The sequence below is a fragment of the Salmo salar genome, chromosome ssa14 (assembly GCF_905237065.1).
Source record: "Salmo salar chromosome ssa14, Ssal_v3.1, whole genome shotgun sequence".
Taxonomy (NCBI): Eukaryota; Metazoa; Chordata; class Actinopteri; order Salmoniformes; family Salmonidae; genus Salmo; species Salmo salar.
The window spans coordinates 34,393,471-34,464,000 of NC_059455.1; the positions used below are offsets into that span (position 1 = coordinate 34,393,471).

At 42.1% G+C, this 70,530-nt stretch overlaps 5 protein-coding genes and 1 long non-coding RNA gene across 12 annotated transcripts; 2 read left to right on the forward strand and 4 right to left on the reverse strand.

Annotated features, from left to right (window-relative positions):
- Positions 1–3,002: 3,002 nt before the first annotated feature.
- Positions 3,003–4,954, reverse strand: LOC106569371 (uncharacterized). Its single transcript, XR_001320487.2, has 2 exons — positions 3,405–4,954; positions 3,003–3,219 (listed from the first exon to the last, which is right to left on the reverse strand). It is a non-coding gene; the product is annotated as an uncharacterized lncRNA (long non-coding RNA).
- A 219-nt stretch (positions 4,955–5,173) lies between these two features.
- sdr39u1 (short chain dehydrogenase/reductase family 39U, member 1) lies at positions 5,174–10,217 on the forward strand. The gene is given in 6 exon segments (NM_001139664.1): positions 5,174–5,339; positions 6,090–6,196; positions 6,483–6,565; positions 9,131–9,252; positions 9,375–9,527; positions 9,676–10,217. Coding segments are annotated over 6 exon segments (909 nt in total). The 5' UTR covers positions 5,174–5,323; the 3' UTR covers positions 10,104–10,217.
- A 325-nt stretch (positions 10,218–10,542) lies between these two features.
- On the reverse strand, positions 10,543–17,134 carry mettl17 (methyltransferase like 17). Its single transcript, XM_014140686.2, has 14 exons — positions 16,942–17,134; positions 16,601–16,742; positions 16,314–16,463; positions 16,055–16,142; positions 15,882–15,963; positions 12,350–12,423; positions 12,169–12,263; positions 12,009–12,079; positions 11,814–11,921; positions 11,645–11,713; positions 11,499–11,549; positions 11,310–11,402; positions 10,978–11,168; positions 10,543–10,893 (listed from the first exon to the last, which is right to left on the reverse strand). The coding sequence occupies exons 1-14, from the start codon at positions 17,008–17,010 to the stop codon at positions 10,806–10,808; spliced, it is 1,371 nt and encodes a 456-aa protein (XP_013996161.2). The 5' UTR covers positions 17,011–17,134; the 3' UTR covers positions 10,543–10,805.
- parp2 (poly (ADP-ribose) polymerase 2) lies at positions 17,132–23,340 on the forward strand. Of its 2 annotated transcripts, XM_014140664.2 has the most exons (17): positions 17,132–17,397; positions 17,715–17,924; positions 18,004–18,171; positions 18,427–18,497; positions 19,135–19,185; positions 19,270–19,366; positions 19,450–19,525; positions 19,749–19,851; positions 20,200–20,347; positions 20,436–20,574; positions 20,666–20,729; positions 20,882–21,016; positions 21,169–21,296; positions 21,436–21,535; positions 21,637–21,735; positions 22,087–22,211; positions 22,420–23,340. In XM_014140664.2, the coding sequence occupies exons 1-17, from the start codon at positions 17,322–17,324 to the stop codon at positions 22,577–22,579; spliced, it is 1,950 nt and encodes a 649-aa protein (XP_013996139.2). In that variant the 5' UTR covers positions 17,132–17,321; the 3' UTR covers positions 22,580–23,340. The 2 variants fall into 2 exon arrangements, with proteins under 2 accessions (XP_013996139.2, NP_001133790.1); NM_001140318.1 differs by lacking the exon at positions 17,132–17,397 and having other exon boundaries at positions 17,806–17,924.
- Positions 23,341–32,975: 9,635 nt separating this feature from the next.
- Positions 32,976–38,946, reverse strand: si:ch211-284o19.8 (protein lifeguard 1). 4 transcript variants are annotated; one of them, XM_014140767.2, is made up of 7 exons: positions 38,723–38,946; positions 36,188–36,450; positions 35,863–35,930; positions 35,355–35,555; positions 34,326–34,454; positions 34,031–34,174; positions 32,976–33,886 (listed from the first exon to the last, which is right to left on the reverse strand). In XM_014140767.2, exons 2-7 carry the CDS (start codon positions 36,432–36,434, stop codon positions 33,737–33,739), a joined length of 939 nt encoding a protein of 312 aa, XP_013996242.1. In that variant the 5' UTR covers positions 36,435–36,450; positions 38,723–38,946; the 3' UTR covers positions 32,976–33,736. The 4 variants fall into 4 exon arrangements, with proteins under 4 accessions (XP_013996242.1, XP_013996243.1, XP_013996241.1 ...); XM_014140768.2 differs by having other exon boundaries at positions 34,031–34,069; positions 35,863–35,945; XM_014140766.2 differs by having other exon boundaries at positions 35,863–35,945.
- Positions 38,947–39,484: 538 nt separating this feature from the next.
- zgc:66427 (E3 ubiquitin-protein ligase znrf1) lies at positions 39,485–53,302 on the reverse strand. 3 transcript variants are annotated; one of them, XM_045694260.1, is made up of 5 exons: positions 52,539–53,302; positions 50,011–50,106; positions 47,587–47,692; positions 41,911–42,010; positions 39,485–40,365 (listed from the first exon to the last, which is right to left on the reverse strand). In XM_045694260.1, the coding sequence occupies exons 1-4, from the start codon at positions 53,053–53,055 to the stop codon at positions 41,953–41,955; spliced, it is 777 nt and encodes a 258-aa protein (XP_045550216.1). In that variant the 5' UTR covers positions 53,056–53,302; the 3' UTR covers positions 39,485–40,365; positions 41,911–41,952. The 3 variants fall into 3 exon arrangements, with proteins under 3 accessions (XP_045550216.1, XP_013996158.1, XP_013996159.1); XM_014140683.2 differs by having other exon boundaries at positions 39,485–41,727; XM_014140684.2 differs by having other exon boundaries at positions 39,485–41,742.
- Between the last annotated feature and the right edge of the window lie 17,228 nt (positions 53,303–70,530).

Genomic DNA, 70,530 nt, shown 5'->3' on the forward strand with positions numbered 1-70,530 from the left:
TGACAAAAAAAATACAATTAAATCCATTTTAACCCTACTTTGTAACACAAAATGTGGAAAAAGTAAAAGGGTGTGAATACTTTCTGAAGGCACAGTATACAGTGGCTGTAGAATTAACACATTGCAGAGAGGAGTGGTCTGGAGAAGCACTTCATGGCTTAGTTGAGTCTTTCTGGGTAAATCTAAGAGATTTGCACACCTCGATTGTACAATATATGCACATTATAATTGTTAAAGATCTGTCAAGTTGGTTGTTGATCGTCACTGGACAGCCATTTAAGTCCTGCAATAGATTTTAAATCAGATTTAAGTCAAACTGTAACTAGGCCACTCAGGAACATTCAATGTCGTCTTGGTAAACAGACTTGAACATCTCTGCTCTACCAGGGGTCGGGGGAGAACAGGGAGGGGGCGGTTAGGTCAGGTAGAGCACTAGAGCAGCGGCGGGTGTCTGAGGACAGGGCAGCTGGTGTATGCTCTGCATCTTCTGGGCATCGTGATTGATAGATAAGACTATGAATGACTTTTAGATGGGCCGGGGTCCCTTTTATATGGCTTTAGGGGGTCTGGTGACGCCATAGCAGCGATAAATTATGCCGTAATTAGGCTATTGATGATAGTTTAAATTTAGAAAAGTCCTGTTTTCAGTGACAACATAGCAGCCTATAGTAACGTTGCTATTCCGAACACAAAAATAAATACAAAACACGGCGGCCTGTAAAGTGGCCTACCAGATGTAAGAGGACAACGTGCTTCTTTTGAGCCTAAAATGAAGAAAATCGGTACAGAATTGTAGAAGCAGAATATCAGAACATTTAGCTTATTATAATATAGATAGGCTATTAATTTAAAATAACATTTATAGGATATTTTCCAAGAGCCACCCATTATAAAAGGTAAATCTATAATGCCGTAAGCCTCAGCTGAGGGTCCACTCCTACAATGTTATGAATTTTTTCTTATTTTTAGGATCAAAAGAAGCGTGCCACCGGCCGTTTAGATATTCTGCTGTGTTCTGCATTTTTCTTTTATTTCCCGTTTGTGCTTGGAATGGCACGGTTACTATGGGAAAGTCAAATGTCATAATGCAAATGTTGTAAGGGTTGTGTCGGCCAATTTTGAATCTGTAGACTACTATGAACTATTATTCCCTTTCAACTTTTACGTCGTTAAAAAGAATAGTGCCATCTAGCGGCCGATTGGGCTACTGTCACCAGTGGATTCAAAATGAGTACCCTAACAATTATTTAGTTTACATTGCTCCAGTTGCATTTGCAAACAACTTAAACATAGGGTGAGTGCAAAAATAACCATAAAGGGGAAGTTAATGGTTTATTAAAAAGGCATCAATAAATTATATTACGGTTGCAGTGGCATTGAATCAAATCCAATGATTTCTCGACCATAGGACGGGGTGACGCAATTACAAAATACCACGGGTACGAGGCAAAAATGTTGGTAACTGGTCTATAAAAGCAATAAGAAACCTAAGGGGTTTGTGGTATATGACCAATATTTCACAGCTACAGGGCATTTCCACATAACACATTTGGGGCGATGAAACGGACGGAGCACACTCATTTTCAAAGGAAGTGACGTGAGCGGGAGACTGTTGTGCAACGCAAAATAGAGGGCGGGACCAAAATTGGGAAACTCCAGTTTATGCAAATATTCCGTGACTTTACAGCACTATTGACCAACAGAAAAAGCGTTATAGCTTCCAGCCCCTATTGGATGGACTATTGATACCTAGCCTGCTAGCTAGTGTAGCACATGGGGATGTGAGAAACGTACTGCCTGACCTGTCCCCACGTCCACTAGCCAATACTTTTCGCGAGGCTTCAGGTCGGTCACGTGTGCTAGCAATGCAGAGGTCACGCCGAATTGGAAGTGGTACGCCCTAAACAAGCAGCGTGACGTCCTCTACACTAGCACCCACGAGGGCGAAACGACCGTGGCTAGTGGAAATTGGGGGCCATTAGAACATTCTCTATACAAGCAGCACTGGCCTAGCCACGCTATCCTTGCCTTCATGTGGTTGCTAGAAACCGACAGCTAGTCACCCAATCCAGTAATTGTGTGACGCTATAGTGAGCTTTGATTGGTCACTAACGTAATGGCGCGTTTTATTTTAAATACACCCTTGAGTGAATTTAAATTGCTCAAACAATGAATCATTGATCACAGCTACGTCGCACAAGTGGTATATACTACGCAACTGGATTTGCGCTCAAGGGCAAAATTCACCTTCTGCTACCATTTATGTCAAGCCGTCAAAGCATAGTTTGACGCATAGAGTGAATTATCGAACGAATGCGCCACACCGAACGCACTGCAAGTCAAACGCAGCGTTTCATTGTAAATTAAATGCTGGTGTACCAAAATGCAATGCGGTTGGTGTGTTCGAAGCACAAGGCCAACAACTCAAGTCGTCCAGTTACATAGCAAAATATTCACCACTAATAATATCGCATATATTACAAGACTTTAGAGAATATAAAGCAAGCATACTTCTAATGCAGTCAGTGGCTCCCGTGTGCCGCAGCAGTCTAAGGCACTGCATCGCTGGAGTCACCACTACTTTATCACAAGTCGTGATCGAGTCCCTATTGGCCCAGCGTCGTCCGGGTTAAGCTGTCATTGTAAATTTTGAACGTTCTTAACCGACTTGCGTAGTTAAATATGAAATTTCCTATGACCACGTAGTTTACCATTTCTACACCACTTGTCCATGTCTGCTAGTTGAAAGTAAGCACAGCTGAGTGACTTTAAAAAGGCATTATTCCACCTGTAGCCTAGACCATTACCCCTGATTCAGAGGGATTGGGTTAAATGCAGAAGCCATATTTCAGTTGAACATTGTTGCACAACTGACTAGGTATCCCTTTCCCCCCAGAAAAGAAAACATACCTAACCTTTGTTTACAGGTAACAGCTGAAGTAAAGGATGTAATTGTACTTACCACAACTGCCAATGACATTACATAAATTAAACAACAAGAGTCAACATTCACTGCATTTATTGAACACTTCCAAACAAGTAACATTTTGTACAATTTTGAACCAATTCGACAGTGCCTCAGACAAAACGCATCTGGTTAGCGACTGTTGAGTACATACGTAGTCAATAGATACATACATTTGACCTCAAACTAGATTACAGATCATCCAGGGGTTGAATGGAAGCGGTGATCATTCCTACAGTGGCAGTTCCCATTACCTAGTGGTAGACAGATGGAAACAGTAAATACAACACAGAATAAAGAGATTCTTCAACTACACCTTAATTTACTCAGCGCATGTGTATAATCACTAGGATTCAGGTGAAACACGGATCATGAAACAAACTCATCATAGTAAGGTTACTGAAATGCTGGTTTCAGGAGCAGAACATTTGATAGTTACCCGATTTTCCAGCAGAGCAAGGATTTTGATCTTTGATTCTCTAAAGTGACACAAACACGAGTCAGTTACCTATAGTCACATTTTCACAAGTGTTAAACGTTGACATTCAGTCTACCCAGTCAGTGCAGTGAATTTATAATCACGAGGTTCAGCTGAAACACGGACTCACATGCAAATCATCATTTTGGGTTTGACGACAACATTTGCAAGTGGTCACAGGTAAGTTACGTTAGCGATGTAATAGTAATTACCCAGGTAGCAAGCCAAATGGCTAGTCCTCTGAGCCAAATTCCCTAAAAAATAACGACGTTTAGAGATGCTGCCATCATGGTTCAAATGGAATACTAAACATCAAACTAGCGGCTGTAGAGTTCGTGCCCAATACCTGCTTACTGTCTATTTAAGGGCCTAAGGCACTCGAATTCGTGGTTAAAAATAACTTTAGATAGTTAGGCCCAATCCTCAGACACAAACAGTTAAGAAAACACTTATGAGATGCTTACCGTAGCCAAGGCCTTTGAATGGTCAGTTTATTGAACCAATTTTAATAAAAAATAAAAAAGACGGATAAAACTAAAATATCAAGATATTTTAGGCTAGCCTAACGCTAGCCTAGCAAGCTAGCCACCAAAATGACTTACCAGCCAACTGCTAGCAAATAATCCAAAACTGAGTTAGAATCAAATAACATTATCTAACAAAAACAGCTATTAAAAAATAACTAACTTAATATCAAATTTAATGAATTGGTAGCTTATGGCGAAATCAACCACATGTGCTGATGTCCTCTTGTCTTAAATAATATTCCTCGAACCGCAGTAGGTGAGAAAGACTGATTAAGGGGACTGGGGGCGCATTTATCGGTTTTACCACACCACGTGTTGTTGTGGGAAACACGCATGTTGCTTCCGGGTGTGGTATCTCCCCCCAAGACATGTCTTTATTTTAGTTCCGCGTGGAACGAATCAACGCTGAATACTTTAAGCCGCGAAAGATCAATCCCGAGTTTGACAAGATGTAATATAGAAATTGTCATGGTTCGCTATAATTTCCCCCTTCAATCTGGATATCTGAGAATACAACAAGTCACACTTTCTCAGAGGAAATAATTGACTTGGGTAGGAGCTCACCGGATGCTTGAGCTCATGTGCCTCTTTAAGAGCATTAGCTCAAAAGAATTATGGAGCTCCTGAACCTTAATGTAAACAATACCGGCACCCAAAATGAGTACCGGCACCTAGTTCAGTCCAAATCAATAATTTGGGATCAAACTATTATGTTGTTATAATACAAACAAAATGTTGTTATCATAATAAACATTTGTTCCATTAATCTGATATTGATTTATAATAGCCAATTGACTCACAAACCAATAACTGGCTAATAACTGATCTGGTATATCCATATTTTCTAAACATGCATTTTATGTCTAACATTTTTGCCATTTAGTTTTAAGTGTTGCTGGAAACACATAGCGTTTAAAAAAACTCCGCTTGTAAGCATAATACAATATAGTGATTGTATAATTGGATCGAAAGGACAGTAAGTTATTTTCCTTACCTCACAAAAATGGAGAAAGGCTCTGCCCAGTTTGGCATGTGACATGTCTACGAGAAACCGTTGTACAAGTTCTTCTGCGTATACTGTTGTTTTATATTTGACCTTCATTTAACTAGGCAAGTCAGCTAAGAACAAATTCTTACTTTCAATGACGGCATAGGAACAGGGTTAGGGCAGTTAACCAACTGCCTTGTTCAGGGGCAGAACGACAGATTTTAACCTTGTCAGCAACCTTTCGGTTACTAGTCCAACGCTCTAACCACTAGGCTACCGCCGCCCCTTGCAATTTTAGTTAGTGTACTGTGCACCTTCAACACATGAAAGCAGAATTCCAACCCTGGAACTAGAAATTGTGTGTTATGAGAGTGTTAATAGGTATGTATAAATCAGACATTTTTATTTTATTTAACTAGGCAAGTCAGTTACAATGACGGCCTAACGTTACCACTGATCTTCAATAGCGTAACGTTACTTGGCTACTTGTAACTGAGTGTTTGCTACATTGGACGTATACTATTAGCTAGTTATAGAAATCGTTATCAAACATGCATTCTGTGGTTCCAGTTCCATGTCATGTGTGCGGTAACTACGTCAGTTTTGCTAAGGACATTTCGTTCACATTTAAAAACCCTTATAAATGTAGCCAACTACCTTGTTTTGTAACTGAGCAAAGTGCGCATGCGCGTGAATATGACGTTTCTTTTAACAGTTATCTGTGTTGTTTGGTGAGCTAAGATTCTTATGCCTAGAGTAATTGCTGGTTGTTTATACAGGTTCAGAGTTTTATACATATTCTCATCCAAATTTCTAGCATAGTCTATGTTTTGGACTGTGAAAAATAAAATACACAATTAGTAACAGCAGTTTCCCTAATCTAATCTTGTGGTTGTCAAACCTGTTCCACGTATTTGATCTATTCCAGAGTTAGCATACCTGATTGAACTTGTCAACTAATTATCAAGCCCTTGACTAGGTGAATTAGGTGAGCTACTTCAGGGCTACAACAAAATTGTGAAACATCGCGAGGTCCCCAAAGAGATGTTTGAGAACCACTGATATAATCAATCATGCGAGCATGTACTTATCCTGGCTTGTAATATTCTCTCTGCCTTTTATTTTCATCAGGAGGAGGATCTGGGTTTGTGGGAAGAGAGCTGACTCGTTTACTCAAGAACAAAGGTCATGAAGTCACAATAATTTCTCGACAGCCAGGTCTGGGAAAGATCACATGGGTATGATTATGACCTCATTTTATAGCATAATTGTAATTAATTTTCCTTTAGTATTATAATACAAGTATTCCTCACTCCTACAGAGTAACCATTCTTCATATTCGCAACCATAACCATGATCTTTGTATGCACGAATGACTATAAGTCACTTTGGATAAAAGCATCTGCTAAATGGCATTTATTATTGAAGTTATCTATTGGAATCTTTAATGTTGACACCCAAACATAACACATGGTGTCACCTAATAAACAATAATTAAAAAGCTATCTCATGCCCTGTTTGCAGGGTGAATTGGAGTCTGGTGGCCTCCCACCATGTGAGGCTGCTGTCAATCTGTCTGGGGAGAATCTTATGAACCCACTGCGATGGTGAGCAATGGAGCCCTCATTTTAAGCCTTTTCCAAAAATGAAAGCAATTGTCTGAGGATGGTGCTGGACCATCAGATTTTATTTGTCACATGTGGCAAATGCAACGGTTGTAGACTGACGTGAAATGCTTGCTTACGAGCCCTTCCAAACTATACAGAGTAAAATACATGAGGAATAAAATACACAAGCATTAAGACATATACAGAGAGTACGAATACCAGATCAATGTGCAGGGGTAAGAGGGATTTGAGGTAGATATGTAAATAAAGTCAGGGTAAAGTGATTAGGTATCAGGATACAGTGAGGGGGGAAAAAGTATTTGATCCCCTGCTGATTTTGTACGTTTGCCCACTGACAAAGAAATTATCAGCCTATAATTTTAATGGTATTTGAACAGTGAGAGACAGAATAACAACAAAAAAATCCTGAAAAACGCATGTCAAAAATTTTATAAATTGATTTGAATTTTAATGAGGGAAATAAGTATTTGACCCCCTCTCAATCAGAAAGATTTCTGGCTCCCAGGTGTCTTTTATACAGGTAACGAGCTGAGATTAGGAGCACACTCTTAAAGGGAGTGCTCTTAATCTCAGCTTGTTACCTGTATAAAAGACACCTGTCCACAGAAGCAATCAATTAATCAGATTCCAAACTCTCCACCATGGCCAAGACCAAAGAGCTCTCCAAGGATGTCAGGGACAAGATTGTAGACCTACACAAGGCTGGAATGGGCTACAAGACCATCGCCAAGCAGCTTGGTGAGAAGGTGACAACAGTTGGTGCGATTATTTGCAAATGGAAGAAACACAAAATAACTGTCAATCTCCCTCGGCCTGGGGCTCCATGCAAAATCTCACCTCGTGGAGTTGCAATGATCATGAGAACGGTGAGGAATCAGCCCAGAACTAAACGGGAGGATCTTGTCAATGATCTCAAGGCAGCTGGGACCATAGTCACCAAGAAAACAATTGGTAACACACTATGCCGTGAAGGACTGAAATCCTGCAGCGCCCGCAAGGTCCCCCTGCTCAAGAAAGCACACATACATGCCCGTCTGAAGTTTGCCAATGAACATCTGAATGATTCAGAGGACAACTGGGTGAAAGTGTTGTGGTCAGATGAGACCAAAAAATAGCTCTTTGGCATCAACTCAACTCGCTGTGTTTGGAGGAGGAGGAATGCTTCTTATGACCCCACGAACACCATCCCCACCATCAAACATGGAGGTGGAAACATTATGCTTTGGGGGTGTTTTTCTGCTAAGGGGACAGGATAACTTCACCGCATCAAAGGGACTATGGACGGGGCCATGTACCGTCACATCTTGGGTGAGAACCTCCTTCCCTCAGCCAGGGCATTGGAAATGGGTCGTGGATGGGTTTTCCAGCATGACAATGACCCAAAACACACGGCCAAGGCAACAAAGGAGTGGCTCAAGAAGAAGCACATTAAGGTCCTGGAGTGGCCTAGCCAGTCTCCAGACCTTAATCCCATAGAAAATCTGTGGAGGGAGCTGAAGGTTCGAGTTGCCAAACGTCACTTGGAGAAGATCTGCAAAGAGGAGTGGGACAAAATCCCTCCTGAGATGTGTGCAAACCTGGTGGCCAACTACAAGAAACGTCTGACCTCTGTGATTGCCAACAAGGGTTTTGCCACTAAGTCATGTTTTGCAGAGGGGTCAAATACTTATTTCCCTCATTAAAATGCAAATCATTTTATAACATTTTTTTACATGCGTTTTTCTGGAATTTTTTTTGTTATTTTGTCTCTCACTGTTCAAATAAACCTACCATTAAAATTATAGACTGATCATTTCTTTGTCAGTGGGCAAACGTACAAAATCAGCAGGGGATCAAATACTTTCCCCCCTCACTGTAGATAATAATAACAGTAAAAATAAAGAACAGCGTAGCAGCTGCATATGATGAGTGTGTGAGTGTGTTGTGTCGGTGTGTGAGTGCGTATATATAGTCTTGTGAGTGTGCATAGTCATTGCAAGATTGGGCCAACGTAGAGTCCTTGTAACCATTTAATTAACTATTTAGCAGTCTTGTGGCTAATTAGCTGTCTTGTGGCTTGGGGATAGAAGCTGTCTCGGAGCCTGTTGGTTCGAGAGCCGATGCTCCGGAACCATTTGCTGGACGGTAGCAGAGTGAACAGTCTTTGGCTTGGGTGCCTGAAGTCTTTGGCAATTTTTTGGGCCTTCCTCTGACACCACCTGATAGAGAGGTCCTGGATTTCAGGGAGCTCGGCCCCAGTGATGTACTGGGCCGTCTGCACCACCCTCTGTAGCGATTTGCGGTCGAGGGTGGTGCATTTGCCATAAAAAGTGGTGATGTAGCGAGTCAATATGCTCTCTGGTGCAGCTGTAGAACTTGAGGATCCGAGGCCCTATCTGACATAAAAAGAAAAGGGGACAGTTTGATGAAAACGCTTTAAATACAGGTTAATATCCATCATGGACTGGACTCTTTCCATACCACTCTTTGCCTCCCTCTCTCTCTTTTCTTTTTATGTTTGTCCCTCTCAACCCCACTGGTTCTCCCTCCTCCATGTTGGTACAGGTGGAATGAGGGTTATAGGAAGGATCTGTTCTCCAGTCGGGTTGACACAACCACAATTCTGGCTCAAGCCATTGCTGGGTCTCCCAGTCCCCCTCATGCTTGGGTCCTTGTCACAGGTGTAGGTAAGTATCCTAGGTTCCTTGCATAAAGTTTCAATGACACTTAAAGCATCCTTAGATAGTCACAAAAAATATTACAATATTCTTACCATAATTGTTGGTTTGTTTTTGTCTCTTCCCCACAGCATGTTATAAACCCAGTCTAACAGCTCAGTACACAGAAGACAGTGAGTGGACGCCATTTGACCTCCTGTCAAGACTGGTGAAGGAATGGGAGTTGGCGGGGCGTCTTCCTGAAAACATTGCACAGAATACCAGACAAGTAGTAATCAGACCAGGTGAGTACTATACATTTACTATCAGAGTGTGTGTATGTGTGTTAGATACAACTGGACAATGTTAATATGAATACGGTCCTTTGAATGAGATGGCAGTCTTTTGTGATTTCACCACTGATACCCCTGCTCTACTGCCTTCCTCCAACAGGGGTAGTACTGGGTCGTGATGGTGGTGCCATGAAGCAGATGATGACTCCTTTCTGGTTAGGCCTTGGAGGCACGTTGGGGTCTGGCAGACAACCATTCCCCTGGATCCATGTCTCTGACCTGGCTGGAATCATCGCTCATGCCATGGAGCCCTCTCCCGACACCCCCTCTGCTGTCCCTCAAGTGTTTAATGGTGTCGCCCCAGCACTGAACACCAATTACGAGTTCACCAAAGAGCTGGGCCGGGTTCTGAGGAGACCCACTGTCTTCCCTGTGCCTGGATTTGTCATTGATGCCCTAATGGGTTCAGAGAGAGCCATAGTGCTAACCCAGGGTCAGAAAGTAGAACCCAAGAGGACTCTGGAGTCAGGCTTTCAGTACCAGTACCCAGACCTGAGCTCTGCCCTGAAGGAGATTGTTGGGAGCTAGATGTGAAACAGGAGATGTCAAGAGACTGAAGAGATTAGATTTTGTAATGTGAGAGAACTTCACTGATGTGAGCTTTTTTCCTGAATAAATATGAGATGGACCCTGTCTTTCAAAGAAAGTGTCCAGTGTCCACTGCAAGAAAGGAATATGTACATATATATATATATATATATATATATATACACACACACAATCTTCTACACGTTAGCCAATAGTGCATTCTCAGCCTAGAGCTTTCTGTGACCTCAGAATGTAACTCACTGGAAGTAAGTGTATTAGTTACATGATTTGAGCACTTGAACTTCAGTTTTATTTACAATGTAAATATGTTATTCCCCATTACAGGAAACAACATGCAATTTATGGACTGGGGTGAGCGGAGGTTCTGCTCAAAGTATGATGAATGTGATTGGCACTTATTCACTTAGTAAACACAGGATTTAACAAATCATACGCTTTTATTGCCGTGTCCTTGACAGTCATATACTGAACAATGTTCACATTAACAATCTCCACCACAGACCCTTTTAGAAGGAGAGTTGCGCTTTAATCAATTTTGGTGTTACATGTCAGTTATCCTCAGCCTGATGATGTCAACCTGTTTTTGATCAGTCTATGAAGGGAACAGTTGATTTCACAGCACCAGGAAGGATGACCTTGGAGGGTGTTTCTATCTCGTTCATTCATAATGGCACTGACTGGTCAGTCTAAATTACTTGAGTCATCCTCTGGCTGAATGATTGGCAGTTGATCTCCCCAATCACTACTCCGGGCACAGCGATACACGTCTCTGTGGAAAGGATACAATCAGTCATGTATGCAGTTTAACTTGGACAGTGGAAGTGTAATGATGCTAGTTGAGGATTCAACGTACCTGCCATGTCGATGGGCTGTCACCACAACCCGTTTAATCTCTCCACTAGAGCAGCAGACCTGACAGTGAACATGTCTCGGCCTGCGCAGCACTGGTGCTGTGAGCCTGGCCCAGTCCAGCCCCTCTCCACCTGCCCAGTCTGTTCTTGACAGAACCAGGTAGCTGAACCTCTCGGTCAGTCGGTCTGGAGCCTGTGAAAGAAAGAACAGGACTAAGAATAGGACAGGCCAGATTAACTTGCATTCATTGTTGTGCCAACTATCTCATGAACACATGGTCAAGTAGGCCAACAACCAGAAAATACAGTCAGATCTTTCAGAATGATCTCTTACCCCAGGTAAAGGGAGTGGGCTGTAGGCTTGAGAGAAGTTGCAGGGTACTAAGGGCAGTTGGAACAGCTTGGGACAAGGTGATTCATGAGGACACTCAAAACAAAGCAGACAAAAAAAACACATGGGTGAAATAAACTGGCGAATGAGACAATGTGGTTCATGTAAGGTGGTTCATGTATAATAACATACTGGGGCGAACACTGATGGTCTTCTAGGGTCATGGGCTGCTCTTTCTTGTTTCTGGGATTAGAGTAATAAAGGTATCATACTTTCAATGACTCATGTATTTAGATATTAAAAGCAGGTGACTATAGTATAGGTAGTGAGAGTGAGACCTTAAGTAGTATGTCTCTGGCATCCATAAGTATTTGGTGGCCCTCTTTGGTCCCATTTTCTACCAGCACCTACAACAAGAGCAGAGTTCAAAGAAAAGAGGTTGGGGTGATTCAAGGTAATATTACTTATTGTATAATGGACGGGGTTTGAGGGAACATTTTCACCAACCAGATAAGAGCTGGTCTTTCTCCACAAAGTGAGTATGGCATCTTCCCTCTCCTTTTGACTGGCCAATTCTGACAGAGAAAAGGCCCCCACCACCAGATCAAATTGCACCTGAAAGTATAACACCGCATCATCACTAATGCCATCACATTGTTAGTCTTGCACATAACTAGACACATTGAAGGTAACTAGACTAACCTTAGGGGAGACAGGAAGGAACTGACGGAAGTATACTTGTTTGATGACAGGCTCATCTTTTTCGCTGCTGCCTGCTCAACAAAGAACAGTATAATGATTTTGTAATTCTCTGTCTCGCTCCCTGTACATTGACATGAATGACTGGAGGTGCATACTGTACCTCTGAGAAGGCGATCTGCTATAGTGTTCATTGCCCCAGAATTGTCGACACACACCATCTCCTTCAACGTATCACCCCAAAATGAGTGTGATGCCCTGGGAGAAAAGGAAGGGGAATCTTAAATGTGAAGTCTCACTGCACAGACAGACAACTGAAATGATGTTATTGTTCTGATCCTCACCAGACAGCTGTTCCTAATCCTGAACCAAAGTCCAAGAGAGAATGAGGGGAGAAGGAGGAATCTCTTTTCTTTATCTGGAAAGAGTGATGAAAAAAAAGTGAGAGAGGGTCATGCAATGGTCCCACTCAGGGGCGGAAATCCCGGGGGGGACGGGGGGGACACGACCCCCCCCATCCTGGGAAAAATATGATTTGTCCCCCCCAATATATCACTGAAACATAACTATGTAATTTAAATAATATTAATAATACGCAATGAAAGCAATTGTGCTGATTATAGACACTTAATAGCGCGTTTTTAAGTTTCAAAAGATTGCGACACCCCCACCCTTTGCCTCACAATGGTTTGATCCACTGCCAGTTCCTTAGCTTGCTCTGTAACAGAGAGGTCGTATCTACTGTCTGAAAGGCACTCAATGAACGTAACTGACGTGAGGTTAGCCAGTCAATCGCGCACACACACTAGCTGAATATGCAGAGGTAGCGCGCAAATATTAACTATTAAGCTAGCTAGTACCTATTCCATTTATGTGGCCTCGTCAAAGATGGAATCTTTGCTATCGTCAATTTATTCCGAAATCAGCATGCAGATGATGTAAGTTAGTGCTTCAAAGTCCCTGTGATAAGGTTAGCGATAAACTGAAATCCAAACTGAACAGGTTCTAATTTTAAGACAATGGTCTTAAATATATTTAATGGTCTCGTTGCAAAAGCTAAATTGTCGCAAGGGAACTTTTATTTATTTTATTTCAACTTTATTTAACTCGGGTAACAAAGATTATAGCAAACACCACTGAAACGGAATTGGTGCTCACTAGCTTTGCAAATTCAGCTATTGTTGGAAGCCAGCCAATATGAAACAAACTATTAAAATTACAAAAGGTTGCAGCATATGTTGTGTAAATGGTGAACTCATACAGCTGTCAACTCTTGTCATTTTAATCCGTTTCACATTTGCTAGCTACCTTTTAGATCGAAGTCCATATAGAATGATAGAAGATAAGATGATAGAAGCCCATCTCCTACTGTAAATAACCTACACACTGTGTGTGTGTGTAGCCAGCCAGCCAGCCAGGTAGAAAAATGGCAGAAAAATAAAAGACGGACATCAGAGTATTTTTCACTACACCAAAACGCAAAGTAAGAACCCTAGTAGCCTAATATCTCAAAGACTAGTTGATAAAATGTTCATAAGAAAGAAGTGAAATGCTAATAGAAATGTTTCACATTGATGTCATTAGGCAGAGCAGGCAACAGATGGCACACAGACAGCAGAGTTGGGGACAGATATGCAGGGACAGACTGGCAGAGACAGGGAGTCTCAGGTAAGTTTGTTGAGTCTTTGTTTGGCAACATTATGAAAGGTTCTAATTTTTTTGTTATCTTGTAAAATAGGGACATAATTGGAAAATGCCATAGATACCCCCACTCTCAACTTAAACTGGTGACTGAACTAAGATTTGTTTAAGGCAATGGTATTGCTGTTTTGATTAATTGTGTAGTTTTGGGTACCGGTAGTTAGGAGTACAGAATGAAATTCTGAACATCATGGCCAATACAGTCATTCAAGGCATTGCAGCTGAGATTAGGTCTCTTCCGATTGTACAATTTTCAGTAATTGTTGATGGTAATCAAGATGTCTCTGGTGCTGAACAGGAGAGTGTCTGCCTGCGTTATGTTGACCATGACCTTGTCCCTCACAAGGAGTTTATTGGGCTATACAGGGTGTCGGAGACAACAGGCGAGGGCATTGCGAAAGTGGCAACTGATGTGTTGTTGAGGCTCAATTTGCCCATGTCTGGCTTACGTGGGCAGAGCTACGATGGTGACTCTAAACATGGCAGGAAAATACACAGGTGCACAGGCAATTGTGAGGAGGCAGCAGCCATTAGCCCTCTATGTGCATTGTGGAGCACACTGTGTAATCTGATTACACAGGCTGGCTGCACAGCCTCCCCACTGATCCGGGATTCCCTTTCTTGGGTCCATCAGTTAGGTGTCCTCTATGGCCAGTCAGGAAAGTTTAAGAGCATGTTTGAATCAATTGCCACGTCCAAAGATACAAATCTGACCACCCTGAAACCCCTATGTCCAACGAGGTGGACTGTGCGGAATACTGCTATTAGAGCTGTGCTAGGGCAGTATGAGCGGGTACTAAGCAGCCTAGAGGAGATGGCAACAACTGCATCCAAGACAGCTTCAACCGCCAGTGGCTTATTCGAGCACTTCAGCAAAGGCAAGACTGTGTTGGGCCTCACACTTGCCTCTGCTGTTCTTGGAGAGCTTGAATGTCTAAACATTTCACTGCAGAAGAAAACTCAGACTGTCTCTGGTATGCAGGCTGCAGTCGAGTGTGTGTGGTCATCTCTTAGGGGCAAGAGAAATGACGAAAGCTACCTTGCACTGTATGAGAAAGCAACAACATTGATTGACTCTATTGAATCCATTGAGACACACTCAAGACGATTTGCTGGCAAAGCAGTGGATCACTATAGGGCAGAATTTTTTTGTGTTGGATGGTGTGGAGGTTCAGTTTGGCGACCGTTCTGACCAGGACAGTCTAAACGTCCTGCAAAAGTTGGAAAGAGCGCTTCTCACGGGGGAGTTGGATGAGTCTCTAGATCAGTACCCAGAGCTAAACATAGATTCTCTTTCAGTGCAGATCCCTCTCTTTCACAACAAATACCCCTGTAGCAGCAGTGGAGAGGCAGCAGAGGTCCTCAGGAGGCTTTAGTACATGACAGTACACTTACTAATTATTTATTTCATGTTATTTTATTTAAAATGTCATACTTTGTGTGACATACTTGTCCATAGCTGCTGTTTGAAGAGTTGAGACACAGACTGAAGGATATTTTGGTTGATTTATTTGGGTTATTCATTGAAGTAGTTATTTTGCTTTTAGAACTGTACTTATTTTTAGCTTTTTGTTCTTGTAAAGCTATTGTAGTAGACTCAGGCCAGTGGCACATATTTAATGACTTTATAAATGTATCAGAAAAAGTAAAATTAAAAGGTCAATTCAATACGGAGAAACACTTTGTGATGTTACTCAATGGAGATTATTTTAGACGAGATCACACCATGTTCATAGTATTTACGAAAACTGCACCCATACAGTGTACAGTACCATTGCCACCTACTGGCTTTTCTTGGTATTGCTGGTTGTAAATACAAATACCTGCAGACATACTGGACTGATAAGGAACACTGCTATAACTATTATTAGTAGTAGTATTATGATGATTTAAACATTTGAACAAGTTGGGACAACCCTTCTGTTAACTACTGTACCTATCAATTATCCAGTAGTAGTAAGTATGGTTCCTCAATATACATTTAACATATTACAACGTAGGCTATGTGTTACAGCACTACTTTTGGTGTCCCCCTCAAGAATTGCTCTTGAAAATTTAATGTAATTGTCCCCTCCAAAGTTGATGTCAGATTTTCGCCCCTGGTCCCACTGTTGGCAAGAGGGGATCAGACTGTATATAAAGCATGTTTGTATGTGGTAAGACTGATTACTTTACCTCATTTAGAACTCTTTTCACTGCAGCGTAGCCACCTGCCAGCTTAGCAACCATGTACACCACACCCAACTCTTCATCATACCTAGGACAGAGAGACAGAAATATTAAGTTACATGCTACTTTAAGCTTACCATGCAGAGATGAACATAGTTGAGGAAAACACACAGAGCTACCTCATAGGGGACCAGTGGTATGTTGTCTTCCTGAGATCGGACAGCACTTTCTTTGTGATTTGGGTCTCCAGCAGTTGAAGATCTACATCTTTAATAAAAACAGACGTTAATTTCACACTACCACATGTTCTCCATCTTGAACAAGACACTTTCCTGGAAGTCGTTCATCCAGTTCACCTTTCCCTCACTCCCAACATTCCATATTGCCAATCTCTGCCCCTCTCTTTCTTTTAACATCCATTTGTATTAAATCTGTCACCTCCACCCTTCTCTTTTGTCTTCTCCCACAGATTCTTCTCCAGGGCCATGGCTCTTTCCCTCAGTGTTACATCCTCAGGTGCTCTCTTCCTGCTCCACAGGAAGTTGGTGAGACTGCGTGCTTTGCCAACCAACCCACTCACTTCTGTGCCTGCAAGTTGGGAGGATAAAAGACTAGAATAACACTGTCACTAAATGGTAACACTGTCTCGTGATATTGTATTACTCAAAATAAATATCATGGCAAGAAGTAAATCTATTGAGATATGGACGTCAAATATCCTCTACCATGAATGATAGCTTGTGCTGCTTTCTGGAGTTCATCTGGCAGGCGCAGTGTCTTCAAATTTGTCACTCCTGGGTGTTTCCTGTGGGGAGCACCTTTTAGGAAGTCTGCGTGGGATTGGGGATGCACTTCTGCACTTAATGCCTATGGGTAAAGACAAGTTATTCGAGACATAACTGACATTAACATTCTCAATATTATTATTCCCAACCTATGAATAAGGATGGTCAGTCTTCAATTAGACTTTAAGGTCACAAAAAATTAAGGATGGAACATAGAAGAAAAGGGCACATTTGAGAGAATGGCTCAATGACAGGGCGAGAAGAGCAAAAACAAGACATACTCTGTACATTATCCTCACAGCAACCACCCTTTGATAAAGGACACGCGCACCATAAGCTCGAAAAGCCATATCTTCGTTTTAACAATCCCAAATGTCTACATGGAATAGTAGCTATACTAAATAGCTAGCTATTAGCTACCTAGCTGACACAACAAGCGAAGCGATCACGTGTGCGTTTACCAAATACTTCCGCCTAGGAAAACGCTAAGGCGGAACCTTTATTGCCGAGTTAATCCACAGTGTATCTCAACAGAGGCACTAGCTGGTTGGGTGATTTCCTGCGTTGACCACTTTCTAGTCTGCATCTGTCTAAATTCTTTAAGTGTTCTTAGATCCAAAAAAACGTTCTTATTTGGCAAGTGACACAAACATTGTAAAACATGAGACGCACAAGAAGCTCCAGGAACACATCTCAAGATGTAGCATCAGAAAATGGAGAGACTCCGCCAAAGACAGGTTAGTGCTTGCTAGCAAGCTAACGTTAGCTTTGTTGTTAGCTGGCTCAAGGTAATGTTAGCTGGCTAGCTAGCTACGCTTCGGTTGCGTGTAACGTTAATTAGCCACTAACAAAGTACTGACAGGAGCTGATAACTATTCTGCTTTTATAAAAACTTGTTGAAAAGTTTGCTTGACTCAAAGTCTGTTGTGACATTGATTTGCTATAAAGCTTTATAGCTCTCTGTTCGACTGAAACAAAGCTATGCAAAAACGTGTATGTCTAGTCTACATCATCTGTTGCGTTGTATTTATCTCTGTGACTGTTCTCTCCTCAGTGTGGCAGTGGAAGGGGGATGAGGGTCAGTGGGAGCCATACCCACCATCAGCATGTGCCCAGCTAGACTCAGCCCTCAGCTCTGGAGACACCACGGTCTCACTGACGTTTGGTTCTGGGGCAGCATATGATGTAGACTTGAAGAAGATGGTCCAGGTCAACACAGTAACCAAGTACAAGAGGAAAATACGCTCTCACACACTGAAACCAGGTCAGTTGGCAATGTGGATATAACATGTGTATGTATGTGTGTTACCTACAACAAACCAACACATGCTATCCCCCTGTAGAGAGTTTAAATGGAGGAGATGCAGTGGATTTAACCCAACAAGATGCGAGTCCAGTCCAGATTAAAGTGGAGGAAATGGAGGAGCAGCCAATTGCCAAGAAGAAGCGGGGTGAGGGAAGGAGCCAGAAGAAAAGTAAAGTGATGCCCGTGGATGAAACAGAAAGCAAAGGTTCCAGCATTTCCTTCCATTTTTATAATTTAAATGTGTTGTCTAAAGTGCTTTCAATGTTATAAATACCCATGATTTTAGGACATGGACATGGAATCTATTTATGTTCATGTGTGATACAGTAATGTAAGGGGTTGTCAATTACTGTATACTGATGGCGCTTTGTAATGTGTTCATGTTCTCTTAATAACTGTGGTTAATGTCAGACGTCTTTTTGACGTGTTGTGTATTAACGGTGCTGTTTATGTTGTGCAGAGATTGTGAAGACTGTGGTCATGAAAGGAAAGGCTCCAGTTGATTCAGAATGCAAAGCCAAAGCCGGCAAGGTACAGTACACTGTTTTTGTTTTTAGACTGGCAACTGAAACGTAATCTTATGATGCTCACCCCTCGTCGTGGTTTTGTCACCTAGACGTCTGTGAGCTTTTTTAAGACAAGCTTTGGTCACAGTTCTCAATGTGGAGTTTCTGTTTGAAAGTGTTTTAGTCACATGCCTCTGACACAATCTACCATGTATGCCCAAAATCGAGAAAAATTTACTAGGGTCTGGTTTCAATGATGGGACACCATTTGTAACTTTCAATAAGGGAAGAAAATATGTTCCGGGTGGGTCCTCCTCAGACAGACGACTATCCCAACAAGTAACGAGGCAGACATGTCAGAATGGCGTGATTCAAAACCAAAGTTTGCAGGCAAAACCATTGCAGTGTTTTAGTGAAGGTAGTTGTTGCAAACTAGCCACTTGCGAAATGCACTCATTAAAAATAATCTCCATTGATCTCCATCGGGCTAGCTACTATTTCGTATTTTATTCAAGCGGATAAAGTAGTGATGTAGGCAGTGACGTAGTTCCTCTATGCCAAAACAGTCCATAATTGAAACCAGCCTAGTCTCTGTTGCCTAGGGTTGTGTATTCCAGACTATTCCCTTCTCACCAATTCTAAACCCTCTCTTTTTCTCACAGGCCCATGTCTACAGTGAAGGAAATGACGTATATGATGTAATGTTAAACCAGGTAAAAACATAACGACATAGTAACTACATAAGTGTATTTGCTAAATGATTTTGTAAGGGAGATGTTTTGTTTGTTGTTTCACAGACAAATCTTCAGTTCAACAACAACAAATTTTTCCTGATCCAGCTACTTCAGGATGACGGTGTCAAGGCCTACAGTGTGTGGTTTAGATGGGGACGAGGTGGGTTCATGTCTTTGTTTTCCCAAATGATTTGTCATATTGGGAAGTAGTGTTTTCTAACACATGGTGCCATCTCTCTTTAGTTGGTAAGGTTGGACAGAACAATCTAGTTTCCTGTGGTGGAGATCTTCTTCAAGCCAAAGATCTCTTCAAGAAAAAGTGAGTGGGGGGGGGTGTGTGTGTGTGTGTGTGTGTGTGTGTGTGTGTGTGTGTGTGTGTGTGTGTGTGTGTGTGTGTGTGTGTGTGTGTGTGTGTGTGTGTGTGTGTGTATGATGGGAGTTGAGTGATATTGGGTGTTTGAATGAGTGGGGAAAAAATATCCACTTTTGAACTAAGTGAATATTGCTAAGAGGATAATGTATTCATTTGTGTTTTGATGTAGATTTCTGGATAAGACCAAGAACGAGTGGGAACACCGGGCAAACTTTGAGAAGGTGGCAGGAAAATATGACATGGTGTTTATGGACTACAGTACCAATGGAAAGGCAAGGAATAAATAATCTCAGACTTTCCTCATATCGTCAGTGTTTTATCTCTCAATCAAATCAAATGTTATTGGTCACATACACATGGTTAGCAGATGTTAATGCAAGTGTAGCGAAATGCTTGTGCTTCTAGTTCCGACCGTGCAGTAATATCTAACAAGTAATCTAACAATTTCTGAACAACTACCTTATACACACAAGTGTGAAATCATCTACATATCCCCCTGTTCTGCATTCATTAATTCTCCATTCCATATCTTCTCTCCCACCCCTCTGACCTTAATGGTCCACTGTTCTCCAGCTTCAGGCAGGTGACTCTGTGCCTAACCAGTGTTCCTCCTTTTCCAGGAAGAGCCCCCGCTTGCAGCACTGTCCCAGAGAAAGCCCTCCAAGCTGGATGTGAAGGTCCAGTCCCTTCTTGAACTGATCTGTGACATCAAGGCCATGGAGGAATGTGTGCTGGAGATGAAGTTTGACACCCGAAAAGCTCCTCTCGGTGCGTATGTGTAACAGTCAAAATAACTGACAAAGTAAATGTGACATTGTTTTTGTAACTTTTCATTGCGGTTGTTTTTTCTCTGTAGGCAAGCTTACAACAGAGCAGATCCGTGCAGGTTACTCAGCCCTGAAGAAGATTGAGGAGTGTGTGAAGAGAAAGGGAAGCAGCCGCGAGCTACAGGAGGCATGCAACCAGTTCTACACACGCATCCCCCATGACTTTGGGTCAGTAATGAATGTCCTGTATTTCAAGCTGCTCTATCCACTGGCATGTGTCCATTCATGGTAAATAACAATTTTATTATATTTTTCCCAGGTTGCGAACTCCCCCAATAATCCGCTCAGAAGAGGAGCTGAAGGAAAAAATTGCCTTATTAGAAGTGAGCATGACTTATTTGAGTACTGTATTTTCTGTTACCTGCAGATCCTACCATTCAATAACATTTTATTACAAATTGAAATTGCTGGATGTTGGTTTGGTATGGAATCACGTCGTTTGCAGTCTGTTTGACAGTGTGTTGTCTATCTCCAGGCACTGAGTGACATCCAGATAGCAGTGAAGATGGTCCAGTCCAGTGCCTACGGTGATGAGCATCCTTTGGACAGACAGTACAACGCCCTCCAGTGCCAGCTACAGCCACTGTCCTCTTGTAGCCAAGAGTATCAGGTGAGCACCTGTGCTTTGGTTGAGTTTACTCAAAGTATGTACATGTGTAGTTTAGAGGTCTGTTACAGCTGGGTTGGAACAAAAGCCTGCATAAATTGATCAGGTAGGGAGTCTCTTCCTTCCACTGCTCAATTGTTGTTCTCTCTCTGAAGGTGATTGAGAGATATCTTCAGACAACCCATGCTCCCACTCACTCTGACTTCAACATGACTGTTCTAGACATCTTCTCTGTGGACAGGGAGGGGGAGAAGAATGGCTTCCTCTCAAAACTACACAACAGGTACCTCATGTTTTATTGTCTGCTTACACAGGCTGTCCGGTGCCACTTTAAAAGGGCTTTTAAAATAAAGATGGTACCCGTGGTGAATGGTTCTCCTTCAGGGTGTGTTCTGCATTGTTATTGTGTGTGTCTCCCTCAGGATGCTGCTGTGGCATGGCTCTCGTCTGTCTAACTGGGTTGGAATCCTCAGCCAGGGCCTCAGAGTGGCCCCTCCAGAGGCTCCTGTCACTGGATACATGGTGAGTGAGATTGTGTGTGAGAGAGAGAATATGACTGAAATGAAATGGCACATGTTCACCTGCTGCATAACAGGGCGATGACAACTGTTTCTTTCTCCTAGTTTGGGAAAGGTATTTACTTTGCTGACATGTCATCGAAAAGTGCCAACTACTGCTTTGCCAATCAACGCAACAAAACTGGACTCCTACTGCTGAGCGAGGTGTGAGATTTGTAGTTATATTTTTTTCCTCTACACAAATGCATTGTTTCCAACTTGAGAATAACCCTTCTGGAAATGATCTAATCCATATGAAAGTGTTTGTTTCCATACACCTGCTATTTTTCATTTGATTTATTAGGATCCCCATTAGCTGATGGCGACAGCTAGTCTTACTGGGATCCAACACATAATGAAAAAAACATTACAATTTACATACATGTTAAAAAAATATATATATATATATGTGTGTGTGTGTGTGTGTGTGTGTGTGTGTGTGTGTGTGTGTGTGATGCAATTCGATGTGCGTTACTTGGTAACAAGTCGTCTGTTTATTCATTGTCTTGGTAACAGGTTGCCCTGGGTGACAGTAACGAGCTGTTAGCAGCTGACTACAAGGCTGCCAAACTACTTGCAGGGAAACACAGCACCAAGGGCCTTGGACAGACAAGCCCAGACCCCAGGAACGCTGTCACATTGTGAGTTTCTCTCCCTTTCACTCACTGTAAATGTTTGGTTTGTTGGTTTACTCTAACACAGATGAGTTATAAAAAACTGAGACATTTCTGGTAGTTTTACTTGAACCTGAATCAAGATTTCCGTCATACATGTTGTATATGACTCGCTTGAATCTTCCATTGTTCACTATTGTCTCCTCGCTCTCTTTCTGTTCTGTGATTCTCTCAGGGATGGAGTGACAGTCCCCATGGGGCCTGGAATGAAGACTGGGGTGGGAGCAGGTGGTGGCTACTCCCTCCTCTACAACGAGTTCATTGTCTATAACCCTGCCCAGACCCACATGAGGTATTTACTAAGAGTTCAGTTTAACTATTCCTCGCTGTGGTGAGACAGGGATATACTGTAAAGACGTGTGTAGCAAAAAGAGACATTAACACATTAACTAAACTGTCGCATAATAATAATTTGGGGGGTGCTTATATTTGTCCTGTTACACACAAGTGTGTAATGGAAATGCCTTTCTTAAGGGCACAGCAACAGATTTTTTTTGTTATTCTTTCGATTACTGACCCAACGCTTCAACCTCGAGGCTATCTGCCGCCCTTAAGCTTAAGTGGTGGTTATGAAAAAGGAAGAGTAGACCCAGAGAAATTCAGATAAAAAAAATGTAACTCATGAAACGATCCCTAAGGGGTTAATGTCTGTGGTGTTGAGGCTGTATTACTCCCAATAGCTTTATTTCAAAGCCTCGCATTGTATGATGTCCATAAGAGGGCAGCAACAATTAACATGGGTTAAATTTATACATCTGTTGCATTCCACACATTTTTTGAAGTACAGTGGATGATGTGAGTGTTTAAGTGATACAGCTTGTTTAGACATCAGCACAGATTTTGTTTTATGTTGTCAAATGTCACCCTGAGTGTGTCTTTCTAATGTAAAACAAAATAATAAAAATGCATGAATTGAAGGTTGTTTTATATATAAGCTATTGCTATAACTGTATCACCACATGTTAAACACAAAACTGATTTTATTGATAACAAAAACATGAAAAGTAAGTCTGTAAGAGCGAGAGATATCACTCATCAAATATGTATGTCCAGGGGTTTCCATGTAAAACGAAATAAAGACTGTTTTCATTGTGAACAGGGGTTTTGTATGTGTGTTTGGAGTAGAGCTGGCACGATAAACCGAAAGTTATCGGCACCAACCATACTGATCACTTATCCAGGGCCAGATTAACAAGTCATAGGCCTTAGGCTTTTTTTTTATATGGGGGGGTGTAACTCAGTCGTGATCTCAATTTACTGTTGAGAGTTAAAATAGTACGATACACAGGGTGCAATTTCAAAATATGAAATGCTTACTTTCAAGCCCTTAACCAACAATGCAGTTCAAGAAATAGAGTTAAGAAAATACTTATTAAATAAACTAAAGTAACACAATAAAATAACAATAACATGGCTATATACAGAGGGGCAGTGTTTCTCTTATGTCAGTCAATAGCTAGGTTTCCAATTGGTGACAGATTTTCATGTGAATATACTAAAATACGCATAAAAACAATATGCACATTTTCCCACCAGAGATGTTACATTCTAATTGACTTGTTGCGGATAAAAGGATGTGTGTGATGACGTAGTGCACGTAAAAATATATTTTGCTTTTAAATTCCCATGTACCGAATAAAAAAATAAAAAATACTGGTTAAATGGGTTTCCATCGCATTTTCAACTCTACTGATGGTTCTGTCACAAAAAATGTATGTAGAATATGTGCGATCTGGCCAACAGCTCACATATAGTGCCTTTAGAAATTATTCACACCCCTTTACTTTTTCCACATTTTGTTGTGTTACCGCCTGAATTTAAAATTGATTAAATTGACTTCTTTTTTTTGTCACTGGCCTACACACAATACCATAATGTCGAAGTGGAATAATGTTTTTCAAACTTTACAAAAAAAATTAAAATGAAAGCTGAAATGTCTTGAGTCAATAAGTATTCAGCCCCTTTGTTATGGGAAGCCTAAATAAGTTAAGGAGTAAAAATTTGCTTAAGTCACATAATAAGTTGCACTCTGTGTGCAATAATAGTGTTTAACCACAAATGTAAACTCCCCGTATTTGGGGACCCTATTACATTTTTTTAATTACAATTCAGTCTGGTATGAGAACAGTAGCCCCTATCTGCAAACGCAGGGTGTCTGTGGAAAGCTGAGTATCTTGGCTATTGATCTGTGCCTTAAAATCTTTGGTGTGACTTACTACCATATATGGGCATACGAATATATAATGGGATGCCGAGGTGATTACAAATCAAGATGACTGCTACATAGATTCCGGTTAGCGTTGTGAAGCATAAAGGAAATAAACACGGAATACGTTGATACACACCGAAAGCGGGACTCCACAGATCATGAGGATGTTTTATTTGTCTGCCTATGACCTACCGTTATTGACCACCAGCCCCAAGAGTCAAAATATTTATTTTACACCATTTTTTCACCAAACAGTAAACATCAAATCATATTTTATTGGTCACATACACATGGTTAGCAGATGTTAATGCGAGTGTAGCGAAATGCTTGTCATCTTACAAGGTAAGCTTCGATTTGGTTAGTGCTAAAGATTCATGGGTGGTATCAAATTAATCCTTAGGTTGGTAGGAACAAATCTAGCATAATGCCAATGTTATCTGATTGGGGGGGGGGGGGGGGTAAAAACTAAGAATATTAAACAGGAAGCTAAAAAGGAGGCAGCTACGAATAAGCATACCGACATAGAAGCTTTGAATAAAATACTGGTCGGACTCGGATCGAAGAGCGATTTGGACAACGAGATTTCGAATCGGCCAACGACGATAGCTTTCTAGAAGGAATGGATCCACTTTTAGATCTGTAAGTAAATTATTTTCATGACTTTTATATAACTAATATTACTTTGCATTTAGTTTTTTGTAAGTTGTCTGCTTTTTTAAAACTTTGGATTTAGTTTATCTAGGCTTATAACAAGTAATTTCAATGTTATATAATTCCTAAATTTCATCCTTGTAACTTTGGAGAGGCCACTAAACTCTCATGGCCATTGTTTATTTGTGGTTCTCACCTCTGACTTTGTCTCCAAAGTGTTACTGTTTGCATTGTGTGTGTTTCACACCTATATGAGTCACTGTACAGATGAAGTTAAGGCTTGGTGTTTTCACTTTACAGTACTGTTTAGTCAACTGTAATTCTGTGTGTTTTACAACAATATATCCCTTTATTTTATTCACCGCAGAGGATTTGGATGATGACGTTTGGGATCCACCCCCCACTGCTATGTCAATCACCCCGTCTGATGGTTCTACATCCACTTTTCATAGACCTCTTGAAATGAAAATAGGGGCTTGTGGCACCATTCGTCCTAACATAATCAGTTTCCCCAGGACCAAGGTAAACAACATGACAAAGACAGCGTAGAGGGGGACCATACGTTGTATAAGGACTAACAAGCTGCTTTTTGTGAAACGGAAGGACACTAGGGAAGTAACCATGCTCACCACACAGCATAAGGCATTCAATAGCGATCATGTCTCAAGGAGGGTGAAAAAGGAAGAATGTCCCCATTCCTGATTCTGTGAAGGACTACAATGCCAGCATGGGGGGTGTTGACCTACAGTTGAAGTCGGAAGTTTACATACACTTAGGTTGGAGTCATTAAAACTCGTTTTTCAACCACTCCACAAATTTCTTGTTAACAAACTATAGTTTTGGCAAGTTGGTTAGGACATCTACTTTGTGCATGACACAAGTCATTTTTCCAACAATTGTTTACAGACAGATTATTTCACTTACAATTCACTGTATCACAATTCCAGTGGGTCAGAAGTTTACATACACTAAGTTGACTATGCCTTTAAGCAGCTTGGAAAATTCCAGAAAATGATGTCATGACTTTAGAAGCTTCTGTCAGGCTAATTGACATAATTTGAGTCAATTGGAGGTGTACCTGTGGATGTATTTCAAAGCCTACCTTCAAACTCAGTGCCTCTTTGCTTGACATCATGGGAAAATCTAAAGAAATCAGCCAAGACCTCAGAAAAGAATTGTAGACCTCCACAAGTCTGGTTCATCCTTGGGAGAAATTTCCAAACGCCTTAAGGTACCACGTTCATCTGTACAAACAATAGTATGCGAGTATAAACACCATGGGACCACGCAGCCGTCTTACCGCTCAGGAAGGAGACACGTTTTGTCTCCTAGAGATGAACGTACTTTGGTGCGAAAAGTGCAAATCAATCCCAGAACAACAGCAAAGGACCTTGTGAGGATGCTGGAGGAAACGGGTACAAAAGTATCTATATCCACAGTAAAACAAGTCCTATATCGACATCACTTGTAAGGCCACTCAGCAAAGAAGATGCAATTGCTCCAAAACCACCATAAAAAAGCCAGACTACGTTTGCAACTGCACATGGGGACAAAGATCGTACTTTTTGGAGACAAGTCCTCTGGTCTGATGAAACAAAAATAGAACTGTTTGGCCATAATGACCATCGTTATGTTTGGAGGGAAAAGGGGGAGGCTTGCAAGCCGAAGAACACCATCCCAACCGTGAAGCAGTCAGGAAGTTAAAGCATGGTCACAAATGGACAATGACCCCAAGCATACTTTCAAAGTTGTGGCAAAATGGCTTAAGGACAGCAAAGTCAAGGTATTGGAGTGGCCATCACAAAGCCCTGCCCTCAATCCTATAGACATTTTGTGGGCAGAACTGAAAAGGTGTGTGCGAGCAAGGAGGCCTACAAACCTGACTCAGTTACACCAGCTCTGTCAGGAGGAATGGGCCAAAATTCACCCAACTTATTGTGGGAAGCTTGTGGAAGGCTACCTGTAACATTTGACCCAAGTTAAACATTTTAAAGGCAATGCTACCAAATACTAATTAAGTGTATGTAAACTTCTGACCCACTGGGAATGTGATGAAAAAAAATAAAAGCTGAAATAAATCACTACTATTATTCTGGCATTTCATATTCTTTAAATAAAGTGGTGATCCTAACTGACCTAAAACAGGACATTTTTACTAGGATTAAATGTCAGGGATTGTGAAAAACGGAGTTTAAATGTATTTGGCTAAGGTGTATGTAAACTTCTGACTTCAACTGTATCAAGACCAGGAAGTGGTATAATACTTTTTTTTTTACCACTTTGTGGACATTGCTACAGTAAATGCTTTCATTCTCCACAAGCAGATGGCCAAAGCAAAAGGTCAAACCCTTCCCAGTTGGCCTTCCTAGAGTGGCTGGTGTTGGAAATGGCTGAATTGGGGGCCCAAAGCAACCTCACAACCATCACAAGACCCCCCACTCAAGGTGAGCGCCACTATCCAACACACATGCCAAAAGGAAGAACTGCAAGCATTGCACATAACACGGGGGGAAAAAAGGATGAAATGCCAGATCTTCTGTCTGAAATGCCAGTTTGCTTTTTGTTTCCTGGCAGACAGGGACTGCTTCAAAGACTATCACGACATGCACAAGCTACGGTGAAAGTGAAATCTAATCATCTACACCTGGGATGTAAAATGAACACGAATGCCATTTGTAAATAGTTCAGCTTATTTCTATTTTTGCAAAGGACACGTGTGGAACCAAGTTTGTGTTTGATAAGACATTTTTTGATATTTGTTATGTATATATTTTATGTGTATCTGTTGCTTTTATATTGTTTTTGTAAACAGTTCATTTGTATGTTGGACCAATACATTGGAAATGCCTAGGCTAAATGTTCAGGCACTTTGGAGAGGTTGAAAAAAACACTTGGATATCCCCTGTATGTCCCCCGACACCACCACAATGTTTGAGAGGTTGGTGTTGTAGACATTTTGTTTTTATAGTGAACTATTACTTTTCGGCATACCCAGTGTGCAAAAACTGTGCAATTGCCACATTCTGGAGAGGTTGAAAGGACATGTGAATGTACCCTGGATACCCCATAACACCACCACAATGGTTGAGTGAGGTTGATATGGTAGAAATGGTTTTTATACTGAAAAAATAGCATTTAGGGATTGCAAATATGTAATAGCACTGGAATTATCTAATTTACAGACATGCCACTTTGGAGAGGTTTAGGGACAGTTGGAAATGTCCTGTGACCAGACCTGACACCACTTACTAAAACATATGCCCATTTCTAGTTGTTAGGTCTATCAATCCCATTTTTTCCCCCCCTAATATTGTTGACATGTTGTGGAAGCCATCTGTGTTTCCAGCTCTGGGCATCAATAATTCACTTATAGCTAGCCTGTCAATGAAAGATGACTTTCAAAATTAAAAAAAATGTATTTTGTGTGTGTGCTTGATCTTGTGTATTCTGAGCTATGTAACTCCTATCTTCTGATAATTTCCTCATCTCCCATGTCTTTACAAAATTATTGGTGTCAGAATCATGTAATTACACATGAATAGGAGTTACTTTTGGGTATGTCTATTTAGGCAGAAATCTACATTTTGCCATTACATTTAAAAGGTTAACATGATTTTTGAATGACTACCTCATCTCAAACAATTTTATCTGTCAGGTCCCGCAGTCGAGCAGTGAATTTCAGACACAGATTCAACCACAAAGACCAGGGAGGTTTTCCAATGCCTCGCAGAGAAGGGTACCTATTGGTAGATGGTAAATAAAAAAGCAGACACTGAATATCCCTTTGAGCATAATGAAGTTATTAATTACACTTTGGATGGTGTATCAATACACCCAGTCACTACAAAGATACAGGTGTCCTTCCTAACTCAGTTGCCAGAGAGGAAGGAAACCGCTCAGGGATTTCAGGATGAGGCCAATGGTGACTACAAAACATTTACAGTTTAATGGCTGTGATAGGCAAAAACTGAGGATGGATCAACAACATTGTAGTTACTTCACAGTATTAACCTAATTGACAGAGTGACAAGAAGGAAGCCGGTACAGGATAAAAATATTCCACAACATGCATCCTGTTTTCAACTAAAGTACTAAAGCACTAAAGAAATTGGTAAAGAAATTATATTTTTGTCCTGAATACAAAGTGTTATGTTTGGGGCAAATCCAATACAACACATTACTGAGTACCACTGTACATATTTTCAAGCATAGTAGTGGCAGGATCGTGTTATGGGTATTCTTGTAATCGTTAAGGGCTGGGGAATTTTTATGGCTAAAATAAACAATGGAGCTTAGTGCAGGCAAAATCCTAGAGGAAAACCTAGTTCAGTCTGCTTTCCACCAGGAACTGGGAGATGAATTCACCTTTCATCAGGACAATAACCTAAAACAAAAGTTACTTACCAAGAAGACAGTGAATGTTCCTGAGTGGCCGAGTTACACTTTTGACTTAAATCTACTTGAAAATCTATGGCAAGACCTGAATATGGTTGTCTAGCAATGATCAACAACAAATTTCAAAGACCTTGAAGAATTTTGAAAATAATAATCGGCAAATGTTCCACAATCCAGGTATGAAAAGCTCTTAGAGACTTACCCAGAAAGACTTCTAAAAACTATTGACTTGGGTGTGAATAATTATTTGGGCTCTCGAGTGGCGCAGCGGTCTAAGGCACTGCATCTTGAGGCGTTACTACAGACACCCTGGTTTGAATCCAGGCTGTATCACAACCGGCCGTGGTTGGGAGTCCCATAGGATGGCGCACAATTGACCCAGCATCGTCCGGGTTTGGCCGGTGTAGGCCGTCATTGTAAATAAGAATTAGTTCTTAAACTTGCCTAGTTAAATAAAGGTAAAAAATATATGTAAATGTGATATTTCTGTATTTCATTTTCAATAAATTTGCAAAAATGTTTAACGTGTTTTCACTTAGTCATTATAGCATATTGTGTGTAAATGGCTGAGAAAAAAATGATGTCATCCATTTTGAATTCAGGCTGCAACACAACAAAATGTGAAATAGGTCAAGGGGTATGAACACTTTCTGAAAGCACTGCGGTAACGGAGACAATGGAACTCAGACGTTCCATTTACTGATTGGCGATAGGTTTGAATGGCGGGAACCCAGTTACTGCGATTTACCACCCAAAACCACTCCCGTTTCCCGGGATAAATAACTGCGAGAAACCGGTAAATTATAATGAATAATTTATATGAACACCATGGCATGAAATGGAACTGTTAAATTATATGTGATGTCTAAATATGGTTTCTCTACAGCCTCTGCATGATGAATCAATGCTCAGGGTGGGGACAGACAGCCCATCTCAGTATGGAGCGCAGTTCACAGTGTGGTCAGGTGCCACAAAGAGGGACTTGGGAAAATTGCAGTTGGCTCAGAACAGGGCAGCACGGCTGGCCATTAAAAGTACATGGAGAGCTAACATTAATGACATGCATGTCAATCTCTCATGGCTCAAAGTGGAGATTGACTTCATCATTACTTGTTTTTCTAAGAGGTGTTGACAAGCTGAACGTACCGAGCTGTCTGTTTAAAATACTAGCACACAGCTCAGACACCCATGCATACCCCACAAGACATGCCACCAGAGGTCTCTTCACAGTCCCCAAGTCCAGAACAGACTATGGGAGGCGCACAGTACTACATAGAGCCATGACTACATGGAACTCTATTCCACATCAGGTAACTGATGCAAGCAATAGAATCAGATTTAAAAAGCAGATAAACATACACCATATGGAACAACGCGGACTGTGAAGAGACACACACAAAGGTACAGACACATGCATATGCACACATTGTGATATTGTTGTATGGTGGTATTGAAAAATGTTGTATTGTGGATATGTGGTGGTGTAGGGATGTTGTATGATGCACTGTTTTATCTTTAGCTCATTCAGTACAAACATAGTTCACTGTTTTATCTTTTGTTTTATATGAAATGTGGGTGCTTTGGTGTGTTTGGACTCCAGGAATATGGGGATCCCTAATAAATACAAATAAATACAAACAAGGTATATACAGTGCCTTTGGAAAGTATTCAGACCCCTTGATTTTTTCCACATTTTGTTATGTTACAGCCTTATTCTAAAATGGATTAAATAAAATAAAAATCTCAATCTACAAACAATACCCCATAATGACAAAGCAAAAACAGGTTTTTAGAAATGTTTGCAAACGTATTAAAAATAAAAAAACTGATATCACATTTACATAAGTATTCATACCCTTTACTCAGTACTTTGTTGAAGAACCTTTGACAGTGATTATAGCCTCGAGTCTTCCTGGGTATGACGCTACAAGCTTGGCACACCTATATTTGGGGAGTGACTCACATTCTTTTCTGCAGATCCATTCAAGCTCTGTCTGGTTGGGTGGGGAGGGTCGCTGCACAGCTATTTTCAGGTCTCTCCAGAGACGTTTGATCGGGTTCAAGTCCGGGGCTCTGGCTGGGCCACTCAAGGACATTCAGAGACTTGTCCCGAAGCCACTCCTGCGTTGTCTTGGCTGTGTGCTTGGTGTCGTTGTCCTGTTGGAAGGTGAACTGTCGCCCCAGTCTGAGGTCCTGTGTGGTCTGGAGCAGGTTTTCATCAAGGATCTCTAAGTACTTTGCGCCGTTCATCTTTCCTTTGATCCTGACTAGTCTCCCAGTCCCTACCACTGAAAAGCATCCCCAAAGCATGATGCTGCCACCACCATGCTTCATTGCAGGGATGGTGCCAGGTTTCCTCCAGACATGAAGCTTGGCATTCAGGCCAAAGAGTTCAATCTTGGTTTCATCAGACCAGAGAATCTTTAGGTGCCTTTTGGCAAACTCCAAGCAGGCTGTCATGTGCCTTTTACTGAGGAGTGGTTTCCGTCTGGCCACTCTACCATAAAGGCCTGATTGGTGGAGTGCTGCACAGATGGTTGTCCTTTTGGAAGGTTCTCCCATCTCCACAGAGGAACTCTAGAGCTCTGTCAGAGTGACCATCAGGTTCTTGGTGTCACGGTTGTCGTCGGTAATGGAGGACCAAAACGCAGCAGGTATGTGTATGCTCATCGTGTGTATTTATTTACAAACTGAATGAACACCAAAACAACAAAACGAAACAAACTCACGAACAAGAAAACAGTCTGGCAAGGCACAAGGCTAAACTCAGAACAATCTCCCACAATTAAACAGACAAACACACCTAACTAATATAGGACTTCCAATCAAAGGCAACACCACACAGCTGCCTTCAATTGGAAGTCCACCCCAATTAACCAAACATAGACATACAACTAACTAGATCAACATAGAAATACGTGAATCTCAAACAGTGCCCAAAAACCCCGGAATACTAAATCAAATGCCCTTACTACAAAAACACCACCCTGAACCACATAAAACAAATACCCTCTGCCACGTCCTGACCAAACTACAATAACAATTAACCCTTATACTGGCCAGGACGTGACACTTGGTAACCTCCCTGACCAAGGCCCTTCTCCCCGAATTGCCCAGTTTGGTTCCAAACTTCTTCCATTTAAGAATGATGGAGGCCACTATGTTCTTGGGGACCTTCAATGCTGCAGACACTTTTCGGTACTCTTCCCCAGATCTGTGCCTCGACACAATCCTGTCTCGGAGCTCTACCAACAATTCCTTCCACCTCATGGCTTGGTTTTTGCTCTGACATGCACTTTCAACTGTGGGACCTTATATCGACAGGTGTGTGCCTTTCCAAATCATATCCAATCAATTGAATTTACCACAGGTGGACTCCCAAGTTGTGGAAACATCTCAAGGATGATCAATGGAAACAGGATGCACCTGAGCTCAATTTCAAGTCTCATAGCAAAGGGTCTGAATACTTACATAAATAAGGTATCTGTTTTTTTTATTTTATAGATTTGCACAAACAAAATACAGTTTTGCCTTTGTCATTATGGGGTATTGTGTGTAGATTGATGAGGGAAAACATTAAATGTATCAAATTTAGAATAAGGCTGTAACGTAACAATGTTGAAAAAGTGAAGTGGTCGGAATACTTTCTGAATGCACTGTATATACAATGCGTGTGTAGCCTACATGATGTTATTAATATGGACAAAAGAGCAAGATTATTTGATTTGTCAAATGGCAGCTAAGCATCGGTCATGATGTCACCACAATAAGAACCGTTGTATTTATTGGATAGGAGCATCAAGCTCATCGCCTTGAACTTTCACCACGCTATGAAGTTCATCATAACTTATTTCACCTGTAGCCTAATAACCTGCATGCTTTCCCAAGTCGTAGTGGGAGAATAACACAACATGTCATCGCATGACTTCATATTTACATCGATATGATGGTTATTATATCAATATTTGTGCTTAAAAGAGTTTCCACTGCCATTTCGCGCATTATTAATTTTACCGACACAAAAAGACCCCACCTTGTCTAGCGTATTTAGTTTTGTCAACATTTGGAAAGTTTACCAACAAATTTGCTGTTTCCATCAGGCCTGTCATAAAATGTTTTATCCGACATGTATTTTACTCGCATAAAAATATTGAATGGAAACCTGTTTACTGACAGTCATTCAATAAGCCATGTCAGCTACATATGTGTGTCATAGTAGGTTTCTGCCAGGTGTTGACTATTTGCTGGAGCCTCCCATTATGATGAGCAGATAGAGGAAGATGTTAATGATGTCCAGGTACAGGATCAGGGCAGCAAACACATACTCTTCTGGATCCAGAGCGTACTTCTGCCTGCCCATCACCAGCTGGCAGTCAATCGCTAAGAACTGAGGGAAAGACACAGAAAGGGAAAAGGTAATGGAGGAAAGAAAGGGTTTAGGGTGCAAGGGATGGAGGTATTCATTCTGGCTATAAGGCTGGATAAACAGAAATGGCCTAAAAGGGGAAGTAACATTGAGTGAGTTCTGTACCAGTGAGAAGAGCAGGGCTCCCAGAGATCCGTAGACTATCTGCAGCACATTGGAGTAGAAGAAAGAGCAGAAGAAACTGAACATGAGAAGGTCCACTGCCAGCACCAGCAGGATGCCATTACAAATTGTGAAGTCCACTCGAGTCTGCAGACCAAAGAGAGGGGAGTGAGTAAGGCTGGATAGGCTTGGTCACTGATCAGCCTGACCACATTAAACACACGTGGTAGGTACTACAGTAGTGGTCCAATTAAGCATAATATCATGTTTTTTGTTATATGAAAAGACTGAGTCTGACCTGGGCTGAGAAGATGATGATGGTGAAGGAGATTGCCACTGTTGCTCCCATGGCAATGACTACAGCAGTGGTGTCATGAAATGAGGCCACAGTGCCGACCAAGTAGGATAGGGTGAGAGTGACCACTGACTAAAGGCAGTACGTTACACAGTTAGAATAACACTCACCCAACCACAAATCACACTGTATCCTTGTCTATCTGTTTAAGTGGTGATGGAATTAAGGCAAGATCAAAGACAGTTGTTCTCATTAGTTATGCAACTAGGTTCTAGGAGAATGGCTTTGGCATTAACTAATAGGGAACTGTGAATACAGGAAGAAGCATTTATAACCATCACAGATAGGTTCCCTCTTCAATAATGTTTATGAACATCTAAAGAACAATTGCATAGTTTATATACAGTATATCAGTCAACAGATGAACCTCGAGCTCAATTCAATCTAACCCACACTTCAGTATTAACTCATTGACTGCACTAGCCAGTATGTCAGTTGCTGCTCTACCTAGCTGTGAAAGGGGTTTTGTGTGTGTGTGTGTGTGTGTGTGTGTGTGTGTGTGTGTGTGTGTGTGTGTGTGTGTGTGTGTGTGTGTGTGTGTGTGTGTGTGTGTGTGTGTGTGTGTGTGTGTGTGTGTGTGTGTGTGTGTGTGTGTGTGTGTGTGTGTGTGTGTGTGTGTGTGTGTGTGTGTGTGTGTGTGTGTGTGTGTGTGTGTGTGTGTGTGTGTGTGTGTGTGTGTGTGTGTGTGTGTGTGTGTGTGTGTGTGTGTGTGTGTGTGTGTGTGTGTGTGTGTGTGTGTGTGTGTGTGTGTGTGTGTGTGTGTGTGTGTGTGTGTGTGTGTGTGTGTGTGTGTGTGTGTGTGTGTGTGTGTGTGTGTGTGTGTGTGTGTGTGTGTGTGTGTGTGTGTGTGTGTGTGTGTGTGTGTGTGTGTGTGTGTGTGTGTGTGTGTGTGTGTGTGTGTGTGTGTGTGTGTGTGTGTGTGTGTGTGTGTGTGTGTGTGTGTGTGTGTGTGTGTGTGTGTGTGTGACCTACCAGTCCCACCAGGTTCCAGGGATGGCTTCTGCTGAAGGAATTGGAGTAGCTAAGGGAGATGGCCACCACAGCAAACAGAATGTATGAGCTGAGGTAGATCCAGATGTTGCTCTGCACCGCCGCCCTCACCACACTGGAGAACGTGAACACACACACGATACTGAAGGTCACCAGCAACTGCAGGGTCACGACACTGAACACCTGCACAGGTAGAAAGACAGGGTTACCATTAGCCACTTTGCTTGCCTGGTATACTGGGGAGGTCACCATGAAACTTGGGAGTCAAAGATTAAGGGCTCTATTCAATCCGTAGCGCTGAAGTTCCGCATTGTAGCCCGATTTACATTTAAAGACAATGTTCCCACGGTAGCAGACTGCATTCGTGTTAAATGCTGCATATGTCGACTAAATTGGAAATTACCTTTACATTTCAAGCACACTATAGCGCTGAACTTCGGCGATACGGATTGAATAAAGCCCCAAATCTCTGAGACATATCAGTACAGACCTTTCTGATAAACGCCTTCCTTATGGTCTTGTCATCAAAAGATGACACCAATAGGGCGGCGTCTGCCTCTGGTGAAGAAGATCCTTTGTGAGTGACAGAACAACAGTCCCATGTTATTATTGGACACAACACTGGAATACTGTAGTGACCAGACTTTGCAGACTTTTCAGTGGTTATGTAACACAAGTGAATTTAGCGGACATTAATTATTCAATCAGAAATGTTCAATGTTATAGTAATTGGCAGTAATATGAGGAAAGACATGAATAATCCATCCGCATGATCGATTCCCCTTTTTCCTTGCTATAGCAGGACAGATACATACCTGGCTCTCCCAAAGGGTTACACTCTCCAGGCGGGAGGGTTCCCATGTCTACCCCTGCCTGTGGTGGGTACAGGACTGGGGGGTAGGGGGATGGAGGATACATGGCTGGAGCTGCAGAGTAGGGGGGTGGCATGTATGGTGGCATGGAGTCCACTTGAGTTTCCCCATGGGGGTAAGGGGGTGGCAGGTTAGAGTTCAGGACCTCCTTAGACTCTGTGGGCATGGGGTAGTTCTGAGCATCTGTCATTCTGGCAGAGTGTAGTCTGAAAAGGAGGAGTGGTTAGAAGAGACTGATGTTGAAAGGAGAATATAGAGGATGTTGATATCAAAAGGTCAGTAAGAAAATAGACGTGCAAAACTTAATTTTGAAAGTAAAAATGTGTTGCAGGCATATTGCCTCATTGGGGGGGGTTTCCACATAAGGAGAAACCTGGGTTGAGTAAACCATATATAGTAGAAGAAATATAACAGCCATGTATCGGAAAAATCATGCAACAATAACATCCTTGCATTTACGACCAATCCAACATACTGTGCATGTTATTACCAGATTATTTTTTGTATTAGTGTACTCACTGACACACGTGGTTTTGTCTATGTGTGGGAATGCAGTTCTTAGTAACAGGAATAAGAAGAAGGTCAAACCACTGTGACAGAGTTCAGCGGTGAACACATCTAAATGACAACCGGAAAGCTAAGCCCAAAAAGCAATCACTTTTACTGTATCAGTTATACAAAATTAGATAAAATGTTTGTGTTGTCCAATTCATCATCAGATATACAGCACCAGTCAAAGTTTGGACACACCTACTCATTCAAAGGTTTTTCTTCATTTTTACTATTTTCTACATTGTAGAATAATAGTGAAGACATCAAAACTACGAAATAACACATATGGAATCATGTAGTAACCAAAAAAAGTGTTAAACAAATCAAAATATATTTTAGACTCTTCAAAGTAGCCACCCTTTGCCTTGATGACAGCTTTGCACACTCTTGGCATTCTCTCAACCAGCTTCATGAGTAATGCTTTTCCAGCAGTTTTGAAGGAGTTCCCACATACGCTGAGCACTTGTTGGCTGCTTTCCCTTCACTCTGCGGTCCAACTCATCTCAATTTGGTTGCGGTCAGGAGTTTATGGAGGCCAGGTCATCTGATGCAGCACTCCATCACTCTCCATCTTGGTCAAATAGCCCTTGCACAGTCTGGAGGTGTGTTGGGTCATTGTCCTGTTGAAAAAAAAATGATAGTCCCACTAAACGCAAACCAGATGGGATGGTGTATCACTGTAGAATGCTGTGATAACCATGCTAGTTAAGTATACCTTGAATTCAAAATAAATCACTGTTAATGTCACCAGCAAAGCACCCCCACACCATCTCCTCCATGCTTCATGGTGGGAACCACACATGCGGAGATCATCCGTTTACCTACTCTGCGTCTGACAAAGACACGGCGGTTGGAACCAAAAATCTCACATTTGGACTCTTCCACCGGTCTAATTTCCATTGCTCGTGTTTCTTGGCCCAAGCAAGTCTCTTCTTATTACTGGTGTCCTTTAGTAGTGGTTTCTTTGGCAATTTGACCATGAAGGCCTGATTCACAGTCTCCTCTGAACAGTTGATGTTGAGATGTGTTTGTTACTTGAACTCTGTGAGGTGCAATCTGAGGTGCAGTTAATTCCCAATTTCTGAGGCTGGTAACTCTAATGAACTTATCCTCTGCAGAAGACGTAACTCTGGGCCTTCCTTTCCTGTGGCAGTCCTCATGAGAGCCAGTTTCATCATAGAGCTTGGTATTTGTGACTGCACTTGAAGAAACTTTCAAAATTCTTCAAATTTTCCGCATTGACTGACCGTCATATCTTAAAGTAATGATGGACTTTCATTTATTTTTGCTTATTTGAGCTGTTCTTGCCATAATATGGTCTTTTACCAAATAGGGCTATCTTCTGTATACCACCCCTACCTTGTCACAACACAACTGATTGGCTCAAATGCATTAAGGAAAGAAATTCCACAAATTAACATTTAACAAGGCTCACCTGTTAATTTAAATGCATTCCAGGTGACTACCTCATGAACCTGGTTGAGAGAATGCCAAGAGTGTGCAAAGCTGTCAAGGCAAAGGGTTGCTTCTTTGAAGAATCTCAAATCTAAAATACATTTTGATTTGTTTAACTTTTTTTTGGTTTCAACATGATTCCATGTGTATTTCATAGTTTTGATGTCTTCACTATTATTCTAAAATGTAGAAAATAGTAAAAATAAAAACCCTGGAATGAGTAGGTGTGTCCAAACTTTTGACTGGTACTGTATCTTATTTAATTTTTTTGTCCAAACTGGCACATACTATGTCATTCACAATATCCTGAGATCTTTGACATCCCCAAAATTCTGTCATCTGGTTCAGTCAATGAATTGGCTGTGTTTACAAACGCAGCCCAAATCTGACTCCCCCCCAGTAATTGGTCTTTTAACTAATCACATATTTGGTTCCAATTCAATTTAGTAGACAAAACAGGAGATTACTTACCTCCTTTACACCTGGGTTTCACTTTTGCTGAACTTCAATGACCGTACTGTCCTTCCTGTATAGTGGAGTGTTGATCTAGCCTACACACAGACTGTCAATTGCTGCTTGGCTCAGACAGACTCTGGAACATCTACCTTTAGCAGCCTGTGCCCATTTGTGTTATTTCCTGAACCTAACGGTCACTGACAGTGATGGTGATTAGAGGAACTAAGGCTGCGTTTACACAGGCAGCCAAATTGTTTTGACCAATCACATATTTTTCAGATCTGATTGGTCAAAAGACCAATTGGTGAAAAAAAGATCAGAATTGGGCTTCCTGTGTAAACCCAGCGTGTGACAGAACAAACCAACATACATTTTCAGATCTGTAGCTTGGGGAAATGGAAAACCACAAAGTTTCTCCACTGTTCTTTTCCAGAAATGTTGTCAGAAGGGGATGTACTTTAATCGTTAAGAGGCCTAACAACAGGAAATGCAACAACGTAATCTGGTGTTCATAAAGGTTTGAGTAACCATCTTTGGTAAATCTAAAGAATGCAACCAGTAAGGAATATACAAAATTGTGAAACTGACCCCCAAATTTCACATGGTTGAGAAAAAAAATGTAGGCTAGTTATTTACGGTGAATAACTTGACTGTAGAAATCAGTATATAAAAATGAGTGTCACACCATTACCTCTTTAGCAAGGACCATGCAGACATTCCACAAAACACTTATGAACACTACAGTACTCATACGCAAACAAGGACATTGACAAAACATGGCTCACACAAGTATATTTATTGTAAAAAATACATATAAAAACAACTTTGAGACAAAAGATTGGAGCTTAGAAACAGTATAATGAACAGACAAAGACCAAGCCATTTTGAATTGCAATACATATGTACACTTTAATAAATAAACTGAATTGTTCTGTTATACCAGAGAGAAGGCAGATAGTCCATATCTTGGGATGCAGATATCACCATGGTGACCTTAAAAACATTATCATTGAATATATCAACAATAACCTAAACAAAGCTCAGGGTCTAGGAGGAACAGAACCCTGTGATTTAACACAAAGAATGCTATACAGAAATGATCATCCTTGGAGAAAAGCTATGCTGCCGAGTAATAACATATGTAAAAATGGAGGTATTGCACCACACAGCTAAAAGAGAAGAGTAGTCAAGTAAAGGAACATTTGGGGCTTCAGATTGTCCATATTTTCACTGACAACCCCTCCGCTCCCTCCTCAAAAGTACACATCATTATTCATCATCATCACCACAAATATTGTAACATTTGAATTTCTCTCTTTTTCACACACATCCCCTACCACTGTTTCATGTACACAGACATGCATACATACTTTTGGCGGAATAGTTCTTTCTTATTTTTTGGGGGGGACGAAAGAGTAACATGCACAGGGCTGCCATCTAGGGGCAGGAAAGGTCGTGGCACCTCAGTTCAGAATGCAGGATGTTGGGCAAGAACTTGGGGATATCATCCAATAGGAATGCTGAACAGGGCTGATCCTCATGCTGGTCAACAGCAGTCCAGCCGTGCTCTGATCAACTCACTGTAGCATCACCACTGATCCCCAGAGTACACTACACCAGAGGAGCCTGGACAGACAAACCTCACCAGGCAAAGGCAACTAAAACACAGGCAAAGGTATCTGTTTAGCACATTTAGTAGTAATAATAATAATAATAATGGGAATAATACAATGTCTATAAATCCTCTTATGGGGAAAGGGGGGTGGGGTAATATAAGAATCACCCCATCAGCTGTTCTTTGCTTCCAGCGACAGGAATCATGGGATAGGCAAGGCAGCTGCCTCATGGAGTAATCATGCCCTTAAATACATCATCCCTCCCATTCAGACATGAATGCAGGGAGCCAGATGGCCAGACTAGCGCACAGGGCCTGGTCCAACAATCCGGACTACACCCTAGAGAGAGGCAGGGGGACATGAAGACCCAGAAACACCACCACATGCCTTCAGCACAAAAGGCGGGGTGGGTCTCACAGAGGGCCATGTCAAAGTAGCACAATGTTCCTTAAAGTATCTGTGTGATTAAAAACAAAGTATCACTATGATTAAAACTATCGCTGTCACCCAGGGCACTAAGCACACACACCTCTCATGTATACAGCCAGTGAGAGGACTGGAGTTCACTTCTGCGGTCCAGTCAGGTGGTGTCATCCCCAACATTAGCTGGCCCCATTCGTCCACACCGCTATTGCACGCACGCACACACACACACACACACACACACACACAAACAACCGTATGGAAATATCAACAACCTGCTACCACTGCAGTAAAGGACCTAATACAGTGGTGTCAGCACCAACCAAACAAACTGACCTGCTCAGCCTTTAACTTAACAATCAACTCACACCCACCATCCTTCTCCTGAAATGTGTCATGGTGACAATAGAAAAACACCTACAATCACTATAACAACCCCACCCACAGAATAAAGCCCTGCGTTCCAACATCTGGCTAATAAAAACAATGCATTGCAATATTTATGCATAATCAATTCATTTATTTTTTTCCAGAGCTGGGCTGTTTTTTTATGAACAGAAACATTTATCCACTGTAACGTGAATCTCTGCACAATATTGTTTTGCAGCATCAGGAAAGATAACATTACCTTTCCATATGGATAGTCCACATTAGGGTAAGAAGAATGCAGGGAGCACAGAAACACATTTTCCTCTTGAGTTCCAAAGGTCTTTCAGGGTACTGCCAACCTGGTATGATAATATATCCCCTTCCAGCAGTTTAGGCTATAGTTTCGTCTACATTGACAGAGGAGAGGTGCCATCTATTCCAGGGGTGATTATAGTGGTCTGCGTTGAGTTCAAATGGACTAAACCAGGTCCAAGATGGTAAAGTGGTCGTTGGTCACATCCTTGTGGGGTTGTGTTGTTATTAGGAGGCTTGCCTCTGGTATTAATCATTGTCATAGTATATTTTCTGCAATTGTAGATACATTGCAATCTCCTGTGGGGTAAAAATCTAAAGCATGTCAGAAACAGATGCATCCCTCTCATTTGGAATGTGTAATCCTTCATATAAAAATCTCTTAATATTCAGGTACATAATCATGTCCACACTAACTTCTACCCAGTTGGGTAATGTGACATCATGAGGTTGGAACAAATGGGGCCATGAACACGTACATACCTGAGTCAGGTGTGCCACTGAGCAGGACATGTGACCCATGAGTCAATCAAAAGGGTGTTCAGGACAGCAGGTCTTCACCTTCGCCCAGGAGTCAATACAGCTGGACAGAGAAACAAATGTCTATTTTCCCTTTTGATTATCACATATTCACTTATTTGTCAGGGACCATGCATAACATGTCTATTACAACAGAGTTTTAGTTACATAACTAACTTCCATCTGTGGTCCCACGGTGGGACTTAACTATGACCATGGTGCAGCTGACTCACTGTGAGACAGCATGATTAGAAACACTTGTTGTGGTTAGGGGTGTGAACGTTTAAATGAAATTGGGATCATTGGCGTTTAGAAAAAATACCTAAGGCCTAGGGAAAGTTGAATAATATTTATAAAACCAGGGATGAAGAGGCAAACTTTAGGCTACTTTGGTGAATGTGAGATACAGATTACCAAGACATATCCAGTTCTTTCGTCTGCCCCCTCCTCTCTCTTCCTCGCGCTGGCTCGCCTGCTTGTTCTCTTCGTTAATGATGTGAATGTGTGTTCAGTTTTAGTTTTTTTGTGTGTAGAATATCCTAGCCTGGCGCAACAGTTTAAGGTACTGCATCGTAGTGCTTGAGGCATCACTGCAGACCTGGGTTCGATCCCTGGCTGTGTCACATGGGTCTCTTGTGACCGGGAGACCCATGAGGCGGCATACAATTGGCCCAGGGTCTTCCGGGTTAGGGGAGGGTTTGGCCGGCCGGGATTTCCTTGTCCCATCGCGCTCTAGCGACTCCATGTGGCAAGCTGACTTCGGTCGCCAGCTGGACGGTGTTTCCTCTGACACATTGGTGCGGCTGGCTTTCAGGTTAAGCGAGCAGTGTGTCAAGAAGCAGTGCGGCTTGGCAGGGTCCTGTTTTCGGAGGACGCACGGCTCTTGACCTTCACCTCTCCCGAGTCCATAGGGGAGTTGCAGTGATGGGACAATTGGATATCACGAAATTGGCAAGAAAAAGGGGTAAAAAGTACAAAATAAAATCAACTAAAACAATATTGTCCTAGCCTATTCATTGATAATAGGGCCTTGCTTGACTGAAGTTGCAAGACATGTGAAAGCCAAGAAATTGCGAGATACAGCTTTTGATTACCGATAGATAGGCCTAGTGAACGGTTCGGACGGTCTATCTGGTGGCCGACCTGCCTATACCGTGCCCCTCCCCTCTCTATCCGTTACTTCGCTAACTCGCTATGAAATATGGAAGTGTTTGTGTTCTCGGAAGTACAGGAACTAATCAGTCTCCTCTGTTCCAAAAATACAAAATCTTAGGAGTCGATTGTGAGTGGAATTGAATTGTGACACTCAGAAATGGGAGCTGAAACCGTGAGTTGACATGCAAGGAGTAGAGGAATCTATTATTTTGGAGAAGACTTTCCACCACTACGTCGTTGTTGTCAACAGTTGGAAAAATAGCAGAGAAAGGCACGCGACAGCAGCGAAGTCCTGTATGGCAATACTTTCAGAAGTTAAATGAGAAGGTGGTGAAATACAAACTTATAAGAATTGTAGTACAGGTGCAATGCTTAACCTGTCTGGGCTGGGGGGCAGTATTTTCACGGGCGGATGAAAAATGTACCCAATTTAAAACAGGTTACTACTCTGGCCCAGAAACTAGAATATGCATATTATTAGTAGATTTGGATAGAAAACACTCTGAAGTTTCTAAAACGGTTTGAATGGTGTCTGTGAGTATAACAGAACTCATAAGGCAGGCAAAAACCTGAGAAAAAATCAAGCAGGAAGTGGAAAGTCTGAGAATTGTAGTTCTTCTTTTGATTCTCTATCGAAGCTACAGTGTCTGTGGGGTGACGTTGCACTTCCTAAGGCTTCCATTGGCTGTCTAAAGCCTTCAGAAAGTGGTTTGAGCCTTCTCCTGTCACTGGGCAGAGTATAGGAGCTCATTCACTGAGTGGACTGCCTGGCAACAAAGGGATTGGATATGCGTGGTCACGCGAGCACGCCGTTCCTTCTTTTTCTTCTTGAATGAATATGCTATTGTCCGGTTGGAATATTATCGCAATTTTACGTTAAAAATACCATAAAGATTGATTTTAAACAGCGTTTGACATGGGACACGCCAAAGGATGTTTTTGTGCTGGTCGAGGGCAGTCAGGTCTGGAGTGAACCAAGGGCTATATCTGTTCCTGGTTCTACATTTTTTTTAAAGGGGCATGCTTATTTAAGATGGTGAGGAAATTACTTTTAAAGAACATATGGACACCTGCTCGTCAAAAATCTGGGGCAGGTAGTGTTCTCCTGGAATCTGCCAAACCCAGATTCATCCTTCAGACTGCTAGATGGTGAAGCGTGATTCATCACTCCAGAGAACGCATTTCCACTGCTCCAGAGTCCAATGGCGGCGAACATTACACCTCTCCAGGTGAAGATTGGCATTGTGATCTTAGGCTTGTGTGCGGCTGCTCAGACATGGAAACCGATTTCATGGAGCTCCCGACAAACAGTTATTGTGTTGACGTTGCTTCCAGAGGCAGTTCGGAACTCGGCAGTGAGTGTTGCAACCAAGGACAGACGTTTTTTTTACGCACTACGCGCTTCAGCATTTGTCGGCCCTGTTCTGTGAGCTTGTGTGGCCTACCACTTCACAGCTGAGCCTTTGTTGCTACTAGATGTTTCCACTTCACAATAACAGCACTTACAGTTAACTGGAGCAGCTCTAGGAGTGAAGAAATTTGACAAACTGACTTGTTGGAAAGGTGGCATCCTATGACGGTGCCACGTTGAAAGTCACTGAGCTCCTCAGTAAGGCCATTCTACTGCCAATGTTTGTCTATCGAGATTGCATGGCTGTGTATTCGATTTTATACACCTGTCAGCAACGGGCAGAAATAGCAACATCCCCAAATTTGAAGGGGTGTCCACATACTTGTGTATATATAGTGTATATTAAAGATCACTTGCAGGATGAGAACATTACTGGATTTCTTTGGCCAATAATCTACTAATAATATGCATATTCTAGTTTCTGGGCCAGAGTAGTAACCTGTTTAAATTGGGTACGTTTTTCATCCGGCCGTGAAAATACTGCCCCCTAGCCCAGACAGGTTAACCTGTTGGGGATAGGGGGCAGTATTTGCACGGCCGGATAAAAAGCGTACCCGATTTAATCTGGTTACTACTCCTGCCCAGTAACTAGTATATGCATATAATTGTTTGATTTGGATAGAAAACACCCTAAAGTTTCTAAAACTGTTTGAATGGTGTCTGAGTATAACAGAACTCATTTGGCAGGCCAAAACCTGAGAAGATTCCAAACAGGAAGCGCCCTCTCTGACCATTTCTTGGCCTTCTTGATCATCTCTATCCAAAACAGGGGATCTCTGACATAACGTGACATTTTCTAACGCTCCCATAGGCTCTCAGAAGGCGCCAGAACGTTGAATGATGACTTTGCATGCCATGGCTGAAAAACAGTAGCGCATTTGGTAAGTGGTCGATCTGAGAACAATGAGACTGGGGCGCGCGTGCACGAGACTCCACCATGTTTACATTTTCAGTCTTTGAACGAAAACAGGGTTTCCCGGTCGGAATATTATCGCTTTTTTACGAGAAAAAACGCATAAAAATGGATTTTAAACAGCGTTTGACATGCTTCGAAGTACGGTAATGGAATATTTTGACATTTTTTGTCACGAAACGCGCCGGGCGCGTCACCCTTCTTTACCCTTCGGATAGTGTCTTGAACGCACGAACAAAACGCTGTTATTTGGATATAACTATGGATTATTTGGAACCAAACCAACATTTGTTATTGAAGTAGAAGTCCTGGGAGTGCATTCTGACGAAGAACAGCAAAGGTAATCCAATTTTTCTTATAGTAAATCTGAGTTTGGTGGGTGTCAAAATAGCTAGCCTGTGATGGCCGGGCTATCTACTCAGAATATTGCAAAATGTGCTTTCACCGAAAAGCTATTTTAAAATCGGACATAGCGATTGCATAAAGGAGTTCTGTATCTATAATTCTTAAAATAATAGTTATGTTTTTTGTGAACGTTTATCGTGAGTAATTTAGTAAATTCACCGGAAGTGTTCGGTGGGAATGCTAGTCACATGCTAGTCACATGATAATGTAAAAAGCTGGTTTTTGATATAAATATGAACTTGATTGAACAAAACAAGCATGTATTGTATAACATAATGTCCTAGGAGTGTCATCTGATGAAGATCATCAAAGGTTAGTGCTGCATTTAGCTGTGGTTTTGGTTTTTGTGACATTATATGCTAGCTTGAAAAATGGGTGTCTGATTATTTCTGGCTGGGTACTCTGCTGACATAATCTAATGTTTTGCTTTCGTTGTAAAGCCTTTTTGAAATTGGACAGTGTGGTTAGATTAATGAGAGTCTTGTCTTTAAAATGGTGTAAAATAGTCATATGTTTGAGAAATTGAAGTAATAGCATTTCTAAGGTATTTGAATATCGCGCCACGGGATTCCACTGGCTGAGCGTCCCACCTAGCCCAGAGAGGTTAATGGCCCTCAAATCACAAATGGCTTGGTACTCAGCACTCCATTGTCCCTGTAATCACTCTGACATCAATGCAAATACAATTGAAAATCAAATCAACCACTTCATGATTGAATATCCCCTGTCACGCAGCGAGAGCCAGCTCCTCAAACAGCTTTTTGATGTGTGTAATAAAATAGCGCATGCATTGTTTTGCAACTTTTTCACATCATCAATATTCGCGTCATGCAGCCCATATATGTTTTGATTTTCCAAAGACATTCTAAGGTTTGGATCACAACTAAAGTTGCCAAATAACTCTATATTAAGCATATAGGACCTGTTATCACTTTTTATAACCGCTCAATTCAGAGCACACACACTGCAATTGATTGCGGAAAATATCCTTTCTATTTCATGCAGCTATGTTCAATTGTATTATTTTAAATTGTATTCTTCTTACTATAAAAATAATATAATATGAAATAATGGCATGGGAATTATAAGAAAATCATGTCTGCTAAATGAACTGCCAGATCAGTATTTATGTTCTTCTGAAATACATTTTCTTCATATCATAGGTTCTTAAGACCTGCCTAAAATAAATAATGGATTTAATCATGGATTTAATTTTATGGTGTATATTAAATGGATTTATTAAACTTTTAAAAAATGTAGATGTTCCAGGGTCTGCATCAGTGGCTTGATGCGTGGAAGCCCAGAGATGCTTTAAAGTGTTTGTTAATTAACGGTCAATTACCATGAGACCGGCGGTGATTTGCATGACAGTTACCAGCTAACAAATTGTCATGACTGCCACAGTCCTAAATTGGATTTCAAAAGAATACAACTCATGTTTGTATGACATGCTTCCCATGCATCACAGTTGCATAATTGCTTCCTGGTAGATAGAATAGAAAAGTATAAAATTAAATTGTACAGCAGATTATGATGAATTATCAGATCTGTGCTCGTCTGTGTGAGAAATGTCACCCCTTTCCCTACTAGGTCACGTGTATGTCTGCATCCCAAATGGCACCCTATTCCCTATATAGTGAAATACTTTCGACCAGAGCCCTATGGGGGGCCCTGGTCAAAATAAGTGCACTATATAGGGACTAGGGTTCCATTTGAGACAGATATATTGTGTGTATTAAATCCTCAGTGTAATTACCTCTTGTGGTAGACACAAAGGCAGGCCAGCCGGGCGATGGTCTCTCCCTGCTGCAGCTCGTCCAGACAGATGGAACACTCACCGCTGTCCTTACTCAGCACGTCCGCTGAGACCACCACACACATCACAGAAATGATAGTTAGACAAAATACTGAGCACATCTGCTGAGACCACAGTTTGTGTAATAGACTGTAATAACACCATAATAACACCACTCATGACCCGACGTGAGTATTACATTTAGCATGCAATGCCAACCCTTTCTCTGGGTGAATGTAAAGACAGTAGGGCTGGGAATTGCCAGGGACCTCACGATACAATATTATCACGATACTTAGTTGCCGATACTAGGGTTGAATGGCAGGAACCCGGTTACCGGGATTTACCGTCCAAAACCACTCCCTTTTTCCAAGATAAATAACTGCGAGAAACCGGTAAATTATAATGAATAATTTATATGAACAACATGGCATGAAATGGAACTGTTAAATGATATGCAATATTTAAATATGGTTTCTCTACAGCCTCTGCATGATGAATCAATGCTCAGGGTGGGGACAGACAGCCCATCTCAGTATGGAGCGCAGTTCACAATGTATTGTAGACCTACAGGATCATCTCATTAAAACATTTTATCCTAGATTTGCTGCAGTAATATTAAGACCGAATGCGTGTCTAATTTACCTATCTCCATCTGGCTTTCGGGGGTCACCTTGTTTTTTAACTGTAAGATAATCATTTTTTAATTGCAGCTGCAGAGTTTTAAAACAGCCTATCACTCGAATATCGTTGCTTTAAATCAGTGCATTCGGGAGCACTCTCACAGTCTTTTTTTCTCTTTCTCTACGTCAACTCCATTCCAATTGCTTCCAAAATACATAATCCTGTTCTAGATTGATATACATGTCCTAGCCTACCTCTTTCAGGCAATATATTCAATGCAGTATTAGCCTTATATTTAGAAAATTAATAATGGGTTATGCATAATATCCTTCTTACGTATAGCCTCTGTCTCTTGAGCAAAACACAAGCACCTGTGTTCCACTGCCCTCTCTCCTTAAAAAACACTCCGTAGCTCTTGGAGTCCCAGGCAGGGAAAAACTAGATCAGAATAGCTTGTTGGACATCATTTTTTTTAGCATTTCTTATACCAAAAGACAATTTGAAGAGGGACGCAAACTCTTTTTTTGTTGAATGTTAAATACTGCAGGCAATAGAAGTCTGCATGTAATTCTAGTCCTATATTATTCAAGGATGTCATTAGAATGATTAAGATAAGGACAACAAAACGTATTTAATTTAACTGTTGAAAGCGAGGAAGGAATGAAGCAGCAATAGAGAAAGAGGTAGGCTAATAACATTAGGGGAAATATTATGGAAGGTATAAATGTGTCAGCCTACTAAGTATACAAATAGGCCCTATTATATTTCAAAATTAAAATCAAATTCGCTAACCTATACTTGTAACTTTGTAGGCCGCATGTGCTACACCAGAATCGCATGTTTTCTTCTGCTTTATCATGGTTTGAACAATGTGCGCAATTCCAGTCCATATAATACAGTATAATACAATACAGTACAGGTTAAATAAAGGTGAAATAAATAAATAAAAATACAGTTCACACTCAAAACGATGAGCCTACAGGAGCTAGTTGAATTTATTTACCCAAGAGCACATATAGCTAGCTACGTCTATGGGCTTTTATGTCTTTATGTTGTGCGTAATGTGCAGTAGCCTATATCATATATGTATTGCATAACGGCACAATCATTTGGGCTTTTCTGGGCTTGGGCTCATTAAATGTCATTAATGTATGGCTCGTAAAATGTATTTAATATATGGCTCATCAGGCTCAGCTAGCATCAGGTTTGAATGTCCATGCTGATCAAATCTCTAATCAAATCCAGACATTTATGCTTTATAATGCTTTTGAATGACACTTCTGGCTTTGGCAGGAAATACTGGGTTATCCGGGTGAAAAGTGATTTATTCTTGGGATGGAACATTTGTAAAATACCTGGAAAATATTTAACCCTAGCTAATACGATATGTATTGCAATTCTCACGTTTCTATATGTATTGCGAGTCGATACTGCGATTTTATTTGATGTTCCAAACATATTGGGGTAGCTTAGCGGTTAAGAGCGTTGGGCCAGTAACTGAAAGGTCGCTGGTTCGAATCCCCGAGCTGGCAAGGTGGAAATATCTGCTGTTCTGCATGGCAGTTACCCCCAACAACAACTGTTCCCCGGGCGCAGATGACTTGGACGTCGATTAAGGCAGCCCCCCGGAACTCTCCGATACAGAGGGGTTGGGTTCAATGCGTAAGACACATTCCAGTTGAATGCATTTAGTTGTACAACTGACTAGGTATCCCCCTTATTTTATTACTCACTATATATTTGCTGAAGAGAGATACTTACTGTTGTAAGGGAGAGGGGGAGATGTGAGGCAGCTCAACAGGTGATCCTCAATTCTGCCACCCGGGAAAGGCTTGGAGCAGAACGGACAGCGGATATCTGGGGAGGAGACGACAACATGCTCATGTTTAACAACAACACATTAGAAAAACAAAAGAGGGGAGTTGATCAAATCAACTAGTCAACTAATGAAATCAACTAGTCCATCATGCATGCCATTGGTCTTCAATAGATGTTGACATTTGCATTTGTGTGATCAGCGTGTCATGACAAATGATTAAAGGTCAACTGACCCGTGATGAGTTTTCTAGTCATCATCATTCTACCAGACCAGGCAATCACACATAAAAAGAGGAGTCCAGCCTCGGGGATGGAACGACGTGGGGGAGAGCGTGCCCAGTTGGCCTACATTCCTCTCTGGCCCTCCTATCAGCCATGCCCAAGTGAGGACTTTGACCCATTTCCTAGACTTGCTCTGTGCTGTGTTTGTGTGTTATGGCGCGTGGGAAAATAAATCCAACGTCGTGTTTGGACAGGGGTCTCACTCATATACAACCACATCTGTCTAATGAATAACATAGATTCTCAGTGTAGACCTCTCTCAGTCTGGGACTGGCCATATTGGAAACGTCCCTAGCTACCGTAAGTCAATGGATTTTGTTGAGAGTGATGCATGGGCTATTGTTGGAGAGATCATTGATGAATCTCTAATGAATTCATGGTTGTGCTACATTCTGAAATGGTCAACGCAGTCAGTTTGTAGTACTACTGTATTAGCTAGCTAATCTATTAACAGCAGCCTGATTGTTACAACTTAAAACAATGGGTTCTGCTGTAATAAGTCAAGTAGCTTGTAAGCACGAGAGAAGATCATACCTCCAAGAATGCAGGTTCAGTAGTAAGCCTGGACAATTTTTGTCACCGTAGAACTGATTGTTGAGCCCTAGCCTAATAGAGAATGGAGTATTTTTGTTGGCACTAACTTCACCATGGCTCTTTGGCCAAAGCCTATAGGGAAATGAATGGGGGTTTGAGGGTTTTTGGATAAACACAGAAAAATAAGTTAAATACAGGCTTTAGAGATCTTATACATTTTGTTCTATGAGATTTTGTTCAATCAGCTAACGGCACTTTTTGTGAGTTTTGAAGCATTTATGTAATCAAAACAAGCACATAAAGGCTTCATAATTCATAACGGTCATGTTAACTGACTGATATTACCTCATAGAACAAAATGTATAAGACCTCCTAGCCTGTGATAACCTCAGACCTTATTTTCGGCGTTTATCTAATCAAATCAAGCTTTATTTATACAGCACATTTCGGACATAGAATGCAACGAAATGTGCTTTACAGGAAATAAATTATAACAAAGAATGAAAATAAAAGCTGAAATATATACTACACAATATAAAAAACTAAATGACACAAACTGAACAACTAAAAAGCACATTAAGGAAAATCAAAGCTAAAAAAAGATGTGTTTTAAGATCTCTTTTAAATATGTCCACAGTTTCAGCCACCCTGACTGGCAGGTTATTCCAGAGGCTGGGGGCATAATAACTAAAGGCTGCCTCTCCATGCCTCTTGGTCCTAGGCTTTGGGATAGTTAAAAGGGCAGTGGCAGAGGACCTGAGGGACCTACTTGGTACATAACTTAATAGCATGTCTGACATGTATTGGGGTGCACAATAGTGGATTGATTTAAAAACCAATAGAAGAATCTTAAAATGAATTATAAAACTCACAGGCAGTGCTCTCCGTCTGGTCAGTAACTGTGCTGCAGCGTTCTGTATGTTTTGCAGTTGACCACTGGCTTTCTTGGGTAGACCAGACAGGAGAGCATTTCAGTAGTCAAGCCTGCTTGTAATAAAAGCATGGATGAGTCTCTCTGTATCAGCCTGTTCCTTGGTGGTAAAAAGCTATTTTTGTCACAATCCTAACGTGTGATTCGGAATTTAGTTCAGAATCTAAAATAACACCTAGGTTTTTTACCTTGTGATGTATCTTTATTGCCTGTGAATTAAAATGTGCAGCTAGATTCTCTCTCTGTGCTTTGGCTCCAACAATAAGCACCTCAGTCTTGTCTTGATTTAGCTGGAGGAAGTTGTGAGCCACCCAGGTATTTAAAACACTAATACAGTCTAATCATTTATTTATGAAGCTAAAATCATCTGGTGACACAGAAATGTAAAGTTTTATAACGTCTGTGTAGCAGTGAAAATCAATGCTGTGCTTTCTGATAATTCTGCTAAGGGGTAACATATATAAACTGAACAGTACACCAGACCCAAAATCCCCAACCCCCATTTATTTCCCCTACAGGAATGGCTGGACGAACCAGATAACTAATTTCAGGTTTTTCGGACCACAAGCTGGCAAGCTCTATACCAATGGGGCATTTCACTGTGTTTTTGTTCACACAGTGTGTGTGATAATGTATGGTTGTCAAATCTGCGAGAGAAAATAGTATCAGCAACTTAAACAATACACAAAAAAAACACAAAATGGGTGGTCTCGTATAAACTTACTGCCATGTCGGTTGTTGACACGGTAGAGGCCAATCCAAGCCTCCGACACTGGGCGCTGATGGATGCCTCTCATCCGTGCGGATCTTGCGCTGACGTTGCGCCCAGAAGAGTGTCGATTACCGGGTAAACGTTCAGAGAAAGTGCGGTGAGGCACTTGGCCTGTCTCCTCTCCAGGCAGATGTTCCCCGTTTACAGCACCCTCAGGACTGCTATTGCAGTCTTCCTCGCGTTTGTATTCGCTGTTGTCTTCTGCTGGTGATGATGGGCTGATGGACGGGTGGCTCTTGTGGTCGACGGGGCTTCCACCGGTGCTCGCCTGTTGCCCCATGTCCGAATCGCTGCCCTCCTCCGATCGGCTACGGTTGGTCTCTGAATCGTCAAAACTCCCCAAAAAGTCTACCATAAGACTGGTGGGCCTATTGCACCGGGGTTGTCGATAGGAATCCCGCGTGATGCCATCTTTCCCGAAAGCCGAAGGCACTGGGTCCTCTTGTAAACGACTAGCTCTTGTCCCCATCTCTTTCGTTGAGAGCAGTTAGCTAGCCAGCTAACTCACCTATCTAACGTTAGATAAACTAGCCTTCTCAGTACCTTTACGGACCACAAAACTGGAGATTTTAGATGGTGTTATTCTCGAAAGGTGTATTTAAAATTCTTCCCACGATCTCTTAAATGATATTTGTTCTATAAATAGAGTATTGTCTACCGGTTGATATCCCTCGTCAGTCTTTGCTGCAGCAGCGGAAGTGAATTTAGTTTCTTCTTCGGTATCATGGCGTTTTCACATTTTGTTTGTGCATGGCGCCACCTACTGTGCGGAAGTGTGTGGTCGATCACGTTGCATTTTGTGAACACATAAAAAGGTGAAAATGAAAAAATTGCACCACCAACTAACCCTACACCTATATACCACTACTTCATTAAAATAAAAATCCCCACCCTATTCCACTACTTTGACTCTAACTGATCCTACACCAGGCCAATGGCATGAGAGGACGGCACTCTTTAGTTCAACAGACCTTGCAACTCTTCTGCCGTAAAACCTTGTGCACCCAAGTACATCTCTGCCGCTGCCACCACAACGTCTATTTTCTGTGATTTACGTTCCATTTCTGCGGTACAGTTGATAACCATGGCAATGAATGCTAAGAAGCTAACCTTACTGAAGCACACATTCATATTCACCCTTGACCCATCATCCTCTACTCTCTTCAGTGCCTCAGCATACGACACCTTCTGTTCTACTCTGACCCTGGCAACCTAAACCTGTCTCTCTCGCACTGGGCACTTCTGATCCCCAGCAACATGGTCACCTCCACAATTGACCGTTTTTTCCACCGATACTACAAAATCAAATAAAATGTATTTATATAGCCCTTCTTACATCAGCTGATATATCAAAGTGCTGTACAGAAACCCATCCTAAAACCCCAAACAGCAAGCAATGCAGGTGTAGAAGCACGGTGGCTAGGAAAAACTCCCTAGAAAGGCCAAAACCTAGGAAGAAACCTAGAGAGGACCCAGGCTATGAGGGGTGGCCAGTCCTCTTCTGGCTGTGCCGGGTGGAGATTATAACAGAACATGGCCAAGATGTTCAAATGTTCATAAATGACCAGCATGGTCAAATAATAGTAATCACAGTGAATAGGTCAGGGTTCCATAGCCGCATGCAGAACAGTTGAAACTGGAGCAGCAGCACTGCCAGGTGGACTGGGGACAACAAGGAGTCATCATGCCAGGTAGTCCTGAGGCATGGTCCTAGGGCTCAGGTCCTCCGAGAGAGAGAAAGAAAGAAAGAAAGAGAGAATTAGAGAGAGCATACTTAAATTCACACAGGACATCGGATAAGACACGAGAAATACTCCAGATATAACAGACTGACCCTAGCCCCCAGACACATAAACTACTGCAGCATAAATACTGGAGGCTGAGACAGGAGGGGTCAGGAGACACCGTGGCCCCATCCGATGATACCCCCGGACAGGGCCAAACAGGCAGGATATAACCCCACCCACTTTGCCAAAGCACAGCCCCCACACCACTAGAGGGATATCTTCAACCAACATCAACCACGAACTTACAATCCTGATACAAGGCCGAGTATAGCCCACAAAGATCTCCGCCACGGCACAACCCAAGGGGGGGCGCCAACCCAGACAGGAAGACCACGTCAGTGACTCAACCCACTCAAGTGACACACCCCTCCTAGGGGCGACATGGAAGAGCACCAATAAGCCAGTGACTCAGCCCCTGTAATAGGGTTAGAGGCAGAGAATCCCAGTGGAAAGAGGGGAACCGGCAAGGCAGAGACAGCAAGGGCGGTTCGTTGCTTCAGCCTTTCCGTTCACCTTCACACTCCTGGGCCAGACTACACTCAATCATAGGACCTACTGAAGAGATGAGTCTTCAATAAAGTCTTAAAGGTTGAGACCGAGTCTGCGTCTCTCACATGGGTAGGCAGACCATTCCATAAAAAATTGAGCTCTATAGGAGAAAGCCCTGCCTCCAGCTGTTGGCTTAGAAATTCTAGGGACAATTAGGAGGCCTGCGTCTTGTGACCGTAGCGTACGTGTAGGTATGTACAGCAGGACCAAATCGGAAAGATAGGTAAGAGCAAGCCCATGTAATGCTTTGTAGGTTAGCAGTAAAACCTTGAAATCGGCCCTTGCCTTAACAGGAAGCCAGTGTTGGGAGGCTAGCACTGGAGTAATATGATAATTTTTTTTGGTTCTAGTCAGGATTCTAGCAGCAGTATTTTGCACTAACTGAAGTTTATTTAGTGCTTTATCCTGGTAGCCGGAAAGTAGAGCATTGCAGTAGTCTAACCTAGAAGTAACAGAAGCATGGATTCATTTTCTGCATCATTTTTGGACAGAAAATCTCTGATTTTTGCAATGTTACGTAAATGGAAAAAAGCTGTCCTTGAAACAGTCTTGATATGTTCGTCAAAATAGAGATCAGGGTCCAGAGTAACGCCGAGGTCCTTCACAGTTTTATTTGAGACGACTGTACAACCATCAAGATTAATTGTCAGATTCAACAGAAGATCTCTTTGTTTCTTGGGACCTAGAACAAGCATCTCTGTTTTGTCCGAGTTTAAAAGTAGAAAGTTTGCAGCCATCCACTTCCTTATGTCTGAAACACAGGCTTCCAGCGAGGGTAATTTTGGGGCTTCACCATGTTTCATTGAAATGTACAGCTGTGTGTCATCCGCATAGCAGTGAAAGTTAACATTATGTTTTCGAATGACATCCCCATGAGGTAAAATATATAGTGAAAACAATAGTGGTCCTAAAATGGAACCTTGAGGAACACTGTTGATTTGTCAGAGGACAAACTATTCACAGAGACAAACTGATAACTTTCCGACAGATAAGATCTAAACCAGGCCAGAACTTGTCCGTGTAGACCAATTTGGGTTTCCAATCTCTCCAAAAGAATGTGGTGATCGATGGTATCAAAAGCAGCACTAAGGTCTAGGAGCACGAGGACAGATGCACAGCCTCGGTCTGATGCCATTAAAAGGTAATTTACCACCTTCACAAGTGCAGTCTCAGTGCTATGATGGGGTCTAAAACCAGACTGAAGCATTTCGTATACATTATTTGTCTTCAGGGAGGCAGTGAGTTGCTGCGCAACAGCTTTTTCCAAAAATGTTGAGAGGAATGGGAGATTCGATATAGGCCGATAGTTTTTGAAATATTTTCTGGGTCAAGGTTTGGCTTTTTCAAAAGAGGCTTTATTACTGCCACTTTTAGTGAGTTTGGTACACATCCGGTGGATAGAAAGCCGTTTATTATGTTCAACATAGGAGGGCCAAGCACAGGAAGCAGGTCTTTCAGTAGTTTAGTTGGAATAGGGTCCAGTATACAGCTTGAAGGTTTAGAAGCCAAGATTATTTTCATCATTGTGTCAAGAGATATAGTACTAAAACACTTGAGTGTCTCCCTTGATCCTAGGTCCTGGCAGAGTGGTGCAGAGCTTTGGAGGAATACGCAGATTTAAAGAGGAGTCCGGAATTTGCTGTCTAATGATCATGATCTTTTCCTCAAAGAAGTTCATGAATTTATTTCTGCTGAAGTGAAAGCCATTTTCTCTTGGGGAATGCTGCTTTTTAGTTAGCTTTGCGACAGTATCAAAAAGACATTTCAGATTGTTCTTATTTTCCTCAATTAAGTTGGAAAAATAGGATGATCGAGCAGCAGTGAGGGCTCTTTGATACTGCATGGTACTGTCTTTCCAAGCCAGTCGGAAGACTTCCAGTTTGGTGTGGCGCCATTTCCGTTCCAATTTTCTGGAAGCTTGCTTCAGAGCTCGGGTATTTTCTGTATACCAGGGAGCTAGTTTCTTATGACAAATGTTTTTAGTTTTTAGGGGTGCAACTGCATCTAGGGTATTGCGCAAGGTTAAATTTAGTTCCTTAGTTAGGTGGTTAACTGATTTTTGTCCTCTGACGTCCTTGGGTAGGCAGAGGGAGTCTGGAAGGGCATCAAGGAATCTTTGGGTTGTCTGAGAATTTATAACACGACTTTTGATGCTCCTTGGTTGGGGTCTGAGCAGATTATTTGTTGCGATTGCAAACGTAATAAAATGGTGGTCTGATAGTCCAGGATTATGAGGAAAAACATTAACATGCACAACAGTTATTCCATTAGACAAAACTAGGTCCAGAGTATGACTGTGGCAGTGAGTAGGTCCGGAGACATATTGGACAAAACCCACTGAGTCGATGATGGCTCCGAAAGCCTTTTGGAGTGGGTCTGTGGACTTTTCCATGTGAATATTAAAGTCACCAAAAATGTGAATATTATCTGCTATGACTACAAGGTCCGATAGGAATTCAGGGAACTCCGTGAGGAACGCTGTATATGGCCCAGGAGGCCTGTAAACAGTAGCTATAAAAAGTGATTGAGTAGGCTGCATAGATTTCATGACTAGAAGCTCAAAAGACTAAAAGTTTTTATTTTTTTGTAAATTGAAATTTGTTATCGTAAATGTTAGCAACACCTCCGCTTTTGCGGGATGCGCGGGGGATATGGTCACTAGTGTAACCAGGAGGTGGGGCCTCATTTCACACAATAAATTCATCAGGCTTAAGCCTTGTTTCAGTCAGGCCAATCACATCAAGATTATGATCAGTGATTAGTTCATTGACTATAACTGCCTTTGAAGTGAGGGATCTAACATTAAGTAGCCCTATTTTGAGATGTGAGGTATCCCGATCTCGTTCAATAATGGCAGGAATGGAGGAGGTCTTTATTCTAGTAAGATTGCTAAGGCAAACACCGCCATGTTTAGTTTTGCCCAACCTAGGTCGAGGCACAGACACGTTCTCAATGGGGATAGCTGAGCTGACTACACTGACTGTGCTAGTGGCAGACTCCACTAAGCTGTCAGGCTGGCTAACTGTCACAGCTGTTTTTCAAGAATGGACCAAGGCGCAGTGGGAATGTGGATACTCATAGGTTTTTAATACTCAAGTAAGGCATCCACAGGAAAAAACAATAAACAAGACAGCAACAGTTTTGCAGGCTAACTAACGCAGTGCAAAAACAACTACCCACAACCCCAAAGAAAAACACACACTACTATATAGGACTCCCAATCAAAGGCAACTCAACACACCTGCCTTCAATTGGGAGTCCAATCACCAACACAACACTTAACACACAAAAACCCTGCCACGTCCTGACCAAAACTAATACAATTGCTCCCTTTGCTGGTCGTGACACTAACAGCCTGCTGCCTGGCCTGCACCCTATTTCATTGTGGAGCTAGGGGAGTTATAGAGCCTTGTCTATGTTCGTAGATAAGATGAGAGCACCCCTCCAGCTAGGATGGAGTCCGTCACTCCTCAACAGGCCAGGCTTGGTCCTGTTTGTGGGTGAGTCCCAGAAAGAGGGCCAATTATCTACAAATTCTATCTTTTGAGAGGGGCAGAAAACAGTTTTCAACCAGCGATTGATTGAGTTATGAGACTCTGCTGTAGAGTTCATCACTCCCCCTAACTGGGAGGGGGCCAGAGACAATTACTCGATGCCAACATATCTTTCTAGCTGATTTACACGCTGAAGCTATGTTGCGCTTGGTGACCTCTGACTGTTTCATCCTAACATCGTTGGTGCCGACGTGGATAACAATATCTCTATACTTTCTACACTCGCCAGTTTTAGCTTTAGCCAGCACTATCTTCAGATTAGCCTTAACGTCGGTAGCCCTGCCCCCTGGTAAACAGTGTATGATCGCTGGATGATTTGTTTTAAGTCTAATACTGCGGGTAATGGAGTCGCCAATGACTAGGGTTTTAAATTTGTCAGAGCTAATGGTGGAAGGCTTCGGCGTCTCAGACCGCCTAACGGGAGGAGTAGAAACCAGAGAAGGCTCGGCCTCTGACTCCGACTCGCTGCTTAATGGGGAGAACCGGTTGAAAGTTTGTCGGCTGAATGAGCGACACCGGTTGAGCATTCCTACAGCATTTCCCTCCAGAAGCCATGAGAAAGTTGTCCGGCTGCGGGGACCGTGCGAGGGGATTTATACTACTCTCTGTACTTACTGGTGGCACAGACGCTGTTTCATCCTTTTCTACACTGAAATTACCCTTGCCTAACGATTGTGTCTGAAGCTGGGCTTGCAGAACAGCTATCCTCGCCGTAAGGCGATCGTTCTCCTGTATATTATGAGTACAGCGACTGCAATTAGAAGGCATCATGTTAATGTTACAACTTAGCTTTGGCTGTTGGAGGTCCTGACGAACCATGTCCAGATAAAGCATCTGGAGTGAAAAAGTTTAATGAAAAAAAGATGAGTGAGGGAAAAACTAAAAATATAAACGCTAATTAAAAAGTAAAAAACGTACAGTTGTCAGGTAGCAAAGTCAGGTTGGCAACAAAACGCACAGCAGCACATAAACAAGTCTGCAAGTTGTGACCGGAAATGTCACAAACCACTTGATGTCTCGGCTTGGTAACCTCTCACTGGCTCAGTGACGAAGAGATGGTAGGCTACAACACAGGGAGACTCCACATTTGTCTTATGTACCCCTGCGCACTTCTCATATCTCGGAATCTCCCTCCTACACACTGTTGTAACATGGCCCTCAGCTTGGCATCTGAAACACCTTAGTGGGTTCAGCACCAAAGCTCTCACTGGATAACTGACATATCCTAACAGGAATATATCAGGTAAAGACTCTGCTTCAAAACTCGAAAGGACAGTTTCACCACGCTCCCCACCGGGTCTAAGTCGCACCAAACGGCCAGTATCACATCAGAGACAGCAGAATATGGTTTGTACTTGGCGCCATTTTTCCTCAACACACATCTTCCCTCTGCACCTGGCTCTTCTCCTTCTTCCTCGCTGTCCATAACCACGTCTATCAGTTCACCACGCTCATGCCGCATCTTCATTCGCTGTACTGCTTGCAGAACAAATACTGATGGCCTTTCTCCAATACCCACCTTCTGTTCCTTAGCCCAATTTACTAGTCTATCTCTGGCCTCTCCATGCTCCTAAACGTGCCACAGTCATCAAAACCTATAAATCTCTACTGAATAAAAATATAAACACAACATGTAAAGTGTTGGTCCCATGTTTCATGAGCTGAAATAAAAGATCCCAGAAATATGCACAAAAAGCCTATTTCTCTTAAATGTTGTGCACACATTTGTTTACATCCCTGTTAGTGAGCATTTCGCCTTTACCAAGATAATCCATCCACTTGACAGGTGTGGCATATCAAGAAGCTAATTAAACAGCATGACCAACCACAGATCGTTTCTAACCACGCTAGCCCAGGACCTCCACATCTAGCTTCATAATCTGTGGGATATTCTGAGACCAGCCACCTGGACAGCTGATGAAACGGTAGGTTTGCACAACCGAAGAGTTTCTGCACAAACTGTCAGAAACCGTCTCAGGGAAGCTCATCTGCGTGCTCATAGACTTCACCAGGGTCTTGACCTGACTGCGGTTCGGCATCGTAACCGATTTCAGTGGGAAAATGCTCACCTTCGATGGCCACTGGCACGCTAGAGATGTGTGCTCTTCATGGATGTTTCAACTGTACCGGGAAGATGACGTCATGTGGGCAAGTTTGCTGATGTTAACGTTGTGAACAGCGTGCCCCATGGTAGCGGTGGGGTTATGGTATGGGCAGGCATAAGTTATGGACAACGAACACAATTGCATTTTATCCATGTCAATTTTAATGCACAGAGATACCGTGACGAGATCCTGAGGCCCATTGTCATGCCATTCATTACCCATCACCTCATGTTTCAACATGATAATGCACAGCCCCATGTCGCAAGGATCTGTACACAATTCCTGGAAGCTGAACATTTCCCATTTCTTCCATGGCCTGCATACTCACCAGACATGTCACCCATTGAGCATGTTCTGGATGCTCTGGATCAATGTGTGCGACAGTGTGTTCCAGTTCCCGCCAATATCCAGAAACAGCCATTGAAGAGGAGTGGTACAACATTCCACAGGCCACAATCAACAGCCTGATCAACTCTATGCAAAGGAGATGTGTTGCACTGCATGAGTCAAATGTTGGTCACACCAGATACTGACTGGTTTTATGATCCATGCCCCTACCTTTTTTTTTTAAAGGTATCTGTGACCAACATATGCATATCTGTATTCCAAGTCATGTGAAATCCATAGATTAGTGCCTAATTTATTTATTTTAATTAGCTGATTTCCTTGTATGAACTGTAACTCAGTAAAATCTTTGAAATTGTTGCATGTTGCATTTCTATTTTTGTTCAGTGTAATAACAACCTCTTCCTTTCCCTCCCATATTGCTGGCACTGAAATAGAACGTGTTCCACTGTAGCATCCATCTTCTCCTGACATTGATCACACTTCCCAGTCGGATGTTTTTCTACCTATTTCAATGTACTGTTTAGCCTTGTGTGGACTTCAGTTTCATTTGTGCTTTTAGAATACACCATTAGAATACTTTCAAAAACACCCTTCCTTCTCCCCTACTGTCACGTCCTGACCAGTAATAGGGGTTATTTGTTATTGTAGTTTGGTCAGGACGTGGCAGAGGGTATTTGTTTTATGTGGTTCGGGGTGGTTGGTTGTTTAGAAGGGTGTTTGATTTATTATTTCCGGGTTTTGGATTATGTTCTATGTTTTTTGTATTTCTATGTTCTTTCTAGTTTAGTATTTCTATGTTTAGGTATTGGGTGTTGGACTCTCAATTGGAGGCAGGTGTTTTCTAGTTCCCTCTGATTGAGAGTCCTATAATTAGGTATGTGTTTGTTTGGAGCTTGTGGGAGATTGTGCTAGGTATAGCCTTAATGCCTTACTGGCGTGTTATTTTGGCATTGTGTTTTGGGTACGTGTTTATTTTGGTTTCCCTTCTTTTCCTAAATAAAGAAGATGAGTGCACATGATCCCGCTGCGTTTTGGTCCGACAATGATTTTTCTTTATCGTCTGACGAAGAAGATTGTGACACCTACCTTTAATTATCACTGGTCTGATGACTGGACAGTAAATGTTATACTCTCTCCCCCTCTTTTACTCTTCATATCCCTCTCATCTCATGCCCCCCCCCTCTCTAAATCTGTCTCTCTAAATCTGTAATAAATTGACTAAGACTGACATCTATGTTTATTAACCAAGAGTAATATACTATTGACCATACAATTTATTTGGAAAGATGGACATCTCACCTGACCAGATTTTGAAGAAAATCCCATCATCTCAATTGGTTGTCCTAATCTCTGTACAGTTATTAGAACCAGAACTGGATAGATTTGGTAGGAAACATACAGGGGTGGATTTAGTAATTTGGGGGTAAATTGCAATATACTGTTGAAGGGCCCCTACACCCCACGAAAGGGACATTTTCCCACAGACATAACCTGGTGATTGATATTTAATATGCCATTATTACAAATATTTATTTCATGTACATTTAGAAATTATAAAATGTATAAGCCATATATTTAATTATTTTTTAAACATTGAAACCCCTGAAACATAGCAAAGTCCGACCTTGGAAACATCGGCAGTTCTGTCACATTCTTTTGTCATTTTCTTACATTTATTAGGAGAGTTAAGAGACTCAACTCTCTTATTGTAACCTATTATATGTTATAACTAGCACCCTCTATTGACAAGATTCAGAGATTATTTATCCAGGGTTGGATCTCAATTCTGACTTCCTTTCCACTTCTGCTTTAATAATCTACACTGATTTGAAATAACTGAACAGTTGAAACCAAAATCCCAGTATCCACCATATTGCTGTTTCACCTTTCTTGTGTTTTCAGATCTGTGCAGGTGAAGGGAAGGAGACAAGGAGATGAAGCCACTTTACTAAAGTATTAAGATGCACCCGGGTTTGTATAAACTATGCTTTGTACAAAATTATGTTCTGTACTGCACGAGGAAGTTCCTCGTCATTTTACTGCCACACATCTAGCATTTCCCAGCGTCTTTGCAGGAACTAGTAGTTTCTATGGGACCTAGTTGAGTAGGTTTTGTCTAGAAGGGATACAGCTTTTGTCTAAATTGTACTTTTCATTGCAGGGTTAGGAGAAATTACGCAGCAGGTTAGGATAATTAATGAAGCAGGTTAGAAGAATTATGTCAAGATTAGGAAAAGGGTTAGGTAAAATGCAAATAAAGAATAACTTTTGGCATCAAAAGCTGTATCCCATCTACACATGACCCATTTAGAATTGAATTAAAGCGCATCCAAAGATTTTTATAACTAGCTCCTTGTTCTATCTATACAATTTTTATAACTAGCTCCTTGTTCTATCTGTAAGATTTTTATAACTAGCTCCTTGTTCTATCTGTGGCGCATTAAACAGTGCGTCCACAACAAAGATCTACACACAGGCAAGAGGCATATCTCATTCGGTACTAAACTTGTATTTAATATCTTTTTGACATTTCTCTGGTTTTTGTAGAACCACCTGCAACTGGACACAGACATTTTATAAGATACACTTTTTCCCCGAATCGAACGAAGTAAGTATTCCCAAGAGCAGGTAAGTTGAGCGTTAGTTGTTTAGCAACAAAACCGATGTGTGTGCAACTATGGGGTAAAACAGATGGGGTTAGTTTAGATTGTAGACAACATATCAACTATATTTAGTCTCCAAATGTCTATTGAAAACATAAATACATTTTCACAATGACCACTTGTTGTCTCTCAAATACATCATTACAGTTGTTGATTAGCTAGCTAGCGAATTTGATCCATATTAGTGTTGACATGAAATCAGTCAAAACATCTCAAAACAAGACATGGGGTGTAATCATTATGCCGATTCTGTTACCAAACGTTTTGCAAATCAAAACAGCTGCTCCAAACAGAAAAAAGCAAACGAGAGTTTCTTTGGATATATTCAGGTATGTAAGTCCCTCCCTTAACGTTTCGTTCAGTTTGCTCTATTTGCTTCAGTTCAGTTTGCTCTATTTGCTTCCATTCGGTTCTTAAACGGTTTCTGTAATGGATACATTTCTTCTTCTTCAAATCCCATTTTATTTGTCACATGCGCCGAAAGCAAGCCCTTAACCAACAATGCAGTTTTAAGAAAATACAGTTAAGAAAATATTTACTACATAAACTAAAGGAAAAAAAGGAACACAATAAAATAAAAATACACAGGGGGTACCGGTACCGAGTCAATGTACAGGCGTACAGGTTAGTCGAGGTAATTTGTACATGTAAGTAGGGGTAAAGCGACTATGCATAGATATTAAACAGCGAATAGCAGCAGTGTAAAAACAAAATGGGGGATGTCAATGCAAATAGTCCGGGTGGCCATTTGATTAATTGTTCAGCAGTCTTATGGCTTGGGGGTAGAAGCTGTTAAGGAACCTTTTGGACCTAGACTTGGTGCTCCGGTACCGCTTGCCGTGCAGTAGCAGAGAAAACAGTCTATGACTTGGGTGACTGGAGTCTTTGACAATTGTTTGGGTCTTCCTCTGACACCGCCTAGTATATAGGTCCTGGATGGCAGGAAGCTTAGCCCCAGTGATGTACTGGGCCATACGCACTATCCGCCTTAGCAGCTGCCAAGCAGTTGCCATACCAGGCGGTGAAGCAACTGGCCAGGATGCTCTCGATGGTGCAGCTATAGATCTTTTTGAGGATCTGGGGACACATACCAAATATTTTCAGTCTCCTGAAGGGGAAAAGGCATTGTCGTGCCCTCTTCACAACTTCTCTGGTGTGTTTGAACCATGATTGTTTGTTGGTGATGTGGACACCAAGGAACTTGAAACTCTCAACCCGATCCACTACAGCCCCATTGATGTGAATGGGGGCGTGTTCGGTCCTCCTTTTCCTGTAGTCCACGATCCTCTCCTTTGTCATGCTCACGTTGAGGGAGAGGTTGTTGTCTCTGACATTTGGCTGTTTCATCGTTGTCAGTGATAAGGCCTACCACCGTTGTGTCGTCAGTAAACTTAATGATGGTGTTGGAGTTATGCTTGGCCACGCAGTCGTAGGTGAACAGGGAGTACAGAAGGGGACTAAGCACGCACCCCTGAGGGGCCACCATGTTAAGGATAAATCAAATCAAATCAAATCAAATTTATTTTTATATAGCCCTTCGTACATCAGCTGATATTCTCAAAGTGCTGTACAGAAACCCAGCCTAAAACCCCAAACAGCAAGCAAAGCATGTGAAAGAAGCACGGTGGCTAGGAAAAACTCCCTAGGAAAAACTCCCTAGAAAGGCCAAAAACCTAGGAAGAAACCTAGAGAGGAACCAGGCTATGAGGGGTGGCCAGTCCTCTTCTGGCTGTGCAGGGTGGATATTAAAACAGAACATGGTCAAAATGTTAAAATGTTAAAATGTTCATAAATGACCAGCATGGTCAAATAATAATAATCATAGTAGTTGTCGAGGGTGCAACAAGCACGTCCGGTGAACAGGTCAGGGTTCCATAGCCGCAGGCAGAACAGTTGAAACTGGAGCAGCAGCACGGCCAGGTGGACTGGGGACAGCAAGGAGTCATCATACCAGGTAGTCCTGAGGCATGGTCCTAGGGCTCAGGTCCTCCGAGAGAAAGACAGAAAGAGAGAAAGAGAGAATTAGAGAGAGCATATTTAAATACACACAGGACACCGGATAAGACAAGAGAAATACTCCAGATGTAACAGACTGACCCTAGCCCCCCGACACATAAACTACTGCAGCATAAATACTGGAGGCTGAGACAGGAGGGATCAGAAGACACTGTGGCCCCATCCGATGATACCCCGGACAGGGCCAAACAGGCAGGATATAACCCCACCCACTTTGCCAAAGCACAGCCCCCACACCACTAGAGGGATGTCTCCAACCACCAACTTACCGTCCTAAGACAAGGCCGAGTATAGCCCACAACGATCTCCGCCATGGCACAACCCAAGGGGGGGGCGCCAACCCAGACAGGAAGACCACGTCAGTGACTCAACCCACTCAAGTGACGCACCCCTCCCATGGACGGCATGGAAGAACACCAGTAGGCCAGTGACTCAGCCTCTGTAAAAGGGTTAGAGGCAGAGAATCCCAGTGGAAAGAGGGGAACCGGCAAGGCAGAGACAGCAAGGGCGGTTCGTTGCTCCAGCCTTTCCGTTCACCTTCACACTCCTGGGCCAGACTATACTTAATCATAGGACCTACTGAAGAGATAAGTCTTCAGTAAAGACTTAAAGGTTGAGACTGAGTCTGCGTCTCTCACATTGGTAGGCAGACCATTCCATAAAAATGGAGCTCTATAGGAGAAAGCCCTACCTCCAGCCGTTTGCTTAGAAATTCTAGGGACAATTAGGAGGCCTGCGTCTTGTGACCGTAGCGTACGTGTAGGTATGTACGGCAGGACCAAATCGGAAAGATAGGTAGGAGCAAGCCCATGTAATGCTTTGTAGGTTAGCAGTAAAACCTTGAAATCAGCCCTTGCCTTAACAGGAAGCCAGTGTAGGGATAAGCATGGCAGATGTGTTGTTGCCTACACTTATCACTTGGGGGCGGCCAGTCAGGAAGTCCAGGATTCAGTTGCAGAGGAAGGTGTTTAGTCCCAGGGTCCTTAGCTTAGTGATGAGCTTTTTTGGCACTATGGAGTTGAACGCTGAGCTGTAGTCAATTAACAGCATTCTCACATACTGTAGGTGTTCCTTTGGTGGGAAAGTGTGGAGTGCTTTTGAGATTGTGTCGTCTTCGAATCTGTTGGGGCGGTATGTGAATTGGAGTGGGTCTAGGGTTTCCGGGTTGATAGTGTTGATGTGAGCCATGACCGGCCTTTCAAAGCACTTCATGGCTACAGATGTGAGTGCTACCGGGCGGTAGTCATTTAGGCAGGTTACCTTCACTTTCTTGGGCTATGGGACTATGGTGGTCTGCTTGGACTATGATCTGCTTGAAACATGTAGTTATTACAGACTCTGTCAGGGAGAGGTTGATGTCAGTGAATGCACTTGCCAGTTGGTCCGCGCATGCTCTGAGTACACATCCTGGTTATCCGTTTGGCCCCGCGGCCTTGTGAATGTTGACCTGTTTAAAGGTCTTGCTCACATCGGCTACGGACAGCGTGATCACAATATAATAGCCATATCTAGGAAAACCAAAGTTCCAAAGGCTGGGCCTAATAATGTGTATAAAAGGTCATACAATAAGTTTTGTAGTGATTTATATGTTGATGATGTAAATAATATTTGCTGGTCTGTGCTGTGTAATGAGGAGCAACCAGACGCTGCACTTGACACATTTATGAAATTGCTTAATCCAGTTACTAATAAGCACACGTCCATGAAGAAAATGACTGTAAAAACTGTTAAATCCCCTTGGATTGATGAGGAATTGAAAAACTGTGTGGTTGAGAGGATGAGGCAAAAGGTATGGCAAAAAAGTCTGGCAGCCCAACTAACTGGCAAATTAAGAAATCATGTGACTAAGCTAAATAAAAATAAACTATACTATGAAACAAAGATCAATTATATAAAGAATGATAGTAAATAGCTTTAGAGCACCTTAAATGGCATTTTGGGGGAAAAAAAGCCAACTCGGCTCCATCGTTCATTGAATCAGATGGCTCATTAACACAAAACCCACTGATCTTGCTAACTACTTTAATGACTTTTTCCTTGGCAAGATAAACAAACGGAGGGATGTCATGCCAGCAACAAACGCTGACACTACACATCCAAGTATATCGGACCAAATTATGAAAGACAATAATTGTACTTTTGAATTCCATAAAGTCAGTGTGGAAAAGGTGAAAAAAATTATTGTTGTCTATCAACAATGACAAGCCACCTGGGTCTGACAATCTGGATGGAAAATGACTGAGGATAATAGCGGACGATATTCCCACTCTTATTTGCCACATCTTCAATTTAAGCCTACTAGAAAGTGTGTGCCCTCAGGCCTAGAGGGAAGCTGAAGTCATTCCGCTACCCAAGAATAGTAAAGCCCCCCTTACTGGCTCAAATAGCCGACCAATCAGCCTGTTACCAACCCTTGGTGAACTTCTGGAAAAAATGTGTGTTTGACCAGATACAATGCTATTTCACAGTAAACAAATTGACAACAGACTTTCAGCACGCATATAGGGAAGGACACTCAACAAACACGGCACGTACACAAATGACTGATTGTCTGAGAGAAATTGATGATAAAATGATTGTGGGGGTAAGGTTAGGGTTAGACTTCAGTGCAGCTTTTGACATTATCAATCATAGTCTGCTGCAGGAAAAATTGATGTGTTATGGCTTTACACACCCTGCTATAACGTCGATAAAGAGTTACTTGTCGAACAGAACACAGAGTGTGTTCTTAACGGAATCCTCTCAAACATAATCCATGTAGAACCATGAATTCCCCAAGGTAGCCATTTAGGCCCATTGAAAAAAGCAATCTTTACTAACGACATGCCACAGGCTTTGAGTAAGGCCACTGTGTCTATGTATGTGGATGACTCAACACCATACACGTCAGCTACTACAGCGATTTGAAGACTGCAACACTTAACAAAGAGCTGCAGTTAGTTTCGGAATGGGTAGCAAGGAATAAGTTAGTCCTAAATATTTCCAAAACTAAAAGCTTTGTATTTGGGACAAATCACTCACTAAACCCTAAACCTCAACTACATCTCATAATGAATAATATGGAAATTGAGCAAGTTCAGGTGACTAAACTGCTTGGAGTTACCCTGGATTGTAAACTGTCATGGTCAAAACATATTGACACAACAGTAGCTAAGATGGGGAGAAGTCTGTCCATAATATAGAGTTGCTCTGCCTTAACAACACTATCAACAAGGCAGGTCCTACAGACCCTGGTTTTGTCGCACCTGGACGACTGTTCAGTCGTGTGGTCAGGTGCCACAAAGAGGGAAAATTTCAGTTGGCTCAGAACAGGGCAGCACGGCTAGCCCTTAAAGGACAGAGAGAGCTAACATTAATGACATGTATGTCAATCTCTTATAGCTAAAAGTGGAAGAGAGATTGACTTCCTCAGTACTTGTTTTTGTAAGAGGTGTTGACAAGCTGCAGGTACCAACCTCTCTGTTTAAAATTATTATATACTGCTCAAAAAAATAAAGGGAACACTAAAATAACACATCCTAGATCTGAATGAATGAAATAATCTTATTAAATACTTTTTTCTTTACATAGTTGAATGTGCTGACAACAAAATCACACAAAAATAATCATTGGAAATCCAATTTATCAACCCATGGAGGTCTGGATTTGGAGTCACACTCAAAATTAAAGTGGAAAACCACACTACAGGCTGATCCAACTTTGATGTAATGTCCTTAAAACAAGTCAAAATTAGGCTCAGTAGTGTGTGTGTGGCCTCCACGTGCCTGTATGACCTCCCTACAACGCCTGGGCATGCTCCTGATGAGGTGGCGGATGGTCTCCTGAGGGATCTCCTCCCAGACCTGGACTAAAGCATCCGCCAACTCCTGGACAGTCTGTGGTGCAACGTGGCGTTGGTGGATGGAGTGAGACATGATGTGCTCAATTGGATTCAGGTCCAGTCCATAGCATCAATGCCTTCCTCTTGCAGGAACTGCTGACACACTCCAGCCACATGAGGTCTAGCATTGTCTTGCATTAGGGGGAACCCAGGGCCAACCGCACCAGCATATGGTCTCACAAGGGGTCTGAGGATCTCATCTCGGTACCTAATGGCAGTCAGGCTACCTCTGGCGAGCACATGGAGGGCTGTGCGGCCTCCCAATGAAATGCCACCCCACACCATGACTGACCCACCGCCAAACCGGTCATGCTGGAGGATGTTGCAGGCAGCAGAACGTTCTCCACGGCGTCTCCAGACTCTGTCACGTTTGTCACATGTGCTCAGTGTGAACCTGCTTTCATCTGTTAAGAGCACAGGGCGCCAGTGGCGAATTTGCCAATCTTGGTGTTCTCTGGCAAATGCCAAACGTCCTGCACGGTGTTGGGCTGTAAGCACAACCCCCACCTGTGGACGTCGGGCCCTCATACCACCCTCATGGAGTCTGTTTCTGACCGTTTGAGCAGACACATGCACATTTGTGGCCTGCTGGAGGTCATTTTGCAGGGCTCTGGCAGTGCTCCTCCTGCTCCTCCTTGCACAAAGGCGGAGGTAGCGGTCCTGCTGCTGGGTTGTTGCCCTCCTACGGCCTCCTCCACGTCTCCTGATGTACTGGCCTGTCTCCTGGTAGCGCCTCCATGCTCTGGACACTACGCTGACAGACACGGCAAACCTTCTTGCCACAGCTCGCATTGATGTGCCATCCTGGATGAGCTGCACTACCTGAGCCACTTGTGTGGGTTGTAGACTCCGTCTCGTGCTACCACTAGAGTGAAAGCACCGCCAGCATTCAAAAGTGACCAAAACATCAGCCTATTCCATTTGCACAACAGCATGTGAAAATTATTGTCAATCAGTGTTGCTTCCTAAGTGGACAGTTTGATTTCACAGAAGTGTGATTGACTTGGAGTTACATTGTTGTTTAAGTGTTCCCTTTATGTTT

Coding starts and splice junctions, on each gene's coding strand:
- parp2 (XM_014140664.2), top strand. CDS start 17,322: ATGAGACGCACAAGAAGCTCCAGGAACACATCTCAAGATGTAGCATCA. Junction 20,348..20,435: donor CACCCGAAAAGCTCCTCTCG/GTGCGTATGTGT, acceptor TTTTCTCTGTAG/GCAAGCTTACAACAGAGCAG. Junction 21,297..21,435: donor CTCTCAAAACTACACAACAG/GTACCTCATGTT, acceptor TGTCTCCCTCAG/GATGCTGCTGTGGCATGGCT.
- si:ch211-284o19.8 (XM_014140766.2), bottom strand. CDS start 36,434: ATGACAGATGCTCAGAACTACCCCATGCCCACAGAGTCTAAGGAGGTC. Junction 35,946..36,187: donor TAACCCTTTGGGAGAGCCAG/GTATGTATCTGT, acceptor TCACTCACAAAG/GATCTTCTTCACCAGAGGCA. Junction 33,887..34,030: donor GAGCCCTGCTCTTCTCACTG/GTACAGAACTCA, acceptor TCTTTCCCTCAG/TTCTTAGCGATTGACTGCCA.
- mettl17 (XM_014140686.2), bottom strand. CDS start 17,010: ATGGCTTTTCGAGCTTATGGTGCGCGTGTCCTTTATCAAAGGGTGGTT. Junction 11,922..12,008: donor TCCTTCCTGTCTCCCCTAAG/GTTAGTCTAGTT, acceptor TTATACTTTCAG/GTGCAATTTGATCTGGTGGT. Junction 11,169..11,309: donor GCCCACTCCCTTTACCTGGG/GTAAGAGATCAT, acceptor TTTCTTTCACAG/GCTCCAGACCGACTGACCGA.
- zgc:66427 (XM_045694260.1), bottom strand. CDS start 53,055: ATGGGGACAAGAGCTAGTCGTTTACAAGAGGACCCAGTGCCTTCGGCT. Junction 50,107..52,538: donor TGTCAACAACCGACATGGCA/GTAAGTTTATAC, acceptor TCTCCTCCCCAG/ATATCCGCTGTCCGTTCTGC. Junction 42,011..47,586: donor CTTTGTGTCTACCACAAGAG/GTAATTACACTG, acceptor TTCTCTGTCCAG/CTGTATTGACTCCTGGGCGA.